General features: G+C 41.8%; 1 protein-coding gene across 1 annotated transcript; it reads left to right on the top strand.

The window, feature by feature from the left end:
* Nucleotides 1-24,658: 24,658 nt before the first annotated feature.
* On the top strand, nucleotides 24,659-27,206 carry LOC138593104 (transcription factor Sox-9-A-like). The gene is made up of 3 exons (XM_069663951.1): nucleotides 24,659-25,414; nucleotides 25,607-25,857; nucleotides 26,037-27,206. The coding sequence occupies exons 1-3, from the start codon at nucleotides 24,987-24,989 to the stop codon at nucleotides 26,846-26,848; spliced, it is 1,491 nt and encodes a 496-aa protein (XP_069520052.1). The 5' UTR covers nucleotides 24,659-24,986; the 3' UTR covers nucleotides 26,849-27,206.
* Nucleotides 27,207-72,089: the final 44,883 nt, after the last annotated feature.

Below are 72,089 nucleotides of genomic sequence, written 5' to 3'. Positions count from 1 at the left end.
TACAGTCTGAATGTCAATCAAGCAGCAATAACCTTAAGAGGTGAGTTGGAAATGTGATTGTGGAAATTTGAGGATTGACGTTGGCTGTACCAACACGCTATCCAACTACAGCAAAGTGCCCCAAAGAGGGAGTGTGAAACGGGACTGAGACGGAGCGAAGGCAGGCTGGAGAGCTAAAGGCCCGTAGCGATCGTTTAAGGAACAGAAAAAGTAAATGTTCCGAAAATAAACCACAGAAATTATTGCAACCCCTGGGAAACTTGTTAAAAGCTCATAAAACTAAAGTCTGCTATAATACATGAAGCTATAATGGGGATCCATTTCACAGATTTTTTTTTGCAGGGCAATTTTTTTGTCTTTTCTTTTCAACAGGACATGGCAAGTTAACGAGGGATTGGCTGCCTTTAGTGTTACAGTGCACAAGTCCAGAAAGAAACACTGCAGCCAGATTCTTAGCTATTGCTTTGCCTTTTAATTGCCTTTCCATGTTTTATATACTTTTTATATAAAACATTGGTGAGCTAGATTCACATTTCAGCCTGTGATGCTCTGTGTGGTTGTCATGTTCTTCGTCAAGTGCAAGATGTTCTCATCCTTGGTTGTCAAATCGATCAATCCATCGCCTGAGACCAGCAACCCAAGTGGACTTTATCGGCCTTCCTACGGCATCCCCCAGAGCAGCTTCTCTGCGAGTCTCATTGCTGCAGATGGATGATTACACCGGAGGTCTCTAGCAAGCGCTTAAGTGTAGCTTGTGCTATTGCATCGGTTTATGACGACTTGGAAATGAGAGCAATTCAGCTGTGCAGACATTTCACCCTCATATATAAGGTACATTCATTACATAATGATTTATCCTCTTGGGACAACAGAAGTCCATAAGAAATTTGATGGTAATACATTGAAGAGTTTGTGGAGGACATGTGTTTTAATATCACTGCAATAAAAATAGCTTCTTTTGCAATTTTCCAATGATGGATTTTTTTTGGTTCAACTCATTTTTTTCTTGTAACTAACTTTGTGGGAGAAGAAAGTTTTGGTGAAGAAAAAGAAGCATTAGTTCAGGAGTCCTACGCACAAGCAGTGATCAGCTGAAGGCCTGATGATCGAATCATTGTTTAGAATCAGAGACCCACCAATCACAGCCCATTCTCACAACAAGGTGGTCCATTTAAATGCAACTTCCTGCTTACTGATCCCTGCTACACCAAGGCTTCACACACAGCTTCTGCTGCTGCCTCCACCTTTGCAGTATGAAGTCTGTGGCCCACTCTTGTATGCCCAGGGGGGTTTGCATAGTGCTCCCTGTAGAGCCGTAGCACGCTCCTTGGCTAACTCAGGGGGTTCACACCAGCCTTGTTTGGTCCTATTGAACGGAACCCTGGAGCGTTTGTCCCCTCGGTGCGGTTCGTTTAGGTGGCTGGAATGAAACTCTGGTGCGGACCAAACAACAAGACCATGGTCCGCCAAAAAAGAGGGTCTGGGTCCGTTTCCAAACGAACCACAGTCCGGTTTGATTCTGGTGAGAACATAAACGGACTACCAAATACAGGAAGCAAAGCTGTGCATCATAGTATGTTTGCGAATGATGACATTAGGAGAGACACGCAGCGTGATGAGTAGAGGACAGACGTGGGGAAGCAATGGGGAAATATGGGCTGACCAAACAATTTCACAAATGCTTGTGGAGACGCATGAGAACGCGGAGGTTTTCAAACTGTTCAGTGAAAAACTAAAGGAGAATGGAAGTGATTGATCTGTGGAACACTGTTGGTTAAAAGTAAAATACCCCAACAACAAAACATTAAAGTCCATGATCATGTTGAGTGTGATTGATCAGCGTGCTCTTGCTTGCTTTGTTTACTTCAAGGACTTTTCCCACATGGAAATTCTGACCAATCAGAGAGCAGTTTCCTCGCGCATCAAAACTTTTGGTCCGCTGGTAAAAGCTGCCTTGTGAACACAAATCAAACTCGAGGCAAAATTCAACTTTGAAACGAACAGACTTTAGGTGTGAATGTGCCCTTAAATGCGGAGCTGTGAGCACTACGTATAACTGTTATTCATTTGGCAATAAATAGTTCAATCTAGTGTTCGAGTGTTCCTGACTGAAGTTGCCTTATACAGTCCTTCTCCGTGTCCACTTAGTTGCGACTACTTTTAATATATCAATTTAAAATCTGGAATTATTTAAAGTCTTCCTTGATAATACTGTTCCGATCAAAATGATATACAGCTCACATTAATTTTTACTCAGAAAAATATTATGCGATTTACGCTAAGGAACTTTATGCTCTAACTGCCGTACTAAATCAAACAACACCTTAAGCACATTTTGATTGAAATGTGCATTGTTTAAATGTTTAAAACTCTCTGTGGTAGTTCGTTATTTAACATTAGAAAACTAAACGCACTTCATGGACTTTGCATTTTTAGAATCAGTGTTGTGGAATAGTTAAATAACTCTCAAATATTTTCTATTCCTTATTTTATTAATGACTTATTCCATTAATCACAGATTTGAACACATTTGCCAAATATCAACTCTGTTGTCTTGAAACATTCCAACATTAAAAATGTCCAACAAAACTATACATATCAGAATACACCCACACACACACACACACACACTGGTCCATGTCTGGACAAATTGGACCTGAGCATGGTCTGAGTCAGAGAAGGCAGGGGCGATTTGGCTACCGAGGTCTGCTCTGCTTTCAGCCTAAACGCTTCTGATAGACCTCGCTTGAAAAACGACATGGTGTTGAAGCAGTGGAAATCAAGAGCTGCTGGCACAAAGTGTTGTTTTAACTGCCGGGTGGGGGGAAGGAGGGAGGAGGGGGTGGAGGAGGAGGGAGGGAGGACCACTAAGAGTAGAACATTCCTCTTTTTGCATTGATAGATGAATGTTAACTCTCGCAATTCATCTAGCTCTTGTTAAACACTCACAGAGACAAATTGTGGAGGGAAGGAGCGAGCGCTGTCCATGTCGAGCCAGCATTGAATCAGTTCCAGTCCTTCTTCTTCCTCCTTTCCTTCCTTTTCCTTTCATCTTTTCCATGTTACAACATATTCGCCCTACAGAGGGAATATATGTGGGCCTCTGTATTCTCAAATTTCACAATGTAAGAATAAAAGTTTTGGGTGCTTTATTATTGAATTTAATAAGAAGAAAGATTCTAGCATAAGGTAGTCTTTTTAATGTAATGTTCATTTTAAGGCCAACAATTAAAAAAGTTATTTCTGGAAATAATATGCGCATCTATCAAACAAATTCTTCTTGGAAAATATATTAGAGAGCTTGAATATGGATCTGCACCTTCACAGTTTTGTGTGCGCTCTATTTTTTCCCACTCAATGGTCTTTCTTTGTCCTGATGTTTCAGTCACGCAGCTCCCTAATAAAGCACAAACATCATTAAAAATGACCTCAGGATCCTGTCATTCCTCCACTCATCTCACCTTTCACTCTCTCCCGAACAAGTCCACCCACATCTCCGTTTCTCTCCGACTCCGAGGTGATGAGAGCTGTGATTGATCAGCTTTTCCAGCAGGAAATGAGAGGGCATCTCTCTGAGGCCTGTTAAAACAGCGAGTTATACGCTTACGGAGTTGTTCCAGGACAGATTTTCACGTGACGGCCCGACCTGCGTTGCTTACTCGCTGAACGTGAGTCATATTTCCCTACCAGGACCTGATCTCTGAGGTGCTCATGGCATGCACAAAGAAACATTAGCATCATTTGTTTATTTTTTTGTTCCACCTTTGTGTCTTTGCATGTACAGTTATTAACTGTGTGTATGATGCTGAGAGATGTATGTCAAATCTCCCTTGTAAGCACGACTCTCTAGTTTAATTAGCACTGTTTCAATAATAAGTTGACCACTTAGAAGTTGAAAATATATGCATTCATCATTTTGAACAGATAAATTGATTTATGGAACCAAAATAAAGGTTTCATTTAAACCTCAAATGACCTTTTAACCTCCTTTAAACTTTGCTCTCTCACAACTTCTAATGAAAAAAACTCTTTAGTCACAATTTGCTTCATTATGTTCATTCACGCATCATTAATTTGTCTGTCTGGTGCTAGAACAATAGTGTACTGTGGGATGATAAATAAAAAATGGAACGATTGTGTCACGGTTAGGTTTTTAAATTCAAACAAAAATGGAGACTATTCAGATGCAGACTGATGGGATGATATTTATTTCAATGAGAAGGCAAAACAAAAGGAAGGGAAGTCCAACAAAAAAAGGAGTGAAACACAGAAGGAGCCACAAAGTTAATCCACACTGGAACAAGGTTTCAGGACAAAAGACAAGACGAACTGACACTGAGACAGGGGAGCACAAAGACTAAATAAACTTAGGAGGTGAGGCTAATCAGACACAGGTGAGACAATCAAGGGGCAGGTGAAAACAATCAGTGCAGGGCACATAATCAAACAAGCGGGAAACACAAAGGCAGGAAGTGGAAGATCACCGGAGACAAGGGCTCAGTTCGAGATACCATACCATATACTACATACTACTAAATGCTATATACTGCATACTGCGTTGAGTGGTAGTATGTAGTATGGAGGAGCTTTTCAAATTCATGTTGCAGTATGCTACGCAGGGCGGAAGTAAACAATAACCGCCTCTTCTTTAGCTAGTGCGCCCCCTTCCGCTGGAATGCTGCTGCTGTCCGTCATCAGTACGACATCCGGGCATTTTTCGCTGCACATTACTGCACATTTTGCTTTTGTTTGCATACTGCAAACTGCTACATTTTTGCCATATCAGTACGTACTGCTAGTATAGTATGGCATTTCGAACAAGGTGACAAAGTAAAACAAGAAATGATCCAAACAATGAAACTAGGGATGCACGATATTACCGGCACGTTATTGGTATCTACATATTATTATGGCTTGAAAATCTTTGTCTGCTGATATTTTCCGCATATAAAACGACACTTAAATTCTGGCTAAATGCTCGATGATTCACGAAAAAAGTTTGACATAATGCTACGACATTAACTTGCCGCGAGTGTGCAGGCGCACTGCCTGCACCACGCCTCTTCTGTCAAGCGTGAAGAAGGGCGCAAGATGTCTGCGGTATTGCAGTTTTTCACAGTTTCGGAAACGGACAGCAAGGTTGCTATTTGCAATGGTTGCTCAGCATCGGTCATGTGAGGAGGGGCTAAATCTCATCATCCAAGCCTGTCTAGGTTGTATGAATATTACAGTTTTATTTGAAAGAAAATGTTACGTACAAATTAATATGGCATCTTGTTTAATAACCTCAGTTTAAGTTGCTTTCTTATATTGCCCAGTGAATGTGTACATTTTAAAAAGCATTGTATTATGTTATTTCTGCATCTGCCAGTGAGCCACTACAATAAAAGGAGGCATGCTATCAAGTCCACTACAGGGGAGACTTGATATTCTCTGCAAATAGGTGGAAAAAAAACATGTGCCTAATAATTTATATCGGTATCGAAATTGGCAATCAGCAAAAAGAGTTGAAAAATATCGGCATATCGGATATCGGCAAAAAATCCAATATTGTGCATCCCTAAATGAAACACAAACAAGGCTAAATCATGACAAGAACACAGAATAAATGACATACAAAACTAAACTAGAATAACTCATGACAGATTGATTGATTGAAGAAGGTTGTCCAGTGTATATGTTATACAGTATGTATTGTGTGCAGTATATTTACGTGGATTTTAGGAGCTTAATGTATGACTGATACATTAGCCAATATCAGGTTTTTATGAAAGCCCAGTATCAGCCAATATATAGGCAAAATAGTGTCTAACCTAAGTGTGTGTATGTTTTTTAGATGCATTTGCCTTTATTCATCTAAAGACCGGAAATACAGAGAAGCGAGAGAGATAGACATTCATCAAATGGTCGGAATCAAACCCAGGGCCGATGCAGCGAGGGCTCAGCCTCTATATGATGAATGAGTTTGAGATGAGAAATAACCAATAGTTCTTCTCCCAGAAATTAATGAAATGAAGTTCCCAAGGATGAAAAATGTAATTTAGTCATGTGTGTCCAAGTTCACAATTGTGCTCATTTACTCTTGCAGCGGGGAGTCATGAGCTGAGACTCTTCTGGAGCGTTCATTTACAGTGAATGCAGTTTTCAAAAGCAAGTTTGCTGCTGTTCCGTATGCTAAGAATGCGGTTTAAGATCCTGCTAAGACTGCTGAGGCAGCATTGTTTTTGTCTGGCGTTACTTCCTCATCTGCCACACTGATACAGTCAGCTACATGCTCATTGTCAATTAAAGGGAATCCTCACACATCCAAATCCAAGAGAAAATATCACCAGCTGTTAGGGTGTGGACATCCCTGACATCCACATTCACACCGGCCACAAAACACGCCTCATCCTGACATTTACATGCTCGAAAAAACAGACCGAAGAGGAGACAGGACAGAGTAACGGTCAGAAGGAGTTTCTTTCTTTAATTCAAACCAGACGTCCGTATCTGCAGCATGTTTGTGGCCGGCTTCCCCTCTGAGGCAGAGCCGGCTCAGCACAGGATACTGGGGAAATGAAATCCGCAGTATTAGTCTCCCCAACACTGCATATTAATCAGCATTTAATAAAAGGAAAATAAATTGCTCTCCACTCCAAATATTATGAGTGTGAAGTTACCTTTATTTTCATTTCACTGCAGGTTTTTCCTCAAAAAATCTAAAATAAACAGCCCTGGTGAAAGAAGGAGGGAAGGATGGAGCGGAGGAGGGGTGGAGACAGACGTATGACTGGGGATTAATATACATGTGTGTGTAGAAAAAAGTAAATCTGAAATTAAATAAACAGAAGTTGATGAGGAGTGGGCCATGCCTTGTGTTTTTCAGGTTAGAGACGATGGTGGTTATTACTCCAGATCGATGTTTTAGGACACAAAGTTTCCATGTTGCAGTCGTGGATTACTTCCAAAGGTCTCCTTTTCCACTTTTGTGATTAAAACAAACATGGAGGTCAGTTCAGTAAATTAATGTAAAACTGTGAGTAAGTCATATGTACAGATGGTCCACTACTAGTGTCGAGTAAGCAGGATAATGCACCTAGCTTATGTAATACAGTACTTCTTAAAGCAGAACTTTTTACACTGTTTATTAACATACTTTCTCCTCTGGTCAGCTGTTTCCTTTGTCAATTACAGTGCACATACAGTATATGTAGACTGTCTACGAAATATAAATGATAACATTTATAAGATGATAGTAAAGCCATACCTAAATGAATGAAATGATAACTCTTAATTCATATTTAAATCCCACATCGTTCGAACTGTAAAGATGTGATCAAATTCAAAATTGAAGCACAGCAGATAACGCTTGCCCACGAACAAATTAGTCATCTGCTTACCAGAATCCCAGAATGCATCACATTTTAAGTAATGTGCCTTGTATTCCAACAGATGGTGATAATATGCTGCCTGTTGCCGTTGTTAGCTTTCCTGCTTCAGCTTCCCGACTGTAGTCTTATTGTCGTTCCAGGGCCGAAGCTTGAGCTAGCTTCAGGGCTAACTCCCCTCACTTTAATACGCCAGCAGCATGTAGCAAGCGAGGCAGGGGAGTCTTGAGGAGCCATAGTCTTTATTATCCACAAACAGAGCCTAACCTGTACATTAGTTCAGTCGTTTATACAGTTACCGATCACTCTTTTCTCTGCTCTTCCGCTGCCGCGACACTTCACGTGACTGGTGCACACACACTTCTGTTCTCTCTCACTCGCTCTACCACCCCACTGTCACGCTCTTCCCAAAACAGAGCTATGTTTCTAACATAAGACCGTGCTACAGAACTGATCATCAACGCCAACGCACGTCAGAAGCACTGTATGTGCCACTATGTACCCAATATGTAGTTCTCGCTTTAGGCCTAATAGGCATTATGGTCAGTAAGTCCATGTTAGATTGAGTACTTAAAATGGATCAGAAGCTTTAAGCATTAAGGAAATACAGGTCAGAATTGAGTTGGGGCATGTTTTTAATTTCATGAGTCCAGGGTGTGTACGGGAAGACTCCCAGATGAATGAATAGTTAGTCTGATCAATTTATTTTGTTATCTGTAGGCACTTTTGAGACGGTCCCTAGTTTCAGCTCAACATTTTTCGACACATCTGAAGATGATTATATCCATAATATCTTCTCTTTCTCCCTGCCTAGTTGTTGATATTTTGGTGAAACAATAAAAAAGTGTTGCCTGTTCAGGTCCCTTTTCCCAGCTGGAAAATTAAGTAATGCCGCCCCCTCATTAAACTCTTGGAGCATGATATTTTGCATGTGATTGCTGACATGCATAAGCTTTGGTTGCACTTCAGCAGCTTCCACATGTCATTGTATGTGACACAGGGCGTCACTGGAAAAGGTCACATTTGCCCAGTTGACTCTCCCTGAATGAATAAAGGTGAAATTAAAACAAAGTAAGCTGGACCTGTCCTTTACTCTGCTCCAGCCACAAGATTTATCTGTTTTGCATCTTATAAGCCAAAAATGCAGAGCTGACTGTACGTGCACCATTAAAACTAAGGCATATACTGTGCAGACACACCTCGGCTCATAAAGGTATCCATGAGTGTGAATAAGTCCAACACACACTCACTGGGATGCCACACGGCACACACGCTGACACACTGCAGCCCTTTTACCTGCAGGCTCAGCTCTTACCCCAAGCCTGGTCTCAAGTTACCTGTTTTCCTTCGTGTGAGTGTAAAGTGTATTCATATGCTCCTAAGAGGGCCGAGATTGGAAGGAGACTGTTTTCGCAGTGATAAAAATCACTTGGCACCTAGCGAGGAGCCGGCAACGCAGCACAGGACGGCACAGAATAGAACAGCACATCGCAGCACATCGCAGTGCAGCACAGCGCCGCTTTGGCACGGCTTCAGTGTACACAGGCAGGAGAGGAGGACAAGCCACACATGGGTCTGAAGCAATATCAGGGCTCTGCTACTTAACCGCCGGGTTAATAGGTTTCATACTTTATTTTCAGAGGGAAGAAGGGTAAACACTGGGAATAAATAGAAAAATATCTTTATGTAAAAAGACCATTGCTGCCACTGTACAGGCCTCTCTTCATACTTTCATGCTTTAATGAGACCTTAGCAATGCAGATAAAAAGTAATACTAGTACAGTGAATTGTATCTGTGTCTAAAAAAGAAGCTACAATTATATAATTTTAGCGTAAATATGCTTTAAAGAGAGAAAAGAGTGTGGCTCAATCCAAATTCCATTCAAGTAAAGAAGTATTAAGAACATCTCTCTCTTAAATGAACACTTGATTAGACGTGTTACGGTTTCAGACTAAACCAAAAGGTGAGGACCCAGAAGCAGACTTAGATATAAGGTTTAATTAAATAAAAGGCAAAAATGCACAAACAAAATCTAAACTCAGACAAAAGACAAAAAAGGAAAATCAAAAGACACAGCAAAAAACTTACAAACAAAACCAGCAAACAGGTAGTCCAAGGGAACACAAGGAGCCACGAGGAAGTCAGGGAAGGCACGAAGATAATCAGAAGTAGACACGAGGAACAAAATCACAGAAGGAAGGTCAAAGACATAGACCCAACTCCACAGGAAGGACGACAATGAACTGGCACAGAAGGGTAGGAACACACACATAGGGTAATCAGGGACAGGTGAGACTAATTAACACAGGTGAACACAATGAGGGCAGGGCACACAATCTAAAAGGCGGGAAACAGAACAAAGGAAGGAAGTAAAACAAGACATGACATACAAGGGGCGAGAACTACAAAATAAAACAGGAAACACTAGAAACCAAACGCAGGACTACAAAGTAAAACAGGAAATTATCTAAATGATTCGGTGATAGTTACTTAACAGACATTTATTTAAATGAAAATCTTGATTATTACTTCAAAATCAAATATAAAATATTAGTAATCATATTGAACAGTAACAATAAAACACACTGCACATCAGGAGGTTTGTTCACCCGTGTCTCTGTTCTGCAGTCAGCAATGATCTATTTTAAACAAACTTACATGACCTCCGGAGCTCACACAAAATCAAGCTCTAAAGACATTTTGATTTACCACTATGAGTAGGTGAAGGAGTTTTATTATATATGTCAGTCAAGTCCAAAATACTACTATTACTTGGCAGCAGTTGTGGCCCAAAAATGTGGGCCTACATGATACCAAACCCCTCTGACAGTTATAAATGGAGAAAACTTCACAGAAACAACAGTCCTCTTGCAGACATGGTATATTCAGCAATCATACATTAGAAAGCGTTACATCAACAATAGCTATAACTTAACCTTTTTTTATGGGGGGGTCTTTTTCTCTACTTCAAGACTTCAAGAGAGCCCACTCTGTGTCCCCCACAAAGGGCATTTGTGCGAGGAAACCCTGCATGCCTCTATGTTGTCTTATGGGAAGTTGTCTAAGCGTCCTATAAGCCAATATTACCCAGACAGACGTCAAAAGGTTTTAGCGTGTTTTTCCTGTGCATTAACACTGTGTACAGAACCAAATGAGTTTATTAAAAGGTGCTAATTCCAAGCAAACATCAGTGATTGCCAAAATAAAGGTCTTTGATATGAAACAGTGCTGATATAGGTTTGGAGGACGCTCGGGAATACGTAGCATGTGAGCTACAGGAATAGGCGTTCCTACATGCTGCTCACTCAGTCAGCTGATAGCAGCACTTTTCTGCAGTGTTTGCAGAAGATTCATTTTTAGAATCTTAAACTTCAGTTGCATGACAAATATGCTGCACAATGCCAAGAGCTGGGTTAAGGTGAGGGATTAGCTGACACCTTTGCCCTCACACACAGACTCAATGTGTCTTAATGGCAGCGGTAAATTAAATACTTAAGCTGGGCACACATAGGTCTCCATATCTTCACTCAGCCACCTACATCGCCGCTCTACCTGCCAAACCACACGGCTGAAAGAGCCTATGAGATAGACAGAGTGCTTACTGTACATATGGCCTTCTGCTACTCCACCGCTCACTCACCACAGTGGGCTGCTGCTCGTGGAGGGGGTCCCAGTAACAGGGGACCAGTGTTGCCTTGAGCCTCAGCCCATTCGGCGCGACGGATTTAGTTCGTTATTCTATCATCGTTTAAATCTAAGTTTTTCTTCTCTTTTGTTTCTCTCGGACTGTTGTTCTGCTTCATTCTTCCTGAAAGTGTCTTCCTGTCTTTCCCCTAAGTGGCAATATTTGAATCCTCAGATGGCCACAAAGTATCAGTTCCTTCCTGAAACAAGCGGACTCTCTCCGCCCGTCCTGTTCTCTATACCTGATGAGAAAGACGTCAGCTGACATTCCTGCATTCCTTGGTGTTGGATGCCGTTTTAATAACAACCCCAGAGACAGAAACACGATCGCTTTCAGCCTGTGTCTGTCTCTTTCACTCAAGTCTTCTTCTCTCGTTAGGACTCCATCTTTGTCTCTCTTTGCAGTCAGATCTCCACACACGAAACCGTGCCGGCCAACCTTCACACTGGCATCATAAGCAAGGCTAATCTGGCATCATGATTACACAGTGTTTACCTGGCACGTTCGTCTTCGGCGGTCACGTCTGCCCACCCTCGTCACCCCTGAGTCAACATCCCCATTACTTACCAACGTCGTCCGGTCTCCGTCCAGTTCGGGCCAAGTTCCTCCCCGTGGCTCCCAAGAGGCGGCTCGCTGGCCTCGGGTACAGTGGAGGCACAAGGCCGGGGTCAGCAGAGGTAACGAGGAAGTAACTGGAGATTTTTAATTATGAGCCTCAGTGGTGCGATGAGCAGCTCGGCTCATGGCTCCGAGTTCAAGAGCGCTGAACAAACCAGGGCTTAGTTTGGTTCCTGAGTTTTACAGAGCAGGCTTTAAAGCTGCGCTTGGCAATGGTTTGATGTAAAAGCACATCCACCTTTTCCGCCTAAATCACAAATTGAGGCAGCTTAAGAAAAGAGTGTGCCATCCTCTATAATTGAGACCCTGTGGATTTACCCTATTTGCCTAAATTATGGGTATGGTCACTGGCTCGAAATCTGTTTGGCAAACTGGAAAATGATTAATCGAAAAGGAACAGTGAAATGTAGAACTGTCCCTAACCAGTAAGCCCTGTGCTCGCTCCAGAGAAAAATGTGCGCAACAAATCTTTTCATCGTCTCCTTTTCTTTGGGACTGAAAATATTTAATTGCTTGATTATATCTTGTGGCCAACAAATCATGAATTTACTGCTGACGTCTGTGGTTTTAGGTTTCCCACAGCAACTTTTCAAAATTAGCAGCAATTCATTTTTTAAATGTTTTTTGGGATATTGCCAACATCACAAAGACGGCCTGCACAAAGATATTTCCTGGTGAACCATGGAGGAAGGAATTGGCTCTTGATGTGGGGAATTATCTTCAAGTGATACAAGACTCAGAAACAGCACTCCAAAGTCACCTAATGTGCATTCATTAAGCTTAAGTGTGTACAATAAGTGATGTTGTTTGGATGTCTGTTGTCTAACCTTAATGTTAAGTGATTAACAGCTTCCTCGGTTAAGCCCTTTACCCACTGGTCAATAAAAAACGCTAACACCCGGCCTTTTTGCTTAGAGGGAAAGGCTACAATCGGCATTCAGACCCGGGTCAAATGACTGCAGTAGACCCGGGTAATTATCGCCTTGGCTCTGATCGGCATTGCTGGAAACACAAAACCTGTGTCGACATGCTAATCTCCGCCCCCTCTCCGGCTCCGTCGGTAACTTCTTCGACTCCTTGCCATCTCAGCTACAAATTCCGCCGTCCCAGCAGCGCTCGAACGTCGTTCCAAATTTGGCAGTGCAGTTTGATAAACAGACTGAATGAGTAATAGATACAATAAAGACCTAACCACCGTAACATCTTAACTGTTTAGTAACCCTGTCTCTTGCACGTTTGTGACCTCAGACGGTGACGCTGCAGAAAAGAGACCGAAAGCAGTATACTCCACTGGCAATGGGAAAAGAGACAATCGGCATCTATAAGCGGGTCTTCCCGGGTCTGAAAACCCCACGTCGGCACTCATTTATCATTTTCCCTTTCTTATTTTCGGGGTGAATCCGGGGTGGGGATGCAATTCCCTGGTGGAGGTAGGCGTTTCAGGGTCTCGGCCTCTGATAGCAGTCTTTCAAGTTGCCTCGAGCCCAGCAAACCCCAGAAGATAGGTCGGTAAAGTTTGTGTTAGGCAGGATCTGGGGAAGTTTTGTGTAGTGTGTTGTTTTAAAGGTTAGTACATTTGCATGTGGGTTTTGTGTTTAATGCATCCTGCAACAATCTTACCTGGTTTTCTTCAGATGAGTTGAAAAATAATTGCAGTCGGTAAGTGTTTAGGTAAGCTAGTTAGCTGTAGCCTTGTGGAAAAGGCATTGTTAGTTTTTGTCTTGAAGTTCTCTTGGCATGCACTCATTGAACAATACAGTTTCTGTTTGATTGGAAATTAATATGACACCACCGAGGTACTACTATTCTACTTCAAATTAACACATTGAACACAGTGAACACTTTCAACTGTGTTCAATGTGGCGGCTGTGGCTCATTGGTAGAGTCGAAAGGTTGGGGGTTCGATCCCTGACTGCTACAGTCAGATGTCAGATGGCAAGACACTGAACTTCAAATTGCTCCCGGCATCGGGTATGAATGGGCATAGACAGTGTGTGAATGAATGGGTGAATGTGATGTAGTGTAAAAGCAGCTTTGAGTGGTGGCAAGACTAGAAAAGTGCTATATAAGTACAGTCCATTTAACTACATTACTCATGTTGAAGTAAGAATACCCACTGGTTTCTGGAGATTGCATACCTTTATTCATCAGGTCATCACAAATGTTCTAAATTAATGATTAAATGAGTTACGTGCTTCTTGGTGAGAACTTGCAGTGGATTTTATTGCTGTATTCATTCCACCGTCATATCTATATGAGCCTGTTGGACATCCTATTCAGCCACCACTCTTCTGGGAAGGTTTTTTACATTAATTTGGAGAGTCTGTTTGTGCCCATTCAGCCTTAAGATCATATTTAAGGTCAAACATCGATGTAGGACTAGAAGACTCAGCTGCCAACCTCCATTCCTAATTCTTCCAAATGTGTTCAAAGGCATCGCGTTGAAAGCTCTGTGCAGGCCACTGGTGTTCCTCCACGGCAAACTCTTTAACTAGTCTTTATGTGCACGAGGCATAGTCATGCAGAAACGGCAAAGGGACTTTCTCAAATTGTTAGCTGGAAGTGCTAAAATGTCTTAGTATCCTGTAGCCTTAAGAAGACTCTTCACTGGAGCTAAAAGGTCTTGCCATAACCCTGACAAACCGGCCCAGATCGAAATCCTTCCTCAACCAAACAACAGCATGCTTTAGTTGTCTCCTGGCACGAGCCAAACAACGGTTTATCCATCAGACTGCCAGCTGGTTCAATGTGATTCATCACTCCAAAGAACACGTGCCAACTGCTGGCATCGTGCAAGGTTATGTGAGGGCTTAACAAACTGACTTGTGGCAAAGGTAGCATCCTATAACAGTTCCAGGTTTAAAGCCACTGAGCTCAGAACAATCCATTCTCAATTCTGAATGTTTGTCTCAGGAGATTTTATGGATATGTAATGGATTTTATGTACCCAGCAGTTGGTGTGGCTGAAACAGCTGAGTGCAACAATGGCACATTCATCACCACAGATACAGCACATTTAATCATATTGGATATAACAAATAAGCAGTAAGGATTCACCATGCTTCCAAACTCTTAGGACAAGAGAGCACCCCTCTAACACTGACTTACTCTTACAGGAGGTTAATTCTTAAGTCCCTTTAGATAAAACTGTTGAGCTGATAAAAGGATGACCTCTCACTGCACCTCCCCCTCCCCGAGCCCTGTTCCGTGTCATGCTCTGTGAAGGCTCCGCTAAGACATTTTGATGGCAGGAAATCAGACTGAGCAATTTCCCAGCGCCACATGTAACACTAGCACGGTGAGGTGCTGCAGACGGGAGACCGGTCAGACCGGGGACCGTAGCATTGTAAGGAAAGAGGTATGACCTGTATGGGCACAGAAAACTGGCGCTATCCAAACAGTAGGAAGTAATCCAGCTCAGACATATAATTGATGTTAAACAGACTGGACTGGGTTGTTGTGTTTGCAGAGAAGTATGGAGAGGACATTTTGAGTCAGCATCCCAGAAACTAGCGATCTTGTTTCCACCAGAGTGATGCAAAAAGACTTATTGCATGTTCACATGTTGTATAACATTATTATTATGGAATTAATTTGAAGAAGGAAATTAAAAATCGAATTAAACTGCCAACATGGCTTTTGCAAATACGTCACAAACCTGATGTTTTTAGGGGAAATGGGTAAAGTTTCACTGCTGGTTTCAAGGACTAACAAACACAAGCAGGCGGTTGCAATTTCTTTTGCTGATGATCACATCATTTACTATGTAAAACCTTCTTAAGACCCCACAGGCCATGAGCTCACAAACAATCAGAGAAATTCAAATCAAACCTCACGAGTCAGTTGTTGGTTTTAAAGGTAAAGCAGAGGTAACAAGTGATTCCTGACAATGGATTTGTTGCCTCACATCTGAATCTTATTTGGACCGGGGCTGCGCCTCCTGGAGACAATCACACAGAGCTTTGTGAGATAAACTCTGCTCAGAGAAGCTTAGTTTGGAGTTAAATGATCAGGAAACTGGAAGAAGACTTTGACAGTGTGGAAGCTCGTAAGGTGATGAGACCAGATGTGGTAAATCTGGAATGGACATGATACCACAGCTGGCTTGTTTTACATCAGCACAGCGTACCACTGGAACATCTATGCGAGCTCACACACAGTGCACAGACAGGAGTTGTAATTGTGCAGTGCGCTTATTCAAACACACACTCGCTAATGACGTAATGCTGCATTCACATTGTTTAGCTCACGGTCGCCAGTACACCACATGTTTATTGATTTAAATTGGAAAAATATGTGAAAAGAGAGGATAAGGACCGGTGGCTACGTTAGCTTTCCCTTAGAGTCATTACAATCGATCATAAAGTACGACTTTGTATCTTCTGAGGAAGGTTCTAGAAATGTGTTACATTTTGTCATGTTGGATTCAGCATCACGTGTTGCTTTAAGAAGACCACAAAAAAAGTAATGGGTTTAAAGTGGTGCTAATCAACTCATACTGACTTGACTAAAACTCTTTGAACCTTTATTCTGAAAAAGAAGCAACATTATATTATTTCTCCAGTGTTAATAAAGTATTTTAGTAATTAAGTGACAATGAAATTCAACAATTACTGGGCTGAGTTTTGACAGTTTAAGCACTCTTTCTTTACAGCAAATAAAATCACTTCATTTGGAAAGCTGACATTATCCTTTGTCATCATCTTTGCCTTTAGTGTTTCATTAGCTGCACACATAATACTGGATGTTACTCACTCATGTTAACTCCCAATCTTACTTTGTGCTGAGAACAAAACTCTGAACAAGCCTGAGAAAGAGAACAAACATCTGGAAAGTGCACATAGAAAATTAAATGAATTGAAAATAAAAGACCCTTTAACTGCCATTGTGTGGTGCTTATTGAAGAGGAATACACACACATACTGTAAAACGCTGACACTGTCCTGAATGTGCCTGGGTTAGAGCGGATGCTGACTGGCTCGGCGCGCGCTCTCCACATGCGGCTTTCTTTATGAACACCTGGAGCCGGACATGTCGCCGCGACCTCCGGAGTCGATCGCGCCCATTCAAGTCAATGATAGTGATTCCACAGCACGCGCCGCGGTCCGTCTCCGGCAGGTCTATTTTTGACGGAGGCCGCTTCAAACACGGTTCAAGCTGAACAGAGCAGATCATTCTAAACAGGAAGTCACACACGAAAGCAGCATACAGCAGCCGGTCATTTCAAAATAAAACACCATGGTCGGACCGGTACAGACTTTTTCAATTCTCGCGCGATAATGTAGTTCTCCCGTGATCTTGTGATCTCGCGAATCCAGCTGCTTGGGCCAGCGCTCCGCTACGCTGCGGACCAGACACGCTTCCTGTGGACGAGGGCTCGCACCTTTGACGGATCAGGAACGCGGCGCAGACGTGTGTTTTTGCTTAATAGTTCACATTTTCTGCTACCTTTATCTGCTTTAAGATGTCTCTCTTTACAAGTCAGATATTGGAATGGCATAAATACTGAGCTGTAGTAGCTCTCCTTGGTTAACTACAATTTCAGGAAAATCAATATTATGAAAATAAGAGACCAAGAAACAGGTTTGTCTTCATTACTTGACTTTTAAAAGACATTGAAAATGTTCATATTTTGGACTCAAACTTATCTCACTTTACGTGCTGAAAGATGGCAGAGAGTCTTTCCACCACTTGTCATAATTGTTTGGTTCAATACCCACAGAAGTAATGACATTAGTCCAATCAGCATCAGCTGTACTGTGTGTATAATATTAATGTTCTATTTCTGCATCTCTAAATTGGCGATAACCATTCACGTCATTAAACTTCCTCCTCGCTTTAAAAGTGGTGTAATAATCCGGGTGGCTGCGGTCGGAGCAGGATGGAGGTTTCAGTTTAAGGAAGCAGCTGAAGCGAGCCAGTAAAAGCAGCGAGGTATCATCACCGATTCATTAAGTCGATGTGTGCGCTTCTGAGCAGACTGACTGTGCAGGAAGAACGCTGGTTTTCTGAAGGAGCCACAAAACTGGGAGAGCGACAATATTAATATTCCCCAACTATCAAATATAAGGAAGCAGGTTTGATACTTCTCCAGTAATGACGAAATCTGATCGGGGGAAAATATGAAATCATATTTTCATGGTCTTTTTATAATGTTGTGAACTGTTATTGACATCAACCCCTCTCCTCAAGAGCCGATAAATCTTTAAGAACGTACCTCTATGATTTATCATTTCCAGATTACCTTAACTTTGTGTTACGTTTACTAAAAACTTTAAATAATATAAAAACAAGTACTTCAGAAGCCCGTAGCGGACATGCATCCATACATTTTATTTACTCCGTTTCCCATGATAACAAGTTATTTCTGGTCCTTTTCTCGAGATGTCGACTTATTTTTCTCATTATCTCGGGAAAACAACGCTGGTTTTCCCTGTATAACGGATTTATTTCTCCCATTATCTTGAAATAACAAAGCTTGTTTTCTCGTGATAATGGGATCATTATCCGGCGATCTACAAAACTAAACATTTGCTGGTCACTGTGATATTACAGACCAGGACTTATCATGCTGCCATTGCCCACACTAATAAGTTAAAGCTCATGTGAGGAGTTTGTTGCTTGTCATGAAACAGATTCATTCTGATTACTCTATATGACCTACAAAAGAAAACAAGAGCATCAGCGACAAGATTATTTCTTTATAGTCATTTTTAAAGCCTGAAACTGCTGGTGGGGGGGGTAGGTGTCAGACGAAACCGTTAAGTGCACGCTGCCTTTGTTTCTATTTTCCAGAGCAAATATTTAAAGTGAGTGATACATATTAAAAACCACCACATCAGCAAAGAGATAAGAGGTACGGCTTTGTCCACAGGGGGCGCCAAAATCAACACAAACCAAAAGTTCCTCACAGGAGCTTTAAGCCCGTTTCTATGTTCATTTTGTGCTTTTACAACTTTGGCGAAATGAGTTATGATTATCTGATGTGCCACGTCGAGATCTCGAGAAAACGAAAATAACTCGAAGTATATATAACTCGTTATCCTGGAAAATGGAGTAAATATAATGGATGCATGTCTGCTAAGGGCTTCCATATTGCACGTGTATTATGTGTTTTATTTAAATGGAATTACGTTTGCAATTTGTGCAAAGTCCATTAGTCTTATAATGCTTGGCTCTTAATATTGCTAACGAAGTGAAACGTTTTGGATCTTTTTTTTAAACATATTTTGACTTGTATAAATGGACATGTGCCCGTAGATTAATCTGTATAATATTTAGTGTAATGTTTCATGGTGTATTATATGAACAGCCCTGGCACTGTCTCTTCAGGTCTGCTCTGTGAATAAGACTCCATCTGAACGGGATATAATGAGATTTTAATGTGAGGGGATTTGGCTCGATTTGCAGAAATTAAAATGTCCTTTAGCTGACATATCAGGAGGTGGCATTTTCAGTTTTTTTTTCAATACAGCATTTAGTCTATGTATTTCTTACACTTTCTTTCATTTGCAGCTTTTGATAAGGCATCATGTCTGGCTGGAAAATGATAGTATAACATTAGATTTACCTCCACCTGACACCTCAAATTGTTGCACATTGCCAGGCTTTAAATACCATTATCCATAACTGTACAGCCTGAGAGGAAACAGCATTGTTGGCAAAGAAACAAGTTGTAGCTGTTACAAAAGAGAGAGGATCAAAAACCCTTTGGGGGAAAAAAAACCTTTCGACATCTGCCCTCCCCCTCCCCCTCACCGCCCCATCCTGCCTCCAGCACAATTCAATAAGCTGTAAAAATGTGCTGCGTTATGGTTGGACGTCCTCCGGCGCTCAGAGTAGCGTTTCGCTGTGTCAGAGCTTTTCCCTCAATCTCAGCTCGAATCATGGGTGCTGCTCTCTGTCCAGGGAAGGAAGGAAAGAGGGAGGGAGTTTTCCAGTGGCACGAGCCACCCGCTGACAACTGCCATTCTTTCCCTCGAAAACCACCCCTCACACACACCGCACACACACGTCCTCCCTCGCCTAAACCCAAACAACTGCTCAGCATTAAGGTGTGGATCTGTCATTAGTTAGCCGGGCCTGGCTGGGTGAGACCATTGTTATTGTTAAAACGTGGGCTGTTTGCACAAGCCATATCTTTGGAGGGAAATGGTACTCCTCTGCGGCTTTTTCGACTCAGCCCAAGTGGATTGGGTTTCCTTTCGCTTTCCCAGCCTCTCGTACAGTGTGCTATGATCAGCTACATTTTTTAATCGGCAACAACTTGCAGAGAAGGGGCATGAAGTGTTGGGGTCTGTTGGCTCACTTGACCTTTGGATGGGATTTGCTTGGATGATTTTCGGTGCAGGTTTTTGTCAGCTAATATCATTTGAAAGCAAAAAAGAACAGGGAAAACTGACAATCCTCTTGGGCTGAGATAGGAACAGAGACTGGGAGGGTGAGTCAGGGAGCAGGAGTTGGTCAGTGATGGATTGTAGGCATAGAAATCCTCCTCGGGAGTTTCCTGGGTCTTTTCTAAGTGTTGTTTAAACAGCATGAGGAGCAGAATGACGTTCAGTCAACAGACACCCGCTGCCCAGACGCTCAGATCAGAGAGGAACAGACACACACAGACGTGCGGCTGCTATTAATCACCCTGAATGTTCTGAGAGTGGCAGATTACACCTAACTGAGGCTACAGGCGCGAGATGAGATGCTTTGGTCACATTTTTGAATACCTTTCATCCCCTCTGTGCTGTCTTTATACATCTGGCAAAGAAATGATTGGTCAGCATTTTATCCAGGCCCCATTTGATGATTTATTTAACTGTTGATTATAATATTTCTTCCACCCAAATCTATTTCAGTCAACAGGATCTGAGGTCGCGGTTGCTCTTGGCCTTTAACTAAAAATTCAGAAAAGGTTGTTTATTATTTAAGCCAGTTGCAAGAATCTTACCAAGGCTTGTTGTCATTTTCATGGTGTATTTGATAAAAGTCAAGACCAAAAGATAGGGAACAAGTCAGGTGACCTTCATCCTGGTTTACTAAAGTCCAATAAAAGTCTGTCATTCTGGTTAAAAGCCCTGACCAAAGTCCGACCTCCGTCTCATGGGACTTTTCTTGTTCTTCATACTAAGTCACTTAACTCCAACAGCAGATCGGCTATAGGAGCGCCTCTAGAAATTATGCCATATGGGAACAGTGTCATAGTTTTAAGCATATGGGCTACTGACCATGCTGCCTTATCTGACATTAGGAGGGAGAACAGGTTGGTGCAACTTGTAGTAAGGCTGGATGCCATTTAGGTTTGGAAGTACCAGGGGTCTTATTGGCACACGTTAATGTCAGAGATCCAGCATTAATGCTACATTTCGTGCTATAACAATTTAAAATGACATGACAAAAAACAAACTATTTCCATGTTCATGTCATTTAATTTAAACCGCAATTTAAAGCACCTCTTTGTTGCACTTCCTAAGGTACTAGGAATCCTGAAAGCAAACCAAGCTCCTGCTCGGTGGGTCAGGGTGTCGAGAAACGATTTCACTGCAGCAAAGCCACCATTGCTGGCAGTTACATCTTAATATAAGCAGCTTAAATTGACACATTAAAAGGAGCTATACACTTTTTGATGTATCCAAATGTTAACCACTGACTGAAATAGGCAGATGATAAGGTCAGCATAAATACTATCACGTCTGCTGTTCTATCCATTCTGCAAAAACAAATGCATGGATGGAGTGTATATCCTCTTTCTGAAAGTTCATTATGTAAGAGACATGCTACCAACGCTCGCTAAAATGATTCATTGTATTATGGTCATTATATGCAAATGCAAGTAAACAAATATTGTTGTTGGCAAATATTACATACTTAAAATATCATTTAAACCAGAAACCTGGACACACATTCTTCTCTCCTGTGGGTGTGAGGCTCAGAAATGCAAAGCAGGACTGATGGGACTCCCAAAGAAAAGCAGGAGAGTTTAGCAGTTGACTCCCACTGTTTGTCAGATTTTTTACGCTGTAGCTCCAAGTCAAGATGAGAACTTTCCCAAAGACCGCACCCTGCCTGCCTGCAGGCCTGCCCTCTGCTCCCAACAGCCTCTTGTCCTCCTGTCACCCTTTGAAAGCAGCGACAGATCTCTCTCAAACCTTACTGTTAGAAACATATTGAAGTGAAACTGGCTGAAATCAGTGAATTCCTGGAATAGAACGTGTAAAAGTTGCAGATCTGAAATTAACAGTTGTCTTTGCGCTCATGTTTTGTGACTAAGTGTCCTGTGTGACATGTAGAGGGGGGCGAGTGTATTCAGGTGTGTTGAACCAGGCGTGAATATTTTTCACAGTTTAGATAAGATGTCATGTGGGAGTGGGAGTCACGTGCTTTCTCAAGGTGAGTGTGTGTGCTTACATGCAAGTTTGAGGTATAAAGATCGTTGATAATATACAAGGGAACGTTTTTTCAGCGTTCTTTTCTTGTCTTATTTTTGTTCTGTTTCTTTATCTCCCTTTCACTCCCTCTATTCACCCCGACTTCTCCCTCTGTCTTCCTCCAGCCCCTCTCCTTTGCAAACCTCTGTTAGCCACATTTACTCTGTCAATAACAACACCATGTTTTCCACCCCTTTGCCACAGCAGTGAGTCAATGCATTCACGCCTCTGTAGCTTTACAAGCAAACAAAGTTGCGTTTTTGGTCGCCTTGTGTAACGGCACGCAGCGCGCACGCGACCGCAGCGACGTTCCCTAAGCTATTAACACAGAGCCAAACTGCTCCCTCCTATTTGTGTTCAAAGTGAGTATTTTAAATAAGCATGTCTCAAGTAAATAAACTGGCCGGGGGAACGAAGGAGTCGGAGATGTTAGGCTTTAGTGTTTTGCAACCACAGGCCTAATTGGTCAGGGAGAGAAAGAAATACGGAGTGATTCAGAGTTTGAGCAGACGGGACGAAATGCAAACAAGCATTACAGCATTCAGACGCAGATTCAAGAAGAGAAAGTGCAAAAACAAAAAGATTTGTATGTGTTAAAAAAAGACTGTGGGTGTCTGTGTGCGCAGCTAAGGGAGCAACAGCCCGGCGAAATTAGCTCGACCTGACATCTGTGAGCTATTAAAAGCAACTTCAGGTAGCACATGTTGTCCACATTAGCCTGAACTGAGATTTACATTTCCACATCTCCACAAAGCATAATAAACAATCAAAGGGGGCGTGTGCAGGCAGGTTACCATCAGTGACCACGGCAAAGTACCTCAGATTACTCTGATTGGAGAGTTGCACTGTGTTTTGATGGAGCGAGAGTACAAAGACGTGTGTGTGTATGTGTGTGTGTGTGTGTGTGTGTATGTGTGCTGTGAGGATTTCTTAACACGGAAAATACACAGAGATACATGTTGATACAGTTGTTAGTAGTGGACAGTACTCAATTAGTGTGTAAGTACAATTTTGAAGAACTTGCACAAGATTCTTTTTTGCATCTTTACACAATACATATGCAGTATGAAAGCTGACGTTAGGCCCATTCATTCCTTTGTGGATAAGTTTTTCCAGATTTAACAAGCAAATGTTTAGCTATTATCAAACTTTTATTTATTTATTTATTTTTTGCATAAAGTACTTCTATACTTTTACTTAAAGCTGCTGTGAGGAACTTTCAGTTTGTGTTGATTTTGGCGCCCCCTGTGGACAAAGCCGTACCTCTTATCTCTGTGCTGATTTTTTCCTGCATTCTTAAGTGGTGGTTTTTAACAACAAGTCTCATCCTGCTTTCTTTAACAGTCATATCACTCACCTTAAACTTTTGCCCTGAAAAATGGCATCGTCTGACACCTACCCACCGCCAGTAGTTTCAGGCATTAAAAATAACTATATGGAAATAATCAATCGTGTCGCTGATGGTCTGGTTTGCTTTTGTAGCTCATAGAGAGTCATCAGAATTAATTTCAGTCTGTTTAATAACCAGCTAAAAACTCCTCACAAGAGCTTTAAATAAAGACTTTTACTTCTGGAGTATTCTCAATCTCCACGACTGACACTCTTGTGATGCTAAAAATGTGGAGATTTCATTCACAAAATGATGTCTGTTGAGGAGAAAATATAATAAATGCATCCTTTTAAACAATACCTGTGTTGGACAATACCTTTCAAAAAAATTCTATAAACGTAAGATCCTAAAAAAAAATCTACATCTAACGAGGAATGTTTGAAAAATTGAACACTCAGCAAATCCCCATTCACCGGGTTATTGCTCTCCTATGAGATGAAATGAGATGAGAGATACAAATCTGAAGCTGATGTTACAAAGCAACTGTTACACTGCAGCAGCCTGCTGGAGCTCCCTCCTCCTCCTCCTCCTCCTGCTCCAAGCAAGGGAAGGGAGGTACTTTACTGGGTTCCTAGACTGCTGTCTCCCCCTATTGACCTTAAAATATAACTGAAGGTTTGGACCTGGTGTGGAGAGAAACATTGAGAAATATATGAAAATGTTTTTAAAAGTAGAAATAGAACATGCATGTAAGTGTCAAGGATGCTTAAATGTCATAAAGTAAATCGTTTTTGGATCATCTTTCTTATTCACTGATCTTTTACATGTTCTTCTGAATAACTATTTTTATTCAAATGTTTCCTTCGTGATAAAAACTGTCACCTTCAGTCATATATAAATATAAACTCCATCTGTCTGATAGAATGTTGAAACTCACTCAGTCCCTCTCAGCCCTGTAAATATCTATAGGAAAATCCATCCGAAATAAACAGCATATATTGGCTGGTGGACAGTGTGTGTATGTTTGAGTGAAAGTGTATGTGTGTGTGTGTGTATGTGTGTGTGTGTTTTCTGTGCTGGTTAGGAGAGGTGGAAAAACGGGATTAAATTGCTTCACTTTGGCGTCACTTGCCTTCGCCCAATCAGGTTCGGGCTTTCCTGTGCAGCATGGTAACGCTGTTATAAAGCCCGCATGCACGGAGTTTGCAGTTCAAAGCACTCACGCGTTCTTGGGATTGTACTTGGAGACTCGAAAGGAGCACTTTACCGTTTTATCATTCATAGTTGAAAGTAAACTCTTACCAGCTGGCTTTTTTTGCCCTTTTGAGTGCGGACCCGCTTGCAGAAAACTTCCAAGGACTCTGTCAGCAGCACGCGCGTAAAGACATTTCGGTTTTACGCACCGGAGCAAAAGAGAATCTGCTGTCTGTGCATTTATTTCATTTTAAATTCTTTGATCAAACTCATCCTGGCAAGGTAAAGTCAATTTAGAGGCTTTTACTCGCAAGAAAGTAGATTTAACTCTCCCGTTTCACGCGTAATTTGGCACCAAACAGTTTTTCGTATGAATCTCCTCGACCCTTACCTCAAGATGACGGAGGAACAAGACAAGTGTCTCTCTGATGCCCCGAGCCCGAGCATGTCCGAGGACTCCGCGGGCTCTCCGTGCCCGTCCGGCTCGGGCTCGGACACCGAGAACACCCGGCCGTCGGAGAACGGGCTGCTCAGAGCGGACGGAGAGTTCAAGAAGGACGAGGAAGATAAGTTTCCCGCTTGCATCCGCGAGGCTGTGTCCCAGGTGCTCAAGGGTTACGACTGGACACTCGTGCCTATGCCAGTGCGCGTAAACGGATCTTCTAAGAACAAGCCTCACGTGAAGAGACCGATGAATGCATTCATGGTGTGGGCTCAGGCTGCGCGGAGGAAGCTGGCGGACCAGTACCCACACCTGCATAACGCGGAGCTCAGCAAGACTCTGGGGAAACTCTGGAGGTAAGTGTGAATGATCAGCTTTTACGCACTGATTTAGGATTAGATTAGTGTTTATGTTAACATATCTGTATTTGTATTATACTTGAACCCTATACAAGCTGAGTGATTTAAATCATTTACTAAGTGTTTTTGTTTTAGTTCAGAGATTTTAGTCGTGCACCATAGTAAAATGTGGATCCTTTTTACGCGCAGACTTCTCAATGAAGGAGAGAAGCGGCCGTTTGTGGAAGAGGCTGAGCGGCTCCGGGTGCAGCACAAGAAGGATCACCCTGACTACAAATACCAGCCCCGGCGGAGGAAGTCGGTAAAGAATGGACAGAGCGAGTCGGAGGACGGCAGCGAGCAGACGCACATTTCCCCAAATGCCATCTTCAAAGCTCTGCAGCAAGCGGACTCTCCGGCCTCCAGCATGGGAGAGGTGCACTCTCCAGGAGAGCACTCAGGTAAGCAGAACGAAAAGTCCATCAGTGGTTTGCATGTAACTCAGTGCTTGTTTGAATCCCTCATGTTCTTCCCTCTTATTCTAAACATCTTTGAAAAGTTTGCTCAAACACTTTTCACTTCAATACCAAAGGAAATTATATTTTATCTAATCTGTGGCTTCATTTTTATTCACTTCCAGGCTCCCAGGGCCCCCCTACTCCTCCCACCACCCCAAAGACTGATGTCAGCTCAGGCAAGATGGACCTAAAGCGTGAGGGTGGCCTCCGCTCTCTGCCCGATGGCCCCGGCGGGCGTCAGCTCAACATCGACTTCCGTGATGTGGACATCGGGGAGCTGAGCAGCGATGTCATCTCCCACATTGAGACCTTTGACGTCAACGAGTTCGACCAGTACCTCCCGCCTAATGGGCACCCTGGCTCTGCAAGCGGCCCTGGTAACACCACACCAGTCAGCTACACCGGAAGCTACAGCATCAGCAGCGGCGCCCCGGTGAGCCCACAGGCGGGAGGCGTTGCAGCCTGGATGGCTAAAAGCCAAAACCAACAAGGACAGCAGCAGCACACCCTGACCACCCTGGGGAGCAGCAGCGGCTCAGAGGCGTCTCAGGCCCAGCACAGGACCCAGATCAAGACTGAGCAGCTAAGCCCGAGCCACTACAGCGAGCAGCAGGGCTCCCCGCAGCATGTCACCTTCAGCCCCTTCAACTTGCAGCACTACAGCCCCTCCTCCTCCTACCCAGCCATCTCCAGGGCGCAGCAGTACGACTACTCCGACCACCAGGGGGGGAGCACCGCTGCCGCCTCCTATTACAGCCATGCGGGGGCGGGGCAGGGCTCAGGCATCTACTCGACTTTCACCTACATGAGCAGCCCCAGTCAGAGGCCCATGTACACGCCCATAGCCGACAACACAGGGGTGCCCTCCATCCCCCAAAGCAGCCCGCAGCACTGGGAGCAGGCTCCGGTATACACTCAGCTCACTAGACCCTGAGCTGGCCGGCAGACTGAGAGACAACACACACACAATGACATGTACAGCCACACATATCTAACACAAACACACACACATTCTCCAAAACACTTTACTCCAGGGAGAGTTCCTCCTCCAGAGCTGCTCCCTGAATCAGACACTTGAATTGGAAGAAAAGGAGAGCTGGACTTGTGATTGGCTCACGTCGTGCCTTGCTATTGTATCTTGATAGAAACTATATATATTTTTAGAGAGATGAAGAGACTTAGAAAATCCTCTGTGAGGACTTATTGATTGTTGATATTTCAGTAGGTACTGTGTATGTTTCTTATTGTTTTCTTTTCTTCATACGCTGGCAGTTTGTAACCCACAGGGTGGGGGTGGGAGGGTCCGGGTAATTATTTCTACCTGTAGATATTAAACGAAAAGCTTTATATTTTAAACAGTTCAGCAACTAACCACTCTTGGTTGTGCAGCTTCTGGTTCTTTGTTTTAATTTCATATTACTATTTTGTTGCTTTTACTTTTCTGTGAAGTTCAGAAAGTATGGTTTGTGTTTAAGCTGTTTATTTGTTGTCTTAAGAAATGTGTCATAATCATTAAAAGATATTAGGCAATACAGAGAACGAGGGAGAGACGTTGTTTCACAATGCTGTTCTGTCTTGACGGGGGAGACTGCAGCCCTTTCCACCATCCGTGCCTTGGAGTTTTCATTCTCTCCAAATTTTTAAAAGTGTGTGTGTGTGTGTATGAGAGCGTGTGTGTGTGTGTGTGCCACAGCTGAGATTACGCTTACCGTCCAACAGCGTGTGTTTGACAGCTACAGGAAGTCACCTTTGACCCAATGGGTGTCCCCCTGCAGTCTCCCACCATGCTGGTGTCCGATATGTTCCCCTCACCCCTTCCCTCTGGTCGAATCCAGTTTAAAACTTTATTTATTTATTAGCTTTAATTTTATTTCAAAGTAATTATTTTTGCTTACTATTCTTATAACTAATTAAGCGTTTTCTTTGCGATATATACGACATATTATTTCCCCTTTTTTTTTCAAAGTTTGATTTTAAACCCAGGGGGTACTTAGACAGAATGGTACACGCTGTAATCGTCTTCTCTTGTTTTATTTATCTTATGTAAATGTCTATTTTAAGTATGTTTTTGCCTTTTTCTGAGGGGAGACTAACGAAATGTGTACGAATTATTTGTTATTTGTGAATATTGTTTCAATTGGACTTTAAACTATGCCCGATAGAACTGGAAAACGTTATCTAAGGTACCATTTTTTTCTTCCAGTTTTTCTGTTTGTGACATCAGATGGACTGTTCATCCTTTCTGGTCTACAAGCTCCATTTCCAGCTCCAAGTTTTCAATACTCCATTTTTTCCTTCTTTGATCTTGCCATGTATTTTTACTGTCTTAAAAAGAATCTTTTGTATATGTATTTGCAATAAAAAAGGAAATTGCTATTAAATAACAAAGTTTGTCATTAATTAGGATGAAACAAGACACTGAAGCACCGTCCAGCAGATCGTTCCTCTTGTGTTCCACAGGCCAGTGTCAGTGAAAGGGTTAAAAAATAGAGTGCCAAGAAACCGAACGAGTGTTTGTTTACCCAGAAGCCTTGTTTTTTTTCCCCCTGCTTTTATTTTCTTCCTCCCTCTCTCCTGTCAGCTGGCAGCAGCAGGGGGTGAGGCTCTAGGGGAGCAGGAGGGGGGCGCTCTGTATAGCAAGTGCTGTAAAACGACTGAAAATAAGCAGAGTGTATTTCAATAGAAGATTCTTCTGGGCAGAAAGAAAGTGGGTTTGATCAAATCTTGGCAGGGGAGGAAGACATTCATATAAACAGGTCCATACTGTTAAACCGCACTGTGACTCAGACTTTGCACAAGCTTTGCATTCTGTGTATGTGAATGTTATCCTGAGAAAAACCTCACGTTACATTAATGCTGTTGCTTCTGATTGGCTGATAAAACCCAAGCTTATGACTCACACTGCACAGGCTAAAATCTCAGGTTAGGCTGCTTTTACTAGTCTCTCAAATTTACATTGGGGATATGCACACAGGATGTGTGGATAAAACATAAAACACGAACACACAATATAACACCACCAAATATCAGCCTTGCAGCTTTTTTTGGGTTTGTTTTTGGACAACATGTCAAAGGTCAAAGGTCTCTCTGTGCCAGAGTAGCTCACTTGGTACTCTCCTATCCTCAGGAAATCAAAAATTGCCAGAAAAAGAAGCTGCTACTTTGTATAGCTGTGGCTCAGTGGTACAGTCGGTTGTCTTTCAGTGGGATGGCTGGTGGTTGATCCCTCAGTCTGCATGTCAAAGTGTCCTTGGGCAAGACTCTGAACCCCAAATTGCTCCCAGTGGCATAGGTAAGTGAATGTGATGACTGACTAACAGTTGGGCACTTCACGTAGCAGCCTCTGCCATCAGTGTGTGAATGTGTGTGTGAAGGGTTTAATGCGACAAAGACTAGAAAAGTGCGACATAAGTACAGTCCATATACCATTTATTCTGAACACGAAATATGATTAAATATGGTTTGATGATTGTATTCAATTTGCATGATATTAAACGAGTAGTTGATTAATCACTTTGTCAATCCACAGAAAATTATTTGGCAACCAATTTGACAGTCAGTGAGATGTTTAAAGTAATAATCTTGAAGATTTTCATTTAAATAAATGTCTGTTAAGTCTCTATCTATCGCTGAATGAGGTAACACAATGGTGACTGAGCCTATGGCCCACTGAAGGAAAGCCTTTGTATTTGCAGTATTACAGACTGGGTGACTATGGCATCTTTCGTGGTAAAAATCACAAGCGGCACCCAGTTAGTGACGTGTTTTCCATCAGCCAGCAGTGGTTGGTCTGCCAGAGAGGGTAGGCGGGGCTAAGCGGCTGCTTTTCCGGTCTCTGCAAGTGTTGTGAGTAATCAGTAATCTACTATGGCTGAACAAGCAAAGAAAAGATTGATGACTACAGATACAACTTCAAAAATAAGTAAAAAAGAAAAAAAAAACAGATTGGACGCTCAGATGAAGCAAACAGTCTAAAAAGGAAAGCGACCGGTAGAGAGGAAAATCAAGAGTTACAACCGCTACAACCGGAGCCATCCGTGGATGTCAAACACGCGACACTGTCTGGATAGCTGGGAAGTGTGTTCCCGCAATTACCATTTATCGCCATAGGTGGCGCCAAAGAGAACAAAACTGAGATCTTCAAGATTACAACTTCAAGTGTGCCACCGGTTCGTGGTTGAGCAGCTCAGAGCATCTACAGGGAATAGTCAGATGCCTGCTCTGTCAGAACACCTCCTAGAGGCAGAGATCTCTTTTAGGGATTAATATGATCCACAGAACTCAGAAGAGGATGATTCTAAACTCAAGTTAAAACAGATTTCAAACCGATGACTAGACACTAGGTTCTTTTGTATTTTTATTGTATTACTGTGTATTTCTTTTGTAATATTTGTTCAACATGTGTTTTCTTGTTGAGTTGCATGGATGTTGTATAAAGTCTCCACTCAGAACAGATGTTTCAAACTAGATTAGACTTTAAATGCAGTGGTTTGCCTCATTAGTCTATGCTATGTTCATCTCCTTATTAAATATCTGAGAACAAAATAAATGGAGATTCCTGTTTAACTGTTTCTAACTACTCAAGGGTTGTAGTACAGAGGGTGTCACGTTATTATGAAGCATACTGAGGCAAATTAATGATTGAAGTGAAGTGACTCTCGGAAACTACAGCAGGTCAAATATTTTTCAGTAAAGTTCACATCTTTGACCTTAAATGCTGCTGACAACAATGCCTCTTAACATTCAGCGAGCTGGATGAAGGCAGATATCTACATCTTGTGTGATTCATCCATTATTGAACTGTGAATTTGTTCCTGGTGTCCCTTCGAGCAGAGCATCTGTTACACGACAACAACTATTACAACAAATTAAAAAGCAAAAAGCAACAATGACACACATGACCCTTGTACTTCTTTCAGTTGTTTCTCATTAGTTTTATGAAATTAAATATATTCAATATCTGAGTGGGCACAAGCTTCACAACAGCAGACCCCTCCCCTCAGGCCCTCAGCGCTGGCATCTGACAAAGGTCAAGGAGGGGAAATGCTGAGTGATGTCACGCTGCTGGGGGAGCAAACACCATTTTCCTATGATGTGGATTATGTGTTAGGCGACACAAAGTTTTCATACTCATTGGAGGCGGCTTTTAAACACGAGACGGAGACAGAAATGTAGCCAAGACTCACTTCGTACTGCATGACTGCTGATGGAGCGCCGCCTTCCAGCTTCTTCCCCATAAGGAGTCATTTATACTCAAAAAGGCTTTTGGTTATCGCAGCCATTGAAAGTAAAAGACGGAGGACATTTCTGTTGCTGATATGCTTTTACACTTCACACTCGTACAGGTTTCCATGTGCCAACGGACACATATTTGATGATGGCTGTCGACAGGCTCCTCATGGGCATACTAACACACTGTATCAGAAACAAGATACAGCTCACTGACGGAAAGAACACGGAAAAAAAGTATCAAGCTGTCTGAGAACAACATGTGCCAGTAAGAAATGTGATGCAGGTCATGCAGTATATTCTTGATAATGTGCAGGTGGTGACCTTTAGGTACAACAGAGAGTGTTAAAAATATAACTAGTCTGATTTAAATGTGTTTGTAATCACTCTTTGAATTCCTACTTCTTCAATCAATCGACCTGCAGTGTTTAAGATGGCTACAACTGTGTGTACTGATTTTATGCTGTATTGATAAAAGTGCTACACAAATGCTGTCTATGTCCCTAAAAATATTGATTTCAGTTTAGTTTTTACGAGTTCATAAGTAGTTTAATTTTAATTTGAGAAAGTAATTAAAAATAAATTTGTGAAAAAAATTAACCCTTGGAGGTAAATCAGGATGATAATAACTAGCTTTAATGACAGAAATTGTGTTTGAGAAAAAAATATTTGGCGTGTATTTTGATTTTATAGTTTGACTCATGTCCCATCTGTTAACATGGCTTTATGACCTACTACATACTGCAGCCAGCAGGGGGCGCTCGAATTGTTTTGGCTTCACTTTTAGGGAGCTGTCATGTCGTCCATCTTTTTATACAGTCTTTGGTTTGTTATTGTGTCATCTTCAATCTAGGTTCTTTCTATTAGGGTCAATGTCTTTCAGCAAACAGAATAGCACAAAGTGGTTTCGCAACGAAAACGAAGCTGATTTTACCTGCAATTCTATTTAGCTTTAGTTCGTGTTGCACTGTTCATTGTAGTTTTTATTTAGTCTTTTTTTTTTTTTTCAGTTAAAAATATTTTTTCACTGCTAGTTTTAGTCTTAGTTTTCGTTAACTATAATAACCCTGGTTAGTAATCAGCAGTGAGTTGACGGTTACAGCTGGCTCGCGCATCGCAGAAGTGGTTACTAGGGTTCACATAATGATATGCATGGCGTCACCACCTGTCCATTGACAGGATTGGCTACTTAGGTTTGTGACATCACAAACCCTGCCAATCTAAAAAAAGGGGTTGATCAGCCTGTCCTTGGTACACTGCAGTTTAAAAGCGGACAGGCCCAGCCAGGGAGATGACTGCTTATGTTGTCCCTGATATGTCTTGTAGCACTTGAAAAACACCGCATGTAGATGTTTACAAGGTTAAACACTTGATTTTCACGTTAATCTCATACTGTGTAGCAGATTAATGAAACCAATAGTTCCCAATTGCAATAGAAAAATAGTATCACATAAGTCAAAGATCTATCTTGCAGTGTGACGGGATGCAGGTGCTGTCCTATGGACAGAAATGGTTCTTTACTTATTCATTCATTCTTTCCCCTCAGTGGAGACATAATAGTACTAGACACAAGATATGTAATTTGGGCCAAACAGGTGAATGTACTTAACTTATTTGGGATTTGAGATGTTATTCAGCCCCTCTTCTACATGGAAATTTTGCCATGTGCAGCTTTCAACACTGCCCAACCCTCAGATGTTGTGGATATTAAAGAGAAAGAGGGATGGAAAAAAAAGAGAAGTGGTATGACAGAGTAAACAGGGGAAGACAGATGGCTGGATAGCAGAAGGTGGAGACCAGTCCGAAGCAAGTAGCACATCGTCCATCTGAAAAAGCGATCAGTCTCTTCATCCCTCGCATGACAGAGGGAAATGGTAGTAACAAGCACAGGACAGATGACATGTTTCATGTGGATGTTTTCCACAGTGGACGGCCAAGCAGACAAAGCACGTCACATCAGAGGCATGAGCAGCGACTCAGCCAAATAAGCTGCAATCACAGAGAGTTCTTAATAAAAACTTAAAGAGTAACATGCATAAAGTCACATCTAATTGTATCAGGCTCTGCTCGGTGGACGACGGGAATGTAACAGAGGGCCAGTCCACTGATAGGCTTCCACGTGTCAGTGAACTCACCGGAAGATCAAGCATCTTCAGGAGAAGCAGGGAGGTTGGCCTGAGGTCCTGCAGCAGAGGATGTAGGCTCTTCATGTTACTGTTAATAATATCGTTAAAACAAAATAGATGTGCATGTAAAACATAAACCATATGTCCAATTAAAAGTGGACACATTGTCAAACAGTCTATTATAAATGCACAGCAATATAGAATTACCATAACATTAAAAGTATGGTACAGGTATAATGCTACAGAGGTGTAGCGTAGGGGTTAGGGCCCTGGCTTTGGTACCGGAGGTTGGGGACTCAAATCCCATTACAGGCCCCTCAGATGTATATTAACATTGTAGGTTTTGCCTTTCCTTACCTGTCATATAAACAAACATCCTTCCACATCCATATGTAAAATTGTAAACCTCAGGCCCCACCCACTGAAAAATACTGACGTAAAATCAATGAATATCAGTATTGGTGTATTTGCTTGAAGCCCTGATAACAATATATATGTCCCGCCCTTTTCATAAACGCAAATACCAGGCCCCCCCATAACTCTGTATAAGCCACACCCTTTACAACCATTCAGTAATAAACAGACACCAGGGCATGCCCCTTCCAAAAATTAGGCCTGCCCCGTGACATGCCGATAACCCCTTTCGTGAATTTCAACAATCCATACGCCCACCCATTCATAAAAACAAACAGTAGGCCCTGTCAGAGTTACACTTAAACAATACTAACATAGGTCCACGCCCATTCAATAAAAATACAAACATCAGGGAACGCCCACAGAATTCCACAGAACAGGCCCCTCCCGTTACTTTGCATTAGCCACGCCTCTTAACAAATACAATCAACAACCCGTATGCCCCGCCCCTTTCATAAACACAAACAGCAAGCCACGCCCCATAACACTGCATAAACCACGCCCCTTAGACTAATAGAATCATAGGTCCCCACCCATTCAATAAATGACAAGCTGGGGTATCAGTAAATGTATGCTGTAGTGATGTCATGAAAGCATTAATAGTTATATGAACATGGAGAAAATGAAACAGCGTACCACCAAACTTTATTGAAATCGCAAAGAGATCAATTATGAATATCATTTTTAGCTTTTGCCTTTTATCTCAAATCTTTACAGTGAAGAAATCAGGTAGAAAATAAACCAACTTACCTACACAGACTCAAAACCATTGACATGTTAACAGAAAAGTCCTTCGCTTTTCCATCTGTTTTTCTCTAAAAAGTTACTTGTGCTTCTGATCTGAAAGGATCTGCACACTTACACAGGTGTTTTCACTTATTCTAACAGCTTATTAGAGCTGTGCCTAAGTAGAAGTCATGAGGTCACCGGACTACATGGACCAATAAGAATGATAAAAGTGTAACCCTTACAAGTGCAACAAAAGTAATGGGAGTGCAAGACAGCTTTTAATCAAGCACAGTCTCAGCAGCGCAGAGGCAACTTCTAATTGTCCAAATAAAAAACATCATTTTGGAAAGAGGGATTTTAATGTTTCCAAATTACAAAAAGTTTCAGCTTTTGTGAGAACATTTCTTTAGTTTAAAGTGGTTCCAACAAAAACATTTATTTCATACTGTGCAGACACAAACACATTTTCATCGTCTCCACTGTGTTAAAACTTTGTAATGTTGTAAGAATAAAGTCCTGACCAAGGATAAAGTCATAGTTTAAGAGTCTGCAGTCGAATAATTTCACTAAAAGACTCTCTCATGATAAACAGATGATAGCAGTAAGTGCTGCGGGTGACCTGAAGTCACAGGTTAGACCAATAAGCACTTAATCTTATAATTAGAGAAAATGAAAGAAGCAACATGATGTATGAGTCAATAACCAGATGTGTTTTGAAGCAGCAGCTGGAGAACAGCAGAGGCCTCGGCTTCTCCAGACGGCTGAGACTAGACTAAAGTCATTGCATCGGAATGTGATTAAAGCTCAGAGGACTTCATGTCAATGATGATGTGAAAGATCAAGTTATAATATACCTGTCCTACAGTCTGCTGTGGACTCTGCTGATGCTCAACCCACTGATCAACCACCTGACAGATAAATAACCAATATGGGATGTTTTTTTGATGAACGCAGTTAAGAGAAGTGGCTTTGTGCAGCTCTTCATCTAAGATGTAAAATATAAGTCATAAAACTCACCTTTGACTATAATTGTCCACACAAATGTTCATATAACAACTTGCCCTGGTGCAGTGGAAAGCATCTTGGACGAAGGGGGTGGTACCCAACAGAACAAATGTCCCATAAGTGTGCGCTGCAGTCAAAACATGCTCATAATTCAATTCAGCCTATAAGCATAACATGAGACTTGAAGCAACATATTCTATTTCAATCAGGAGAAACTTTATTATGAGGGAACTACTTTTTATGGAAGACCCCATCGTAATGTTTTCATGTGCTGAAAGGGGCAGTGAAGCCAAGAGCAGGATAGATAACCCCGATGGAGTCTAGACACTGGTGGTGTTAGTGAAGAAAGGATGCAGGATGAGCTGAAGAGCTGGACTTGGACACTGATGAGATTTATTGGAGGCGACTGGTGGAGGAGGTTCACAATGTTCTTACTGAAATGACAAACAGCCTTGCGGAAGAGAGACAGACGGATTTATAATGTGACAGCAGCTGGATGATTGGTCGACAGATGTCGAGGCACATTCTGGTTGGTTTAGTTCTTAAATGAGTAAACGCTCATAATCAGCTGATCGCCAGAGCAGGACGGACTGAAGGCGAGAGAGCGAGAGAGCGTCTTCCTGCTTGAACTTTATCTTAAGATATTATACTTTTTAAAAATCTAGATATATTAGATATTGCCACTGGGATAACATTCTTTTAATCAACTGTCCAACAAAATTGACTGATAGTACAATTTGGTGTATAGAGGTAGATGTGAGGTAGATCTCTTCACAATCATGCCAGAAACATTCCTAAACTTTTGGCTCCAGACAGAATGGCCGCCCCAGCCTTTAACCACGTTCCCCTGCGTCACAATGCGTAGTTTCAATGAAAAACACTGCGAGCCCTTAATGAACAGTGTTTGTCCCATTACAGCCATTTGCAAGACGCTGATCACGGCTGACAATGCAGGTCAGCTGGATCTGAACCAGAACTAATCATAGAGGCATGTCGGCGTGACGTCAGAGGCTCTGAGCGACGGCACTAAGTGTAGACTGCCGCGCTGATTACCATCCGATACTCTCCCAGAAGGGTAGGCTGGTTATAGGCTCGATACGGGTGACAATTAAGGACGGCACTATTGTCGGAGTAGTGTGAGGTTTGAAAGGAACTCTGGATTTGGTATGATCAGGGTATGGAGGGTCGGAACCCTGGAAGACATGTTTATCATATCAATCTCTGAGCTCACCACAGATGCAATAACATAGTGTGGTGCAGGTTGAAGAGGCAGGGAAGGAAAGGGTCTGGAAATAACAAGGGAGGTCATTTAGATGAGGTGATACCTGAAAAATGATCACTTATGAAAGACAAAGCCTTAAACAAAGACAACAAACAATGTTCTGTCCCACTCATCATCACCAAACCCAGTTTAAATCATGAACAATGCATCACATGCCTGAGTTCAACCCTGATTTGTCAGTTAACCAGTGTGTTATCGTCAAAGGCTTTTGACAGCCTAAAAGTTATAGGCAAGTTTCTAATGGTTAGCTGCCATGCAAAAGAGAAAGTCAGTCTTTTTCTGAGGGGCTTTAGGATGCTTACTTCTTTTTTTGCTACATAACTTGCAACAAAAATGCTGTGTCCATAGGCCCCATTTAGGTGAAAACATTAGTGGTGCAAGAATAAGCGCATAATAGGTTAAAGCACAAATGTTCCAAGTGCTGTACTGTATAGAATTTATCTTACAATATGTATATTACCCCCAGAAACTTGATCACGATTTTATACATGATAAAAGATAAAAGAAAAGTAGCTAAGCTAGCTAGCTTGATTCAAACCGATTATCTCCCCAGCCTCGCCTGCATCTGCAGTGTCGTTTGTTGATGCAGAACAGAGACCTAAATGAAAGTGGCAGGCAGTGTTCATGTGGGCAGTTTTCCCAGGAAAAAAAAAACAATTAATATTCTAAACCAATTCCTCTCTGAGAATCTGCCCCTTCCTGAACCCATGGGTGGTCTTTTCAAATGCAAAATACTGCACAAAGACAGGAGGAGGGTTAGAGACCAAGAGCCTGCGATGGAGATGTAGAGAGAAGAGAAAAAACAGACAGATGGAGAGACAAAGAGAGAGGCGAATATGCCTACTAACACCTCTGGAAAATGGAGGTCCGTCGGAGCATGCAGGTATAAAGAGATAAATGAGTGAAAAATGTATGCGGGGAAGATTGTTGACAAGCACAAAGGAAAATTTGATTAGGTTCTAATTGTTGTGGCTTTAAGTTGTAATTATGTGTAAGTATGTGTATGTGCTTTGGCTGCATGAAACTGACTACAGAAAGCTGTGCGTACTCGACAAGGTGCTGTAGCTGTGTTGTTGTGTTTTTCATTCCTGCTCACAGGCAACATGCCCTCGTGAAACAATGACTTTAATTGCATCTCCGAAGCCACACGGCAACATGGGAAAATGAAAAACACAGCGTGAGCCTCACTCTGAAAATCAACTCATTATGAAGAACAATGGAGAGCAGCATTGTGTTTACATATTTAGCTGAGGGGCAACAGCATGTAATGTAAAATGTGGCTTTATGGTGCCCAAGGGTTGCTTTTACTGCATGTTTTTACATACTGTAGGCAAAATCTATGCCAGTACATAACTTCATGGATATTTGTGAACACACAGGTACCACACACATACAAAGAAATATATGTCTATGAGTGAGTGCCCCTATGAATCCCCATTTCCTTCCTTTCTGGCCATTGTCCTTGCTTCTGTGTGTGTGTGCATTTGTTGAAGTGACTGACCTCCCTTTACAAACCTCCTGGCCCTGTCAAACATCCACTTCCAGGATGACATCAGAATTCTTACCTCAATGTGGTTTAGCCAACCTGTGAACTGCAAGGATAATTGTTTGCAACTGACCCCTCGCTAAGCCCCTCCCGTGAACGGCCACAGTCCAATCCTACGTTAGCTACTGTAACTAGGCGTAACGGTGTGCATATTGAATCTGCAAGTCTGACAGCAGCTTTCCTCAAAGTTCCATCGATCAAACAAAAACTCCTTTGTTTGCTCCAAGGTAGGACGCTAACTAACTTGGCTATATTTAAATAAAACAAGATACAAAACAAGGCAAAAACAAAAGGCTTACTTCCAGGAATCAAAAACGAGGGAGAAACACAAAAAGCCAAGATGAAAATCCACACAGAAACATGAGGCACGAGGATACTGGATGGTCACGGACATAGACGCAAATTAACTGGCACAAAAGGGTAGAAACACAGAGACTATATACACACAGGGTAATCAGGGACAGGTGAGACTAATTAACACAGGTGAACACAATAAGGGCAGGGCACACAATCTAATAAGCGGGAAGTAAAACAAGACATGACATACAAGGGGCAAGAACTACAAAATAAAACAGGAAACACTAGGAACCAAACTCAGGACTGACAGGACTACAAAGTAAAACAGGAAATTCTCTAAATGAAATGCACAACTAAACCAGACTAAACCCAGACAGGAACACAATATACAAACTAAACAACAAGAACTTATGACAACAAGAGACAAAGTGACCAAAGAAAACCGGAAATAATATCAAAACACCAAAATACAAAACATCATAACTAAACTAGATTGACTCATGACATCTCCTCTCGACTGTCCGCTTGGTTTGAAACAGTGCTGGTATTTGTGTCACCAAAATGTAATTTAACAAGTTTGATTTATGAGTTCAAGAAGGGACAAAGTCAACCTTCCTTAGGTAACATGCATAGTCATGGTAACAATAATAAACATGATGTTAACCTTGTAAAACAGTCAGATTTTGGATCAGCTCCATGCTTAAGTTCTTAGTTTGCTTCATACCACATCTATGAACTTTCCAGCCAGTAACCCTCCAGATCACAGGTCTGAACTTTCACATCCCAACTGGTCCATCAGGGTCTTGAATATTTCTTGTAGCTTAGGGATTGGGGAGGAAGGTCTTAGTGCTGTATGGAGGTTTAAGAGCTTCTAGGACTTTTGCCAACAGGCCATAGCTACTAAAGCTTTTAAGAACTACTTTACAGCAGTAGAACATTTTGGACATGAAAGTGGACAGCACAACAAGCTCCCCCAGGACAGAAGCTTGCAGGGAAGAAAAGATCGATACAGCATTGTAAGTGCAAATTTATACAACTTGCACTCACAGAAATGCTCACAGACACTTCTCTCAGATCACTTTAACCAGTTTATGCATTGTGAATGTTTGACATGGGGAGCAGGGATTGAAAGGATTAAATGACTATGTGATATGTAAATGATGTTGCTTGTACTAACCAATTGTCCAATCACCCAACTTACCTTTTACTCAACTCTGCTGAGCTTATCTTTCAGTTATTTGCTTACGTTTTCCAATTTAATATTTGCTCTTCCTCTCATTGCTTTTGCAGAAAGATGTTATCCGTAAAAATGTTCTGATACACCTTACATACGACTTTACGTTGCCAGCACCAAACTAATGACAGGAAGTGTTAATAGTTAATTTTCATCAGTTAATAAAATGCAGTGAATGAACATTTGGTTTGACCACCCTTTGCCTTCAATGTAGGCTTCCTCAAATCCTTCTGTCTCTTCATGTAATCCCAGACAGACTGAATGATGTTGAGATCAGGGCTCTGGGCGGGCCATACCATCACTTCTAGGACTTCTTGTTCTTCTTAACGCTGAAGATACACTACCAGTCAAAAGTTTGGACACACTTTCCCATTGTCCAAACTTTTGACTGGTAGTGTAGTTCTTAATAACATTGGCTGTATGTTTGGGGTCGTTGTCCTGCTGCAGAATAAATTTGGGGCCAATCATACGCCTCCCTAAAGGTATTGCATGATGTTTTTCTCAGCATTGAGGACACCATTAATCCTGACCAAATCTCCAACTCCATTTGCAGAAATGCAGCACCAAACTTGCAAGGAACCTCCACTCTGCTTCAGCCAAATATTTCACATTTTGACTCATCAGTCCAGAGCACCTGCTGCCATTTTTCTGTACCCCAGTTCCTATGTTTTCGTGAATAGTTGAGGCGCTTGGCCTTGTTTCCATGTCGGAAGCTTTCTGGCTGCAACTCTTCCATGAAGACCACTTCTGGCTAAACTTCTCCGGACAGTAGATGGGCGTACCTGGGTCCCACTGGTTTCAGCCAGTTCTGAGCTGATGGCACTGCTGGACATCTTCCGATTTCAAAGGGAAATAAGCTTGTTGTGTTTTTCATCTGCTGCACTAAGTTTCCTTGGCCGACCACTGCGCCTACGATCCTCAACGTTGCCTGTTTCTTTGTGCTTCTTCAAAAGAGCTTGAAATCTTGAAACCCCAGTCTGCTTTGAAATCTTTGTCTGTGAGAGACCTTGCTGATGCAGTATAACTACCTTGTGTCTTGTTGCTGTGCTCAGTCTCGCCGTGGTCTATGACCTGTGACATGAAACTGTCTTCTACAACCTCACCCTGGTAGCAGAGTTTGGCTGTTCCTCACAGTTTTAAGCTTCCTACACAGCTGATTCTGTTTCAGTTAATGACTGTGTTTCAACCTACATGTGAAACTGATGATCATTAGCACCTGTTTGGTATAATTGGTTGATCATACACCTGACTTTAATCCTGTAAAATCCCTGACTTTGTGCAAGTGTACCTATAAGAATTGATGTTGGTTTGAAAGCAAAGGGTAGGAACACCAAATATTGATTTGATTTAGATTTTTTCTTTTCTTTGCTCACTTATCATTTTGTAAATTGATAAAAATAAACAATTATTATTCATATTTTCGAAAGCATTCTTAGTTTACAGCATTTTTTCACACCTCTCTAAAACTTTTGCACAATACTGTATATATATATACAATTTTGCACATATTTGTGTGTGTGTGTGTGTGTGTTTATATTTATAATTATATATTAATAAGCATAATGTTGCTTTATATTATATATATTAATTACTGGTGTGCAGCCAAAAGCTTAACAATGTTTTAAGCTTGTGGCATCAATTTGCCGAATGCTGACATTAAGTTTTGCCTGTACTTCCAAAAGGTCAAAGGTCATGAAACAGGGCGTCTCTATTATGATGGTTATACTTTTAGTTCTAGTTTTAGCAGTTACAGGGTATTTTTTAAAAAGTTGACAAAAAAACTATTTTCATCGGAGTGTTATGAATGTCATTTTTTATGTGATAATAATGGAGATTATAATTTGGACTTGCCGCTGTATAAACAAATATCCGTCTCAAGTTTGATGTTGACTTTTCGCATCTGTGGGCTGAATCTCCTTCCATCTGTCTCTCTCTATTTTGTTCCCCCGTATCTTTCTCTATCTCTGCTGTTCAGTTTTCTCCTCCCACTAATAATTTCCTTTACAGTCACAGCTCCTCGAAACACCCACTCACCTCACACACCCACCGACCTAATGTGTGAACCATCCTCCCAGCCAAGGAACAGACACACACACACACGCGCACACAACCTGCTCACACACATATACAGAGCCACCACATGAAAAGGTTGCTGCACTGTAATAGATAGGCAGGGCTTAGGATGGTGACACCTCGTATCCATCACCGCGGCTTATCTGTCGGCCGAGCTGGGAGGTTTAACGCAACGCAGCCAGATGTAGAGGCGGCAGGGAAGGAGATCAGTCTGTCTCTGCTGCTCTGCAAACCACCTAATGCACTGCACCACATGGGGTGGGGGAGATGTGGGAGAGAGAGAGGGAGAGTTCTCCAGCTGTTCCGCAAGCAAAAAATAAACAGGTTTTTGGAGGGGGTTAAAATTCTGCAAAGAAAAGGTGCGCTGGCTGATTTAATTAAGATAAATTCATCTTTTTTAAAGCATCTGGCCACCTTGGAAAAAGTTAACTCCATGTGAAATATTTACTTTCTTTTCAAAAGTGTGTTCAGCCCAGATTAGCATAAAACAATGGAGGTAGATTGCTCTAAGTTTAAAGATACCTCAGAAAATCTCTTTTAACTTTCCTAATAAGCAAAACTGTGTCCACATTAACAGATATGCCCCCCAAAAACTGTCCGTTTACTTAAAGAGAAAAACATTGTTTCACGACAGACCACATTTCTCTCTACAGTATGTAGAACATCTCTCCCTTGAATGTGCATTGTTTACTTTTTATTCTTTTTCTTGTCATTATTGAGAATCACATCTAGCTGCAAGCAAATCTGATCCGATCTGATTGGTCTCCCGATTATAGTATTAATAACTATATCTTAACAGATTATATTTAAAAGAAAATACATTTTTTGATCACACAAAAGGTGGAATTGTTTTTCCATGATTGCTTGAAACTGACAGCCCTCATAACGGCCCTTGTAATACTGCGGCGCAGTTACCACCAGCTCTCTGCAGACGGTAATATTTTCAGTCTGACTGCGCTGTGCTGTTAGCGCTGGCGTTTGTGAATTAGACGCTTTTTGCCACGACGATCATTTGCATAGAAGGGGGCCAGAATGTTTGTATAATAATTCATGTAAATATGCGCAAACGTCCCCGGAGTAAAGAGACGCCGTTTGCTCTGCAGCACACTTTGGGGTGCATTCAACCCTCTGAGTGTGAGTGTGTCTTTTTGTCTCATTTGCACAGGTTTAGCGGGCGCAAAAGCAATGCAGTCCTTTAGTGAATTCCCCCCTAGTGTTCACACCTGTTTTAGACTTCTAACTAACTATTTCACAAGCTAGTCTCTAACTTTGTTTGGTGCTCTGTAAGGCGTGTAAAGGGTATAAGAGTACAGCAGGTGTGGGCCATGAAAACAAAACAGGAATCTGAATGATGCTAAAATGATTTGTAAATCTGAGGAAAACTACGGGGTGGGCTTATAATTCTTTGCAGGTTTGTAACTACAAGTGACCTTTACCACATTCGCCATTCGATCCATTATTAACATGGGGATGTGGACTCCAGCAGATTTAAGGATTCAGATGGGAGTGGGAGTGAGAAATAGGGGGAGGGAGAGAGAGGGAGAAGTGTGTGTCATATTCTTTGTTTATATGTTGTCATGCGTTTTGGATGTGCAGGTCTGTTGCACAGGCAGATAACCTTTAACAGGATCTGGCAGCAGTCTGGTTTTCTGTCTCACACACACACTCACAGCTTAAACACACCCCAGGCCTTCAAAAAGGGGGCTTATCAGTAATCACAGTCATGATTCACAGCAGCAGGTCACCCTGCAGCGCTCACACACAACTTTTCTGAGTGACTAAACACATGTTAGAGAGACTTGTAATACTGGGAACACAGCCAGGTCATCTGCAGAAAATATTCCTGGATGCAGATAATATAATGCTGCAGAGTTGACATAGAGAATGATTGACAATTGATTTTATAGATATTTTGCCTCGGCTGGCTCGGTTTGTAGACAGGCAGAAAGTGTTTGAACAGCAATCACTTCAACGTGATTTATGTTCAGAGCGCTCCAACTTTTTGTAAATAGTTTGATTATCTTCAGCTGTTGTGTAAGTAAATGTTTCTGTTTGCTCACTTTATGGCTATGGTTGTGTGAGAGTGAAAAAGTGGATAAAGAGACAGTATGTGTCGATGATGTGATGTTTTAATGTTTCATTCAAGGCCATGTAACTTCCCAGGTGGCTGACTGCTCTGGCTCCTTCTCTGCATCTGCAGTTCGTACACAAGCTCTGCAGATGTCTGGCCTCACCAGTGCTTGTAGAACACCATAAAGCCTAATTCAGGGCCATGCACAGTGCAGCTCTTCATTACTGTCTCTTTATTCCTAGAAAAACATGCCTATGGTTTGCATAAGAGGTCTTCTTCACTGGTTCTTAGTGGCAGAGCTGAGGGAGGATGAAGTGCTCTGCCATCTTTTATCAGTGGTTAGTATTGACATCAGTGAAAAATAGTTTCTTTATGAATTGTATGTTGTGGTCAGAGATGCAAGACTGTAATATGTATTATATGGTACCAGCAATAACACAGTGATTCAAAGCAATGCAAAAGATGCTGACCAGGAATAGACTTATGTAGTCATGGTAATTATACTACTGCCACACGATCAACATGGTATTCATTTATTGACATAACAATGTAATCAGTGACTATATTTAATAAGTAGAACCCCAATTTGGCTCTGGTGAGGTAGAAGACATGAAGTTGCTTCCTCCTGTGATTTTGCGCTTTTCATTTGCAAAAGATTTTTAAAAGCATTCAAATTTATGTCTGCCTGGATATTTAAAGTCCTCATGCACAGTTTGTGAAGTGGTCTTTAAATTAAATCTTAAATCTCCCTTCAAGTTTTTAACAAGCAGCAACTCTAGTGTGGAAAAATTAAGCCAATGCGGAAGTGCAAAATACTGCAGTTCCTCGAGTGGCCACTTGAGGCTGGCTCGAGAAGCCAAGAAATAACTTTGAGGCAGATGTAAAAACGGCCATTTTTATAGCAGAAATAAACGTGTTTACATCCTGGGACAAAAAACAGTTTTGTTACAAATAGCTAATTTTATTGTTCAAGATAACTATACGGGGTACCGTTGTAATTATATTCAGACTTAAATCACAGGAGCCGGGTCACTTTAGTGACAGGTGGATCCTGCTGGCTGTCAGCTAGATGTCAACACAGACACACAGTCACTGAACTGAAAGTTTGGACAAATAATCTGTGTCTCTTTGGATTTTTGGAACTTTATGGTTGCACAAGAAGTCTGTGCTCCAACTTTTCGTTGAGTTAAATGCGAGTATTATTGTAATATATCTTTTTGCACTAAGTAGCAGGCCATACCTGGCTTGTTTGCCTGTTCAGTGTTTATCAAACATTTATATAATCATCGGCCAGGAAATAGGAGCCAGAAGTTGTTCCCCAGAGAGATTACAGCGGACCGTAGTGATGAGAAAATCGGTTATTTTAAGTTTCCCGTTACGTGTCGTTCACCACCGGGTGAACGAGCAGCGAGTCCGCTACTTCTTAAGTCTGATAAATAAACACCTGTAGTCAGTCACAGCCACAAACAAAATCACGTCCTCAAAATTAAACTAGCTCATTCACAAGCTAATGGCTCAGACACAGACTGTTTAGCTTTTCTGCACCACCACCCTCTCATCTAAATATGGCCATTTCAGGCTCCAGTACACCAACATGGCGGCAGCCATATTTCGGCTTCGTTTACACAGTCAAGACACCAATGTGTGACCTCACGTTGGCTATGTCCATTATTTGTACAGTCTATGGTTTTTAACAGCTGATAGAGACAACCTTATGTGTTCCCTGCCATATTTTATTTTGATACTAGATGTTATTTAATTTATAGTCCAGACAGCTGACCATATTTACATCTGGACATCCGAACATGTCAAGTACAGATGCAGTAAAAGCCTTCATCATAACTTTCCATTATGGTAATTGATAGGCTGTCTGGGGGGAAAGGAGAATGTAGACTGGCTCACGTGTCTCATTTGCACTAATAGGACATTGCATTGGGGAGAGTCTGGCTCAGAGAAAACAAGAGCTTGAATCAGAGAGCTGCCAGGGAATGCAGCGAGGCAGACACAACAACTCAAAGAGAAAGTAAAAGGAGAGGAGGAGTGGGACGGAAGGGATGGATGGAGAATAACAAGAGCAAGGCATTGAAGATTTGCCAAAGTAGTAGTCTCTGTTTTTTGGTTTATGGTGAGGGATGAGGAGCTCGAGCTGTGAAATTCAAGTCATGGAGTAGAAGAGGTGGGATACACACACACACACACACTCAAATGTTTTTGAGCTAGCAGGCACTTCAGACATACCTGATCGAAAGAACAGTCGGCAGTAGGCTTTCATCATATTGCATCATCTCATTGTATTACAGAGCTCGGTAATGTGAGGCTCGACTATGAAAATAGCAGTTACAGCTGGGAGTTATGTTTGCCTTAGAAACAAAATATGTTTTAGTTTCTGATATTATATGTGATATAACAGCGGGCGGCTGTGGCTCAGTGGTGGAGTCGGTCGTCGATCACTGACTGCTACAGTCACATGTAGCAGTGTCCTTGTGCAAGACACCAAATCGCTCCCAAAGGTATAGCCATCGGTGTATGAATGTGTATATTTCCTGGTTGGAGACTGGCTCTTAGGCCTTTGCCATCAGTGTGCGAATGTGAGTTTGAAAGGGTGAATGTGACATGTAGTGTAAAAGTCCCTTGAGTGGTCAGAAGACTAGAAAAGTACAGTCCATTTGACTCCCGAAAAAAAAGATGTATTAGCTTTGCAGCTCCAGTCATTTAAACCTGTTAAACAAAGCCAACAAAATTCAATCAAAATATATTTCTCATATCAATGTTCTGTGAATATTCAGCTTTGCTCAGTATTTCCGCATACAACCAATCGAGGGATCACTGAACATTTCTGAAAGGAGCAATTCGCCCCTGGAAGAAGCCGCTGTCAGACAGAGCTGGTGTTCTCTCTAATCAATAGAAGCAATAATATTTGAAATTGGCGCCATAGCTGTGGAGAAAGACAGCTCGTGGTTTCGCTCATTCTACATTCCTACAACACCCAGCAAACCCTCTGAAAGGAACGGCCCAGTGAGAGACGCTGGAGTGAAATACTACCGTTTGCCATTCAAGGACATTGATCGCTGCAGGCGATGGCTCAGAGCGGAACAGAATCCAAAATACGAGAAGAATATAGCGGTGGATCGTCTAAAAAAACGTGGAGTCTGCAGTCTACATTTCAAACCTGACGATTTTGAACGAGACATGACATCGGAGGCGGGCGTCCTAGATTGAGGAAGTGTAGTTTAGCAAGCTCCCTGGCCTCTGCCATGTGGCGCATGTTGGCAGTCCGGCAAAGGTTTTCCAGGGCCCATTGGAGAAGCAGATTGCATTTTTTTCTACCATAATGGCATTAGCTCCCCATAATAGCATGATAGGACTGAGGTAGAAAATCGGCGAACTGGCCCTTTAACGAGCTCTATGCATGTGTGTTCCCAGCACTTTTAGACTCTCCTTTGTAAGCTGTGGTGCATTATTGTCTTTGTGTTACTCATCTTTCAGTTTTTTCTGGCTTACATGAATATGTCCAGTGTCATCTAAGCAGAAAATCAGAAATCATATTCCACCCTTCCTGACGGCACATACTTTAATAATTTCCGGACTTATTGGGGTTTATATGTTAGACTATTTATTTGTCTTTTGCAGTGGCTTCAGTCTCCATGCAAGAACTTACTTTTTTGTAGCGGGACAATACCAACTCAGTGTCACTTTGACATGACAGGAGTTGTTTTGTAGATTAAATAAACTGAGACATATCATGTTAATTATATCTTGTGATATACAGGCCCTTTAATTAGTGTTTGTAGTGTTTAGTATTTAGCCTATCAAACTTCTATCTATAGTGTCCTATTTCTTATCTCACTATTAACTAGAAGGCAGTTTGCAATTTCTTAGGATTTCTCCCTATACTCTTCCTGCTCCTTCAATATTACTAATCTTATGGAGTTAATAGATCTGTATTACCCATCTAGAGCTCTTATGTAATCTTCTATAAAGTAGTCTTTTTGATAAAGTCTATAGTTAGGGCTGCCTCAGGCTTGCCTTGGAACAGCCCCTAGACATGCTGTTATAGGCTCAGACTGTAAGGATCCTTGATACACCGAGCTCCTGCCTCTCAAACTCTCTCTGTATCTGTATGCATTCACAATGTCACGGTTTGCGGTTAAACCAAAAAAGCAGACTAAGATATACGGATTTAATTAAATAAAAGGCAAAAATGCGCAAACAAAATCTAAACTCCAACAAAAGACAAAAAGGAAAATCAAAAGACACAGCAAAAAACGTACAAACAAAACCAGGAACATGAGGAGCTACGAGGAAATCAGGGGAGGCACGAAGATAATCCAGAGAAGACACAAGGAACAAAATCACACCAGCAAGGTCAAAGACATAGACTCACACAGGATAGACGACAATGAACTGGCCACCAGACAGGGGAGCACAAAGACTAAATAAACTTAGGAGGTGAGGCTAATCAGACACAGTTGGGACAATCAAGGGGCAGGTGAAAACAATCAGGGCAGGGCACATAATCAAACAAGCAGGAAACACAAAGGCAGGAAGTGGACCAACATGAGAGACAAGGTGACAAAGTAAAACAGGAAATGATCTAATCAAAAAGACACAAGTGAAATACTTAACAAAACAAGACTAAATACTGACAAAAACACAGAATAAACTAAATACAAAACTAAACAATAAGAATTCATGACAAGGGACAAAGTGACAAGGTAAAACAAGAAATAATAACTGAACACCGAAATACAAGACAAAACCAGAACTAAACTAGAAACTCGTGACACACGATCCATTAATGCTCCTGTTACTCTGTAAGTTTTTGCGCTCTTTCGCCTTGCATGCTGCTGTGGATTGTTGCTGCTGACTGCATGCTGCCGTGGACCTGCTTCACACACTGCTCCTATTATGCACTGCTAACACTGCTATCATTAAATTGATGTTATTCGTAATATGAATAACGTAAAAACTGATGCAGATGATGGCTGACACTGATTCACCACATATAAGCACTTGAGTCGTTTAAGTGTTCGGCACATTTGGGCTGTTTACTTAAAATAAACACTGTAGGTGTCTCAGTAGCATTGGCTTAAACATGTATTCCTCACAAAAGAAAGGGTTAAAGTGTATCAGCCAATTATAACAAAGAAATTGGGCAGTTACACTTCACCGTATTTTCCTTCTTCATCATCCAACTTTGAGCGGCACTCATGTTTAATTTCCTTCTGACAATTAATCTTTCCAACATCCAACATTATAATCTGCAGGGAGAGATTCTGTTGAAGAAATCCAAAACAAGATCTCCACCTGATGCCCCCTCTCCGGTGCCTAATCAGCTCTTTCCATTGTTGATTACCGTTTGTTTCCTGTAGTTTTTAGGAGTTATTATGTATTATATTATGGTTTTGCTGCCAGCTGCAAATTTCCCCCAAAAGACTAATAAGTACGGTCTATCATCTAAGCCTTTAAGGAGGGTATTCTTTACCGTGATTATGGGCGCACATGACAACAAATAAAGAGGGCATGTGTGCTGAGTAAGGAATAATAAGCTGCTTTATGCTAACTATTGTAGGAAAACAAGTGTATTAGTAACTAACAATAATCACTGTAGGTATACTTAATGTTGTCTATGGAAATAGTAACATGTATATTTCCATAGACAACGTTGAATATGACCTCACAAACACAGCTCACCACTAAACCTGCAGGTCACTACTTTTTTAAAGTAAACTGCTTCATGCATTAAATTTGACATGATAACTAATGCAGAAATATGGCATTCATGTTACAAAGTCATTTACCAGATTGTGTGTCTGTATGTATTTGACTGGCCAAGTAATGATGCTTTGCATTTCAGCAAAAGTCTATCCACATTAAACTTTTCCACTGGATTACCCAGTTTAGTTTGTTGTTTTGTCTTGCTGCTGTAACCTTGTTACTGCAAATCTCTGTTTACATGGAGATCAAGGATCTTATTTTGGAAGTTTGGCTGAAAAATAGTTGTATTTGTGGTAAAAAGATGTTCTTCCCAGACTTCTCTGTTTGGTGTGTGTGAGAAGAGGATAGACAGGCTTTGCCCACAGCGCGATTCTGGTGAAGACTCACTAGAATAAACACATTGTCACATTGTTTTCTCATTGCAAACTGTTTTCAGAATCAGCTGTATTGGCCAGGTATGTGCACATACAAGGAATTTGACTCCGGTTTAACTGTGCTCTCGATGTACACTTAAACATTAAATATTAAACTAATATCTACGAGCCTACGAAATACAATAGTGCAAATGTGAGCAGTGCAACAATGCTGAAATATATGATATATATATGATAATTTACATGAGGTCAATAGTTTCCAGCATTTACAGTAAAATAAAACAGTGTGCATAGATGACAGATGATACTTACAAGAATAAAAAGTGTCTATACGATGAGATGAACAATAAACATCTTATTTACAGGTGACGGGGTTGTTCCACACTGATTGTTCTGACAATCATCAGAGTTATAGCGTACAGTGCTCTGTAACCCCTACCAGAGGGCAGAAGTTTAAACAGTGTGTGTCCGGGCTCTGAGGGGTCAGCAGTGATGTTACCTGACCCTGGCTCAGGTCGGCCCCAATGATTTTTTCTGCAGTCCTGATTGTCCGTTGCAGTCTGTTCTTATCCTGTTTGGTGGCAGATCCAAACCAAACAGTGATGGACGTGCAGAGAACAGACTGGATGATGGCCGTGTAGAACATGATCAGCGGCTCCTGAGGCAGGCTGAACTTCCTGAGCTGGAGCAGGAAGTACATCCTCTCCTGGGCCTTTTTCCTGAAGAAGACAGAAGCATCAGCCATGTGATCAGAAAAATGAATGCACCAATATCTAAACATGAAGAATCACTCTCAATCATATTTTTGCACTGCAATCTTCAGACCCTGCCAAGAGAAGCAGTGCACCATCAGCAGAGGATGCGGTTACACTGGGATGCTCTCAGGTGTAAATGTGTGAAATGTGTGAGTGTGGAGCGGGGACAGTTTGTACAAAAAATAATAAAAATAACAGACCTGCTGAGCCAATCTTTGCTGGATAAATAGCATTTATTAAAGTCAAATAAAGCTCGGTAGGGAGACGAGTGTGACCAAACAGATCACTTGGCTGGAGCTTGGGATTGCATAAGAATATTCAACACGAGCCTCAAAGTTAACCGTTTCTTTCCCTTTCTCCGTGTCGTCTCTCTTTATTGCTTAAACCACCACTTCCATGTGTTGACTATAAACGGAAAGTTATCAGAACAACATTCTCACTCACTGACCATGGACCTGAGAGTCCGAGAGAGCGAGGAATAAATAAAGTAGGACTGAGTAGCGGATGTTGCCCCTGAGGAGCACCGACCCGTGTGTGGGAGTTGGGTGGAGCAGACAGGGCTGAGGCTCATTGCTCTTCTTATCTCGTTGTCATTAATGGCATCCTGCTGTTCATATCCTTGGCTGCACTACTGCTCTCTTTCTTTGGCATACCAACACAAATATTTTTCCAAGATCCACATGCCCTAATTAATGTGTTTATCTTTCAGAGGAGAACAAATAAGGCAAACACGTCATCAGTGAGGGCTATAACGTTGAAATGAATGTTGAGCAATGACCTTTGGATTCGCTTAACACCTCACACAACTTGCGCATAAACTGCAGGTGCATCACTACTCGGCACTCCTGAGAATGCTCTCATTTATTCAACATCATTTCCTTTAGATATTCACAGCACACTTTTAAACAGATGTGGGAAAAGTGTAAAGGATAGTTGCTATTAGCTGCTAGCATTGGCTAGGTCAGCTGTCAAAACAACATCCACTCAGCTAAAGAGAGTTTAAGACATGCAGAGGGGGAATGGAGTGGAGATGTGAGGAGGAGGGCACAGGAATTCTGGGATTCACAGACCATCCCCTCCCTCCTCTGGCCTCCTCATAGTCCCCCCCCCTCCTCCCTTTCCTCTCCCTTCCTCAGTCAAGAAACCCCCAGCGGTTTTGAGTGGAAACCAGATCGCTCATCTCTCGTCTGCATGTTGCGCTGGGATGTCCCGAGCTCATTATCCTGCTCATTATACTCCCCCTTTATTCCAAACATAAATACGCTCTCCCCCATGTCTTTGTCTGTCTCTCAATATCGCTCTTTTTTTTACCTTCTCTCCTTCACTCTATTTCTTCACCTCCCTGTCACTGTTTCTGCCTCTTAACCCCCCCATCTCCCCACTGAGGTCCCCATTGGACCATTAGAGGGCCAATGATGTAATCAACTGCTCATTAGTCATTGTGATTGACAGCTGGCATTGTGGGGGGGCACGTTTGTGGGTCAGCTTGTCACTGCTGGGCAACTTCTTGATTTAATTTCAAGACTTGAAGAGTAAGGGAGGGGAGGATGGGTTTGTAAGACAGAAACAGATACATACATAGGCGTGTTCTCGTGTTCGGCTGCGTGTTAGACACTGGAAGTTCAGAGAGCTGTTAAAGACTGGATTGCTTTCAGAATCGAAGCTCGTCCAGTATGGAGAAGAATGTAAATCAAATGCATATGATACAATCAGAGGTCACATACCATAAAAGTCACACATAAGTCTGGACAGAAAACATAGCACCAAGCCTCACATGTCCTGATACTGACTACAACAATCACAACACTCCAACAAAGTGTGCTGTATGTTCATCTTCAGTGTTCTAACCAGCTGTCAGCAGCTCCCTTCCAGAGGTTTTGACAGGACGGGGGCCAGTTGAGGTTCTTTTCCAGGCTGACCAATATTAGAAATTCAACAGCTCTTTTTATGCCTCCGCGCTGGCGACAGCCGTGGCCGGGGGCATTATGTTTCCGGGTTGCAAGAAATTTTAGCACAAATGTTTACTTTGAGTCAAGGATGAACTGTTTAGGTTTTGGTGGTCAAAGGTCAAAGGTCAAGGTCCGTCCGTTCTATCCTTATGAACGTGATATCTCAGGAATGCAGGCACAAACGTCCACTTCGACTCAAGGATGAGATGATTAGAATTTGGAGGTCAAAGGTCAAGGTCATTGTGACAACACATAACACGTTTCGGCTGTAACCCTAGATTTCATACGCTAATTACTGTATGGCAAATTACGTAATAGGATAAGATGATAAAGTGATGACATTTTATACCCAAAGGGTCAAAGGTCAACTTCACTGTGAAAACATATGTTCTGCAAAAACACTTTTCTGCCCATCGTTCAACGTCATACGCCTCAGGAGCAGAAGGGGAGATTGTGACCTTTCACATTTGGTCAGATACTGAATTAGTGACACTAATCTTTGGTGCCCGCCTTGAAACTGAGGTGATTGTAAACATCTTCACTGTATGAGTCTGTAAAGACATGGATGTAAACTGCAACTTGCCTGGTTGGCGGAGGCATACAACCACAAGGTGGTATTTCTAGTTTACTTCATTTATTGGTTTAAGTACCCACCGTAGTGAAACAGAAAAGCCAGGGGCTCTGACACACCACTATACTGTATGTAGGTAGATTTCAGCCATTAGAGCTGCCACAGCATTAAAAACACATGGCTTATATTGGGTATGTCCCGTTTGTGATGCCAGAACAGGAACTAAAGGTGTCCTGGTCTATCTGGCAGCAAGACGTAAACAGCAGATCTTAAAAGCAATAAAGTCGGAAGTGAAGCCACCATGGCCTTATTTCCACTTCCAGCTTTCCAACACATCGCACAGGCGCTCAGTTGGATTAAGATGCAGAGGAAGCCAAGTTAACACCTTGAACTCTTTGCAATCAGGAAATCTCATCGTCATGAAGGTGTGCGCTTTTTATGGTGGGACGTTTCGAAATAGCTTCCACGTTAATGGCAGGACTCGAGGTTTCCCAACATCACACTGTCCCCGCCAGCTTGGATTCTTCACAGTGCATCATGGGACAATCTCTTTTCCAGGTAAACGACTCACACGAAAATGTGATACATCAGACCAGGCGACCTTCTCCCATTGCACAATGGTCCAGGATTCTGAATACTCAGCCCCATACGCAGCAAGCAGGGATCTATTGTGTGTTCAAACTTCTCAGACAATTGTGCTTTAGTAGCTTTTCTATGTGAATGGACAAGATTGGCTAGCTTTCAGTGAGCCTTGGAATCCAATGACCCCTTTGCTGGTTCACCTGGTGTCCTTCCTCTGACCAGTCTTGGTAGATATGCCTTAAACACCCCAAAAAACCTGTAGTTTTGGAGATGCTCTGAATAAGTAGACAGCCATCATAATCAGGTCCAGTTAATAAGATCTTCGCTTGATGAAGTAAGAAACAAAAAACAGCAAATGCTGTACACGCATGAGCGAATGTTGTATTTGTTACCGACTATATCAGCCATAAATGCGGTTCTCCAATGAGTCGGGGATGGAGCAGGACCACCCACAACATGTCAGCAAGTGCAACCGAGTGGAACATTGATGTATCATAGTTCTTGGACAACACTGGCAGTCAAATAGCACAGAGCTTAAGACTTATCAGGATTTTGGCTAGACAGACAACACTCGTTAGGATCATGTTGGTTTCAGTCTTTTTGTGTGATTTGTTGACATTAAGAAAGTAGGAATATCATCAGACGTATAAACAGGGACTGATCACTTTTGTCTTTTGTTCAACCAATTTGTAGTTTTCAGTATGTATAAAAACTGGCTTAGTCTATATTGTAAACCATTGTCTGTAGCACTTTTTTCATTTGTATTTAATGTAACAAGACTGAACTCCGCCCTGTTAATCATCCAGGCAGGGGAGACAGATGGTGGGTGCAGCGTTCTGGCTACAGTGACCTCAGCTGGGGAGCCTGTCAGACACGACGACGGCTTGTCTTACTCCTGATTTCCTCCTCAATAGAAATATTACAATAGCAACAACAAGTGGCTTTTCAACATGTCAAATTTCACAACAGTCTTTTAATCAAAACTGCCTATATTCTGTCTCTTTCCACCGAGACCAAGGCCTCTTATTATACGACGCCCAATGGCCGCCTTGATTGTAGCTGTCACTCTTTGCGTATTTGTCCTGCACCTGCCAAACCACCCTTCCCGGAGAGAGAGTGACAGCACAGCAGCTGTTGGGTAAACATCACATCAAAAGCTAGACAGGGGAAGCATCTGGAAAAGTAGGATCAGACTAAAATCTGAGCAGATTGTGTCTGTACAACTTTGTATTTTTAAGTGTATTTTCCCACTGTATGGACTTGCTTTTTATTACAAGTTTATTAGCAAGAAAGCACCTTCTTTTAGTAACTGTATGTGACACAAAAATGTCAAAGAGATGGTGATTTACTTCCTATATGTCAACAAACGTCTCCTTACAAGATGTTGCTTTGCTTCTAAATACAAAATCAAACTTGATACTGACATATAGTTTAATGTTGCATCTTCAGTGTGCCCTTCACTCAGGAGAGTGCAAGCTATTACAGTTTGACTGATGGATAATAATGCAGAGTCTGAAGGACGGAGTATGAAAGCAGAAGAGTGGCAGGGAAAGATGGATGAGGACAGTGAGGGATGGACAGATGAAGGGAGGAGAAAAGGGACGTCTGACGTTGATTAATGACCTTCCCAGTGTGTGTATAACTGTGTGTGATATGGGAAAGAGTCCCAGTATTGTTGTTATATGACAGGCTCGTTGGGGCCTTTATTAAACTCTGTATTATTTCTTGATTCAATCGCAATATGAATGAACACTACAGTGTGGGATTTTTATAAAAGTGTGCTTTTTTGAGAGCACAGTTTAAGGGACTGTCTGAAAAGTCTGGTTAGGGAGGGAGGGCGGATAAGGAGGACATTTCTCAAAGGCCAAAGTAAGCAAGTATTACCTTTATCATACCACAAAAAAACTGCATATGAACTGATCAAATGGACACAAAAAAATATGGCTTTTGTATTTTTGTGTACCTCATGAGTAATGTCACTTTTGCTACAAAACACCAGCAAGGCAAGTTTGAAGGCACACACAAACTCCTAAAGGCCGTGACCTCTGCTCTACCAACTTCCTGTCATTAGCCAACAAGATGATAACATCCTGATGACATCACCATTCATCCATCGTATGACTGGCTGGAGCGCTGCTGCAGTGATTGCAAAGCCATTGATAGTGATTGGTGATTGTGGAGGGATGCTGATTATGGTAAGCACATTGTGTACCAATGTGTGTACGTGTTTGTGTGTGTGCGTGTGTGTGCATGTAATGGTAAATGAAGCTCCAGTCAGTTAGCTACAGAGATGTGTTCACATTAAAACTTGATTACTGTTCAACCTGCTGACCCCAACCATGAACCCTGACAACTGCATGTCTTCATCCACTTCCTTTTCCTTCTCCCCATTTTCCCTCTCTGTCATCTCACCACTCCAGGCTTCCAAATTAGGCCCCTTTTCTTTCTTCCCATGTGATGAAGTTAAAGTTACAGATTGTATTTAGTAAAAAAGATCATGGATAAAAATGTTTTTTTCACCCTTAAAACATGTATTACGAGTATTCATGGCACCTCGAATGCTGTGATTAGACCTTTGGTAATAATATCCGAACATGCGAACACACAGTTCTTACCACAGTTGCCCTTAATTATAGTGTTTGTTGTGTTGGGGGGTATAAAATAACCCCCTCTAGCCCTGGTTTCAAGAAAATATTAGTAATCGTTTCTTTCCATTCATCACAATGGAACAAACCACTGTCACTGGTTATTAAAGCCCCGGTTGCACCATCATGGAACTGAGCTAACCACATAGCCAAAAAAGATACTTTAAACTGACCCTGCACCCCGCAAAACTCTTTCAACCTTTCCTCTAAATCCTCCCTCGGGTAAAAAATTAATGGAAATGACGACAAATCCCCCACAATCCTCTTTGGCTCCATCCCTTTCCCAGTTCTAGGCTGCTTTTTGCAATCTCTACACACACGCACACACATACTTTGTGGCTACGCAACTGTATTTAACACCTCAAGTTCCCCCCAACCCCCGGTATCCATCCCACCCTGAGTCTCTTGTGTGTCTTATTGTGTTGTGAGCCAAACTGCTGTAGGCCAGAAACACCCTATTAGCAGAGAGGGAGAGATAGAGAAGAGAAGCTAATTGCTTTGGGTGAAAAACTGCCCATTGATACTGAACACTGAGTTTTAAAGTATTTAATAACTTTGTCCCTGGCATTACTTTACATTACAAAGTCAGTCTATAGGTAAAACACAAGAAAGTAAATGATTAGATCAATGATCGTAGCTAATTTATTTGGTGAAAAAATCTAAGTAATTACACAGACAAGGTCAAATGTATGCAAACTGTACACCCTCAGGGACAACCCACTGGATTTGAGGTGATATTTGCATAAAGGCCACAATTGGTACAACAAAGTCCTGTGTCTGACCAAGAAGACTTTTCCCAAACGCTGCAGGAAGACAGCCGGCTCAGTAAGTTAGAGGAAGTGTCTGACAGTCATGCCGTTTGTCAGAATATGTGCCCATTAAGCATCAATACATGGAATGATAAGAGAATTGAACCTGTACTGTATGTTTAGTGCTGAAAGCAATAACTGCAAAATAAGAGCTTTGGTTAATAAGCTCACATTTATTCCTGGTTGATTTGGATAAGACTCATCGCACAAAGGTAAGACTCCTAAGAAGACAAGAATATTGTCTTACATTGTAATGCTTAGATACGGTCCAATGTACATCGTCTGCCTTAAACACGTTTTTTTGCATAAATTGTTTCCTTTTAATCTCTTGTGTGGCCTTTTTCTATTTTATAAAATTGATATGGTGAACATGTTAACAAACCTTTGCTTATTTAAACATCCAACAGACACAGGGCCAATTTAGCATCTATTTGGAGTCTACTACACCCAAAGTACTTTATTTAGCTCTGTTTTAGTCTCCACCAATTCCTGAGCAAGATTTATGTCTCCTTAGTGCCGACATACTCCAGTTTGTTCACCACATAGCTACTTTGTCATTTGGTTCTTCCGAGTGCACCAGCTGCACTAAAAAAGGAGGCTGTTGTCTTTGGCGGCACCTATGGCGATAAACGGTTTGCGAGAGCAGATTTCCCAAATATCAAAGCAGTGCTGCATATGTGACGTCCACGGTTGGCTCCGGTTGTAACTTTTGATTTTCCTCGCTGACGGTCGCTTTCCTTTTTAGACAGTTTGCCTTCATCTGAGCGTCAAATTTGTTTCTTTTTCTTTGGATTTTCACTTATTTTTCATCGAATTTTTCTTTGTTTCTTCAGCCATAGTAGATTACTGTTTACTCACAACACTTGCAGAGACCGGAAAAGCAGAGCCGCTACCCTCTCCTCACCAACCACAGACACCCAGTCCATAATTCTGCAAATGCAAAGGCTTTCATAAGTGGGCCATAGGCTCAATCCCTATTGTGTTACCTCATTCCGTGATATATAGTGACTTAACAGACATTTATTTAAATGAAAATCTTGGACATTATTACTTTAAGGATTATAATAACTTCTAATGGACAATCCATGCATCCTCACAGTCACACAGCAGCAGCTGATTCCGGTCATTTGTCTCTCCGATTCCCATAAAAGGGAGTAGGCCTACACATCTGAGAAATCAGCTGCTTGTTTGGAATAAAACCTACTAACTCTTGGAAGGTTTGGCACATGTTTTATAATCACCGCCACGTGTAATCACTCCTCTCATACCTTTTATGATCCCCAATTGGACCCCTTAGCTTTTTGAGCTTTGTGCAAGTCACTGGCAGAGAGTTGAGGGTCAGATTGAGTAGGAAAACAAAACTCTACGGTTATCCCCCGAGGCACACGCAAGCCGAGCAAGAGATGTCATGGTAACCTTAGACAATTAAGGTTGTCTCCAAGATAGAAAATTGGGAGGATGTCTGCTTAATTCCACAGAATAGAATAGAGTTCAATAGAAAAGCAGACAAAATGCACTTACGTCCAGTGTGTGTCTAAGGGATGGAGATTATCTGCTCAACTGACTAACTCTCTTTCTGCTCAAATGTTGTTTCCAACGGACGATCGGATTTCTAAACTGCAATCTGTGGTGAACAAATGTTGCCAGTAACAGTGTTCACATGAGTCTCAATGATCGATTCGGGGAGTGCCAATGTCTAATTTAAATTACGGGAAGCCTCTTGGTCTGCCAGCAGCTTTATCACTTCGAATTACTGCTGTTTAGAAACTATATCATCGCCACGTTAAGCAACAGTGCACTACTTTTGAAAGGTATGTTTGTGACTTCATCATGTGTCCGGCTTGAACACTCCAACATATTCATTGTTGTATCCAATCATATTTTACTATACTTCTCCGAACACTCTCTGGAAAATTGAGAAAAGCTACAAAGATAGATACAGAACATGAAGCCAGAAAAAGTCTACTACATCTGAGATGCTGAGCACTGAGATTCATCATATGATCATTAAGCAGATACAGTGAAGGCAGCAGCATCTAAGGAGTGTGGAATATAATGAGTGGCTGATACAGTAGAGAAGATGAGACCCCATGGGACATAGGAATGAAGAGGAGCCTGGGGATGAGAAGACAGGAAAATAGATTATGGAGAAAGAGCCTGAAAGAGGAAAATATTGGAAAATACCAGAAGGTGAAAGGTGGAAAACAGCAGAGAAAAGCAGAGGATATAGTGTCCTCTGGAAGGTCAAAGGAAAGAAATGTTGATATGCTTTGCAGAAAGCTCTCCCGGAAATATCATCTTCTCCTGAATCCCAGGGAAGTCGAACGAGTGAAGCATGTACCTCGAACTGCAGCTGCAGCTTCTTACACATGTCCGGCAAACCAAAAGCCTCCCGAAGCCTGGCTGTAACGAGCGGCAAGATGATGAGGTGCCTATGAGGTAGAGGTGGAGAAGAAAAGAGGGAGAGGAAGGGCTGGATAAGACGACAGGATCAAAGTCAGATTCAAACCGGATAGCTCTCCTTAAACCCTCCTCTCACTTTAGGTCACCCTATGAGCTTTGTCGCCTCATGAATTCTCATGGAGCATTTTATGACTTTTATGATTTCCACCATTTGCCATAGCCACACCCTGACGCAATATGCTAGAGTTTCATATGTTAAACTGAAAGTTTCTAAGTTTGTCTACATGCAGAAAACCCATATAACTTCCTCTCTCTTGGTTACTTAGTGTAACCGTTAAATGAAATCCCTCAAATTTCCCAGCGGTGTTTGATGCCATGAGCTAAGCTCTGAAAGCCACCTCACATGCTTAGGGTCTTATCCCCTGTGGACCACGACACACAAACACACACTCGCACTCACACACACACAAACACTCTGTGCCAACTGGGATCAGGTCTGTCCACCTTGGAGTGTGTGATGTGGTGCTGAACCAGCTTACCATAGAGCAGAGTGAGTCCCTTTATTGGGGTTCACTGAAGCCTTATAACTAAATGTTATAGTCCTCTGGTTACTCACACACATGTTGCCAGCATTGATGTAACACTGTCTCCAATTATATGAACTCATCTCATTTCATCATCTCTGGCCGATGTTAAAGACCATCTCCAGTCATGTTTTAACACATATAAAATGCTCTGCTTGAAATAATGAATTGTGTCTGATACGTTTTTCTGCAAAATATGGTTAATTACCTTAAAAATCCACCAAAGACATCTCCTCTTTCTCCCTCATTAAATGTATTATTTTACATACATTCATCAATCAAATATAATTTTGCCAATGCGTGAAGGGATAGTAGAGGAATTGATCAATTGAGACCTTCCCCAACTTCCTCCATTGCCCCTAACAGCCTGTGGGCCAGCCAGCTGTAAGCTGGCAACAAGGTATCGTTAGATTCCGTTCTGCTATCGTAGATGATTTGAAAGTTAGGCAATGTAGCAAAACATCGTCGAGTAGATAACATCAGCTAATTCAAGCAGACTCCAGGGGCTGATCTGGCTAGTAATTGAGTAATTTGCTGTTACAAAGCACAATGCCAGATCTATGCAGTGTAGTTATGTTAGAGTTAGTTGGCTAACCTTATCTTGCTCGCTTACGTTATGACAACCAAAATACTATCTGAGTGTGTATGTCAGTGTTGTCAGTCTAGCTTGACAAATAACTTCGCCACCTAACATGATACTAACTTAGGTATTATGGCAGCGTTGATTTTGGACAACATGATGCCGGTCAATGAACACGTCTCGTCAGTGCAAAATAAAGAGCCGGTGAGTTCCGAGATTGAGCATGCTCAGTTTCGTATGTCTTCGGCAAAAACCCCGGATGCTCGTTCATGCGTGTGAGTGTCCGCGCACGAGCGCGTACAAGAACGTTGATTGCAGTTCCGTCAATGGCCGACCGTGTCGCTAGGAATGAGGATTTTCTGAAAGTTACTTATAGCACTTCTAAAAATTCCCCAACCTGCATAGGCCCCGCCCCCGTTTCTCCTTTCGTAAAATTACAGCCATAAACAAAACACGTCCCTGCCATCGTTTAGTGACAACTTGTTGAAACTTAGCTAGCTTAAAATTAATTAATTAGTAGTCAGTAGTGAGTTTGCAAAAATTACAATGACAGCTGTACAGACGTAACAGCTGGCTCGCGTATCGCCAAAGTGGTTGCCATAGGTTGCACATAATGATACTCATAGCATCACCCCGTCCATTAACGGGATTGCAGTTTAAAAGCAGACAGGCCCAGCCATGGAGATGACTGCTTGTGTCGTCCCTGATATGTCCTGTATCACAGGAAAAACACCACATGGAGATGTTTACATGGTTAAACACTGGATTTTCACTGGAGGGGGTCTTTAACATGTTAGAGCAGCACCACATCCTGCATGTGCAGCATGGCTGCAGCGATCTGTCACCTATAGAAAAGGCATCTTACTTTTTAGTGTTTTTTATCAAGCACAGTTTTAGGCATTAGTAGACGGTGAAAATTATCTGTGGGTAGTCATATCAACAACATACCAGCAATTTTCCCACCTACCCCACAGTTTTAATGTCTTTATTTGTACATCTGTACCGGACGAGTTGGTTGTCTCTCAATCGGAAGGTTGGGGGTTTGATCCCTGAGTGCTATGGTCACGGTCATGTAGTGTAAAAGCAGCTTTGAGTAGTTGGAAGGCTATATAAGTACAGTCCATTTATAGTTTACTCTGGATAATGTTGTTTACCTTTGGTCCTTGAATTAAAATGGCATTACCTGTGCACACTAACTTCAATATAAAATAAAATTATAAAAAGCAACAGAAACCTTTTCCAACCATTGGATCTGAAGAACGACAACATCTGGTGGACATTTTGTCAAGAGTCATGGCCCCTGTTGCTCTCCTACTATTTGTTTTTCTCCTCCTCCTCCTCCTCCTTCTACTACTCTATCAGTTTCTGTCATGCTGGGTTGCGTTGGTCCATGTCTCACTGTTTACGCAAGGAACTGAAGGGGCAGAACTAAAATGCAGATTGAATTTGTTGACAAGTGTGTGCTGGGGTCAAATAAGTTGTGTAAAAGTGTGCTTACCCATGTGTGTGTCCATATTTTAATGTTTTTCTACTGTGATTGTCATAGTTGAAGGCTGGTTTGATGCAGTACTCATTCATAGCTGTCCTTTCTACCCCTGACAGGGAACTGAAAGCAGTCTGACAAACAACACGCCAGAGGATGGAGCAAATGTGCAGCACGCTCTGCTACAATGTAGTAAAATTAATGACACTTAAATGATTACACATGTTCCTATGTCACAGCTGCACATTAATAGACATGAGCTTGATACCACTAAGAGCAGTTAACCCAGTCCCTGCTCTTACAAGCTGATGTCATTTTACCTCCAAGACCCTGTGGTTTTGAGATCAGGCTTCGGGCTCGGCCCAGTTTAGCTGAGAGGACTTGGCCTCTTCGGTCAGGTTTGATCCAGATCTGAGGGCTTTTGAACACCAGAGTAATTGGGATAAGTGTGTGAATATGTTACCATGTGAGCAGCTGTCTTCAGTCTTACTGTCCATGAAATAGTTCATTTACAGTCCAACCTTCTCTGGGCCTCATGCAAGAGTGTTTGTGTATACTAATTCAGTCATCTTTATTTGTTTCCATGGAGACATGCTTGGGAGTGTCCCAAGTCTGACAAAGCAAACCTTAACAATGGCACAAACATGTACGTGAAGAGGAGCACATTCATGAGACCATTAGCATAATCAGCGCACCTAAAATACTATGTGAGACTTTTCATTCACAAAATGTCATCAAAGCACAAAGATTTCACTCGATAAAGCATCATGGCCTGCTTTCAAAATCAGCAGACTTAAAAATGAAAAACGTACGAAGGAGTATTAAGGCCACACTAGAAAAAGAAATACGAGGAGGAAATATTTTTATTCATTTAGTATTTCGAGAATAAAGTCGAAATGTTGAGAATAAAGTCAAAATATCGAGAATAAAGTTGCCAGAGCCAGAGTGAACCGGTGTTCTCGCAAATTATTGACCTTTAAATTAATAAGAGTCGCTCTCCTAACTTCAGCTGATGGACCTGATGGAGGAGTTGACTTTATTCCTGACATTTCGACTTTATTCTTGAAATGCTAAATGAATAAAAAAAAATCTCCTCATATTTTTTTTTTTCTTAGTGTGGCCCTAATACTCCTTCGTAGATATGTAACAGCTTCAGAAGTTGTTATGAGACAATAAAAGGTGAGGATAAAAGGAGTACAAATAAAATTTGTGATAGGGTTACGAAGATTAAGTTGTTGAACAATCGACATGTATCAGGATAAATTGTGATTTAAATCAATATCAGCATCTCAAATTGAGTTTCTTAATAAACTCCCTTAAAGGACTCAAATGCAGAGATTGATAAAAGTGTTACTGTAATCTTTCATTTTCAATATGCTACAAAGGTTTTTGGGAAGCACCCTGTCCCTTTGTCTACTTTAGATTTGCTTATGAGCTCAGGGAAGTGGGAAATGTAGGAGCATATTGGTTGGTATGGTTAGTGCATATTTCTATGTATAGCTGAGATACGCAAATCCAACATAATAACATGTTTCATAGTATAGTATTTTTCTGATCATAAAAATGTCATTAGATAGTCAGAGTCCAGTAAAAAAAAAAACGCCCCCCTGCGTACATGAGGAAACCATTGTGGTAGGGGCCACAACCAGGGGAACATCAATCACCGACAGACCTATCATCACTTAGTCGATGGATGGGAATATTGTGATGACAAGTACACTTGTGAACAGGGGAACGGTATGTTTGTAGAAACTGTATTCCAGTCTGTCAGAGGGCGCCCACGTTGGAGACTATCCGCACCAAAAGTTGTCAACATTACCAGAAGAGATTCCAACTGGCAATAAAGATCATGCAATTGATGGCAGATACGGACGAGAGCCAGGGCTGAGCGTTCTCCTGAGAGGCCCCATTCTGCAGCAGGTAGTAGAGAAGAATACTCTGCTGTGCAGAGATGGATAAAGTCTCCTTTTCACAGTTTGGACTGCTATTTTTGAACATATTTTGAACTGAAATGTTGGACGATCCTGTCAACTTCATAGGAATGCATTATGTCACAGGGAAAAGATGAATATTAGGGCTGTTGACTCTCACATTCTTAAATATCTAGTCATCAATAATGAGGGTTGATGAAGACTGAGGGAGGAGCCAGAAGCTCTGTTGGGTTAGTGGCCTGTTTCAGCAGAGGTGAGGTGATATGGACGTGAGATCGATCTACTAGCTCGGTATGATGGGTTATGGTAGCATAAAAAGAGGGGAAAGAGAGCCACCTTCTCAGGGCTGATAATGTAGCTACACGTGTGGTGGGTTTATCCTTAAGCTGGAGCCATGGGTCCTCAAGGATGGCTGAATGGAGTAGGAAAAGAAACAGTGTTTGGAGCAGTAGCAGGTGGAGTAGAAACTATATGGTCTGAGAAGTCATTCCATCAGCAGGAACAATGGCAGACAGCTCTTCAGCACTGGTGGCAGTTACCTGGGCTGGGCCAAAGATGATAGTGTCCAAGTGCCTCTAGCTGAAGCAGATGGAGCTCTGGCAGTCAGATAACTTTATATCCAGATGTCCAGTCATGTTAAAATATCAAACTGAAAACAACCAAGATCTAAAAGTGTATCATAAAAAGGTGGCTTGAGATCAAAGCAGCTTTTGCGTTGTTGTTGTCAAAAATGCACTTTATTTAGTAATTCAGTACTGTATTGTAATTGCAGTTGATTTAGGTAACTTTTAACCTCTAAGTCTTATTCCCAGCAAATGGTTTTTTTGTCCAACGTGGAAAAAGTTGGACTATTTGAACAAGATGTCTGTGGTTCAGGAGATTCAGCAGGTCCTTCACTTGTCACATCCACTTATCATAGGATTGGTGATTCAATCCCTTGGTCCTCCAGTCAGTGATTCATAGTGTCCTTGAGTAAGATACTGACTGTGTGGGAATGTATGAATTACATGAATGGTCACCATTGCATGGTAGCATTTGACATCCATGTATGATTGTTGTTGTCAACCATGACTCAAAGATTGGTCGGACCGGTTGTGAACTTGTGCTACTTAAAAATATGTCAGTTGAATATGCTTAGCTTGATGCAATAGACTGTCTTTATATTATTATATAAAACACAAGCAATGTATCCCAAATCCTGTTCATTAAAACAGCTCCAGTTTATGCACTATATTGTAATTTCATTAACGTGAATGTCTATCACACACACCATACTTAACTACGATGTTAGTCGTCATCAATTGGCATGTAACAACTGAAACAACATGTGAATATGAGAGACTTCTTTCTTGTAGGATACTTTCGTCAGCCACAGTAGCCATACACACACACATATGGAGGCACACACATTAGCACACTAATCAAGCTTTCCAATGCCTCACAGCAGCACCAAATATCCTTGCAAAAACAACGATGACCAATCCACAGCAAGAGCCCTCATAAAAGCGTCTTGACGTGTGACTGCCGATGGAAACTCTCAGTTCTCCTAACAGTCCCGGAACAGAACGTGGTGTCCTGTCCACTCTGAGAGCTGCAAAGGTTCTTCAAAGACCTTCTATACGTTTGGTTATGAGTAATCACAGGATGCTTTAAAATGTTTAGCGTTCACTGGATGTTCTGTAAGGTGTTCATTGGCTCCCTCCGTGACACAAATTCTCCTTTAAAACGTGTACGGCTCGGCCCCACCCCTTTAGAACTGCCTCTATCCTATGACCATAAACATCTCATTTCATGGATGGGTGGGTGGGTGTGGCTGAAAAGACCAAGGGTGGTGAGTGTTGCTTGGCTGAATGTCACATTTTCCAGGATGAAGAAAACAAGTCTATTTGTGAAGTCGCCACAGGAGCAGAATGTACCTTTGCTACAGGAGTGTGTTACGTGCGCCGAGTCCTCACATGTTTGTGTGTGCGTGTATGCGTTTGCAATGTCTGTGTGTCTTGCTGGAGCCGGCTCGGTGACTGGCTGGCTGGCATTTGTGCTGTCATTGGCAGCTTGGCTGGTAAGCCATGTTATTACCGAAGCTTGGTAACAGAATGACGAGACCAAAAACGCATTAGACACATCAAATTTTAAATATTTTTACTGACTGAATTGTTTCATCAGACATTTAAAAAAACAAGATGTCCTCTTTAGGTGATGAAAAGAATGACCCTCCTCTTTTTTCTCTTCAAACTTACATAACTCATCAGTGCTTGAGATTGAAGTTTTTAATGTGTATGTGTGTGTTTTTGGGACAGGGATAATGATGCAGAGCAAGGGCACAAGGCTGTAATTTAGAAAACCATCAGAATTTGGGGATATCAGCAGAGCAGACCAAATTAAATTTCATAGTCACCCCATCTCCATCTCTGTCTGCTGATTTTTCATCAGGGGTATAGTTAGCATAGTAGGTATTAGCCCGTGGCCACATCCCAAAGCCATAACTTTGAGGTCAGTGCTGCTGTTTAAAATAAGCTTTGTATAGAGCTGTCAGCATTGGACCAGACCTGGGTCAGTAAAGTCAAGTAGCATATAAGTGTACACTGTGTTTGCTAAGAAAACCATAATGACATACTTAGAAACTTACTTAAATAAGTTGCCTTTCTAGTTTTAAGTATTTAACATTGATTTATTTCTGAAGATTTTTTTTCTTATTTTCTGATCAAAGAGTCAAATTTACTAGTAATGGATTGCAGTTTGAACTATACCCAACTCTATTCGCTCTGGAGAATTGGCCATTCTATCTTAAATGTCCTTGGGGAAGACACTGGACCCCATATAATAGTGTCATCTGCATAAAGGTAGACAAATTACCATTAGCAGCCATGTACATGGGGATTAATTGATAATTTACAGATTTCGAGGACAAAATAATATTGAATGGGAATTTAGAATTAGCAGATACTCTGTTTAAATGTTTAGTGAATTTTGCTGTGTTACAGTAACCAACATTTGAAAACAATACAATATAACTCCAGTGCATCTAATGGCCCCTAAAGCATTATCCTACTTTGAAAGTTCTCACCGTGCTCTGTTAAACTTCAAAGGTGGAGGATAATTTTCTTTCATCCGTTATTGGACACAATTGAGGGAAATTCAATGTAGCAACCTGCTGTACTTTAACACAAGGATCACTTCAGATGACATTACAGGGAAAAGTGACTCAAGAGAAGCAGCCGTGCTTCAGTGAGGTCATTGATATGCTCCTTGATGGGCCATGACCAGCGTGGGAGGAAACAACCTGCAGAGATTACAACACATTACATAGCAAACGTATCAGTTAACATTGCAAAAGCAAAGTTCTGTTCAATGGAAGCCACACTCATTCAGTGCTGTAAATAGTTCTTAAATCTTGGTTTGTTTTACTGAATTCTCTTAGCTAGCGAATCTACTTAAAAGTTCTCAACCTTTTTTTTATAAACCAGATTTAAAGTTACACATCCTGCTCCTCGATATGAGAAAGAACACACTTGTTACACCCATCTTAGTTTATTCTGTTTTATGTTCACCCCATGTTCAAATCCCAGACGACCCCTCAATCTGTCATGTAGTAGTTCAAGGCCATGCTGGTGTTTGTGAAAAGAGATGATAACCAGTCGTGCATTCACAGAGTGAGAAGTTAGCGTGAGTCCATGGTGTTGTATTGTTTTACAAGGCAATGGCCCTAATTTGTGTCGAAATGATGGTTAACGAAACAAACTGATCAAATGTGTCTCTGGCCACATGTAAAGGAAAAAGAATTGAGCCATAAAATGTATCAAAAGTGAACAACCACTTGAGGAGGCTGGTGAGTGAGGAGATAGATATTAGCAGATAATATATTGTAACAATCCACAACCCAACCATAGACTCTTTATAATGTTTGAACTGTAGTAATTTCCTACGGTCTGCCCAACATATAATGGCACGTTCCAATAATTTCTGGTACTTTCTCAAAACAACATGCCAATATTCCTGCCTACTCCGCGCAGTGATTCGCCAGCTGTCAGAATGTGAGTCAGGAGCTAAGGATTTTCATTCATGCATTCATTCTGTCTCTTTAATGTGAACAACCAAATGCATCACTATTAATGCCTCCCAGGAGAGTATGCTATTATCTGCTGACTTACACAATTGTAAATGAGCTGCACTTATATGGCTTTAGTCTTCAGACCACTCAAAGTGCTTTACATGTCACATTCTCTTTCACTTACACATTCATACATTGATGGCAGAGGCTATAACAATGACTTCAGGAGCAATTTGGGGCTGTACACTGCAGGAGAAGGGGATCGAACCATCAATGTTTTGAGTGAGGGATAACCAACACTACCACTGAGCCACAGGCGCTCCACAATGTCACATTTCCCCACTCTTTGTGACTTTCACTCTGCCTTCCATAATCTCTGTATGAAACAGGTATATATCCCTTTTATTTCTGATGTGGTCAGACCACACATTAGCTGCGTCCCAATACAGGGGCTGCAGCCTTCGAAGGGCGTATTTGAAGGCCATTTGCGCCACAGTGGTGCGTCGAACGCTGTCCAAATTCGAAAGCTCCTTCTGATGAGGCTGACAAATGCGTCTTCCTTTCCTGGGCTGCGTAGGATCCAACGTACTGTATCTCGAGATGCATTGCGCACCAATTGGAACGAGATGGCGAACTCTTACACGGCGAGGGATACACTTTAAAATATAGTTATATAAAAGATACGTTCAACTCAATCGAATAGGTAGAGATACACATGTTTAAAAAAACGAAAGGGTTCTGCAAACAAATTATCTTTAAAATAATAGGTTAAGTTACGTGAAGTTAGTTATACTAGCTAGTTAGCCTAGCTACCTTTTGCTGGGCAACATGAGTGGCATTTGGTGACGGCGGGAACAGCTGGTGATGCAAACAGGAAATCCTCCATAGACCAAACCATCTCATTTCAGTTCGGCTTTAGCAGTCTACGCAGGCAAAGGCTGTAGCCCCTGGATTGGGACACAGCTTTTGTATGAGGTTATACTTGTCCAGCATTGCCTGACCTTTACGTTAGACTTTTTCTGAAATCTTGAGAGAGGTAGAGATCGGATTTTTTTAGTCATATCATTTGCTTTGGCACTGTGTCCTTCCTGTTTGGTCTCCAACTTCTTCAACACAAAAAGGCCAATCAATATGTGACAGAGAAGTGGATCATTTGAGAAAAATGATGTGTTCTGTGATTAGACTGAAGCTGGAAATGGTCTCTGCAACAAGATTTCCCACACCTTGTCGATCCCAGGGACTAGCAGGGACTGGTCACATCCGGCAGTGACTCAAACGCTATTGTTCATAGAGTGGGAAAGAGGAATAAGTGAGAGTTTGAGTGGAAAGTTTCTATTTTAGACTGAGTCATTTTTATCCTTATTCTATTCATCTTATTCTGTCAGACCACTGTTGAGAGGCATCTCATATGTCTTGATGATGAATATGATTTTTTAGTGGAGCTACTTGGAGGTTTCAAGCCAAGAGCCACAGGACTGACAGCGAGACTGACCCAGACTGACAGCTAGACAGATAGTCATACTGCCCACCAATCTCACCTTGTCCTCAGGGAGGCTAATGTTACTGGGAAAATCCCACTTCGCTTGCTGCCCTGTCGGTTCCTTACAGCTGGCACGGGTTCATGGATGAATGACAGGGTGAGGGAAAATGGGATCCAGTGAGTTGGTAGGACAAAGAGAGTGGGAAGGATGTGGGTGAAGGAGTGGATATGATAGAGTCCAGGGCTGTGTCTAGGATTAGACATAATCAACGCCCAGCTCTGGTTCTTTCTCACCTCATCTAACTGTATCCCTTTGCCTTCTATGTTGGTGACACAGACATGACAACCCCCTTAAAGCAGCTCAGACACTTCCATGGCAAACAACAGCGCTGAATGTCACTCTATTTCACTGAAATTCCCACAATCCCAGGGTGTAAGGATAAAAATAAAGACACTTTAACTTAACAACAGGATGCAAGTTTGGGAGCATAAGGGTGCTTAAGTAAGTGATTGTGTTTAAGATTTTGCTGTACAATAACTCCTCTTGACTTGCGTACAAATTAGGTGTCACTATTGGGCCGACACTCCAAAGGGGGAGTAGTGCTTGGACGGGCTGTCTAAACAAACACAACAATGGTTTTTATTGTCGCCCTGGCTCAGACTCACCCACACACCCCTGGCAGGGAGCGCAGCTTTCAGTGGAACAGCCCGTCAGTAAGCATAGCGTTGATTTTGAACTTAAGCAGCGCTGTTACTCAGACGTGGCTTCACTTTTTCACTCCTTTCTACCACTTCACCGTGTTCCCAGCTTTGTTGGATGGAGAGATAAAGGAAAAGGATGCTGACAGAGACAAAATTAGATGGAAAAGGGATTTTTTTCTTGTCATGGATTATTTTCAAACTGTGTTTGCTGTCACGGCGCTCCATGATAGATTTTCTTGGAAGGGACCATTCCCTTTTGCCTTTCATATGTGTGAACAATGAATTTTGGTGGCTGCCCAGCCAGTACGGCCCTCCTGACTGGCACCATACGTCCATCACTGTGCTGGCAAAGTGGCTGTTAAATGCGCAGCATGGTCGGCACTGGAAAGCCTCTGGTTGTTAGTGGTTAACCCAGGGCTCCCCACAGGGCTCGCCGCTCACTCTTCATCCTGCCAACCTCCAAGTGAATTGCATAAAGTTTCCGGTGTCAGTGACGTGATGAATCACAAATATAGGTTGGCACATATGTTTTATCATGTGAAATTACCATATTTTCCATGTTTTGACATTAGCAGAAGAAAAAAGATTTTCCTGTAACACAGAAAGTTCCCTCATATGGACGTATCTGACATTTCTTTGGTGTTTATACAGCGGGAAGTCCTTTCTTAAATTGTCAGAGTGCGACCTGTCTAATTGGATTCCTAATCACTTTTGATTTTGAAGTCTTAAAGTATGTCTGTTAGCTGTTAACTTAATCTTTGCTCAGCAGAAATAAGCAGAGCAAAGTTCATGCATAGATCCTCCAAAATCAAAGCAAGCTAGATATAGTGATTCGTTGGTGTACGTCTGTGGTTCAACAGTTAGCTCGACTCTCAAAACTTCTCTCTGAGCTAGCTTGCTTGTTTTGCGTCTAATGGAGCACTATGTTTAAGGAATGGATTTGTACCACCAACTCTCATCTTACATCTGACCAGAAGGCAGTTGTGTAATGTAACCAAGCGATAGTACTTCTTTACAGCACAGTATTTTCTGGCAGTATGTCAACTTCCACTTTTTACTCCACTACATGTCCTAAATAAAATGTGTACTTTTACTTCAACACATTCCCTCTAAAAATCCTTGTTAATCAAAATTTAATCTGGAGAAATTTGGTGGTCTAATGATTATGGACATGATTTTACTGAAACATGCAACATTGTGAATGCCAACTGGTGTAAAATCCTCAAACAAGAAGTAGAAGAAAAAGCAAGTCCAAACGTTCTCACTTTTTAGCCAAGTCCAGGTATATCAGATGCAAGCAAGTAGCGACTATGAACACCAATTGAGGGTGATACTGGACGCATGATGGAGGCAGAGACAACAATAGTGTCGGCACCAGCTACTCTCGTGAAAGATGACAGGGGCGATGGTGGTGACGAAGATAAACGCTTTGACGAACACCCCTTAAGTTGTGAAGACATTGTTTTTCTTCAAGTGACTCCATTTTTCTAAGGTGGTTCAGTTCATAATTCTTGAAAGATTTCTATTTTTTTTTTTAATCATTTACTTGTACTTT

Source organism: Semicossyphus pulcher, unplaced genomic scaffold (assembly GCF_022749685.1).
Source record: "Semicossyphus pulcher isolate SPU_LCO1_2020_fin unplaced genomic scaffold, fSemPul1.0.p SCAF_16, whole genome shotgun sequence".
NCBI lineage: Eukaryota > Metazoa > Chordata > Actinopteri > Labriformes > Labridae > Semicossyphus > Semicossyphus pulcher.
Note: the sequence above shows the minus strand (reverse complement) of the source record. Positions and strands in the feature narration are given on the sequence as shown.

Coding starts and splice junctions, on each gene's coding strand:
- LOC138593104 (XM_069663951.1), top strand. CDS start 24,987: ATGAATCTCCTCGACCCTTACCTCAAGATGACGGAGGAACAAGACAAG. Junction 25,415..25,606: donor ACTCTGGGGAAACTCTGGAG/GTAAGTGTGAAT, acceptor TTTTACGCGCAG/ACTTCTCAATGAAGGAGAGA. Junction 25,858..26,036: donor CTCTCCAGGAGAGCACTCAG/GTAAGCAGAACG, acceptor ATTCACTTCCAG/GCTCCCAGGGCCCCCCTACT.